The sequence below is a fragment of the Gymnodraco acuticeps genome, unplaced genomic scaffold, assembly GCF_902827175.1.
Source record: "Gymnodraco acuticeps unplaced genomic scaffold, fGymAcu1.1, whole genome shotgun sequence".
Lineage (NCBI taxonomy): Eukaryota > Metazoa > Chordata > Actinopteri > Perciformes > Bathydraconidae > Gymnodraco > Gymnodraco acuticeps.
In genome coordinates, this window is record NW_022992193.1 from 2,265,803 (window position 1) to 2,337,891 (window position 72,089).

Genomic DNA, 72,089 nt, shown 5'->3' on the forward strand with positions numbered 1-72,089 from the left:
TCTAATTGAAATAATGTATCTCTATCTTAAGAAAACAAGCAGCAGCAGCAGCACTTTAAGTGAACTGTCCTGCCGGCTGAATAATCAGAGATGTCTAGACTGGGTACGTCACCAAAATACAGAAACAGCCCCTGGCTTATCTTATCACTCTTTTGTTTGAATATGTCAGTAGCAAATATCATGGATGATTAGAATCTATGCATACAATAGGAGGATACGCAGGGAGGGGATTGAGTAATGACCAAAGCCATGCTCGGGGGAGGACATTCACTAAAAAGGAACATTTTACTTTTATTTTCTGCTGGTATTTTATAAGCAGCAAAGACTGCACTGCACAGGAAAAATAGAGCATCTTACCTGGTGGGAAAGGGTAGCTTTTTCTGCAGAGTGCTCAAGAACGGGGGCAAGGTAGCAGATTCTGCAGAGAGGAGAACAAATAGATGAGAGACAGAAGAAGGAGCGAAGATAAGAGGCAGCAGAGATGGCTGATGCTTTTTCGCCGGCAACTGCAGCTCACACACTCTCAAAAACACACACACACACATGCAGCGAGCCAACCGGCATGCTGTCTCACGCAGGTCTCCCCCTCCCTGCTTTCACCAGTGCACACTATGCAACCAAACCAGGGCTGTGTATAAGGGGGGATGGGCATGAGACAAGTGTGTGTATATTTGTGTCAGTCACATTCATTCATGTTTGAAAGAGATACGAAGCTCATCCACTCCTGAGGGAATTATAAAGATACATCTCTATCCTAGAAATTCCCCGAAGCATATTTCATTTTCCTCCCGGTGTGTATTCCACGTGTAACATTACTTAAAAAACGTCCACATTATGAATGTATGGAACCTCGAAGCATGACAGCGAGCGCAGTGTATCTGCAAGTGTATAGAAGGAGGGGTGCAGGGCTTGCCCCCATAATGAATAATTGCTCTGTCCTGGTGCTCATTTGCAGGCATGGCCCACTGCAGCAGCAGCAGCAGCACTGAAACAAAGGCGGAGAGGGGGGACGAGGGGGAAAAGAGGATCCTGAGAGAGACTGCAGAGGCTAGACAAGCAGAGCTAAAGCATACAAGTCAGTAGCACTGAGCGCTGACTGCTCAAAGCCTAATTCCTCGCCCATTCCTCCAACCACATGAAATGAAATATATTTGTAGTCCAGGGGGCTCACAAAGGCCCATTTCTTTAGCTTTCCATCAGCTGGAGCACTAGAGATGTCTAAGTTGTGATTAAAAACAGAAATTGTGAGTTTCAGAGTAGATTATTAAGATTTGAAACAACTTTATTGGCCAAAGATGACTTCATTGGTGCATCGACATATACTTGTTCCAATCATTTATGAAGGAAGCACATTAATCCACTGAAACAAACCAGCCTGACCAGACCAATGTCAAGAGACACTCCCTAACATGATCACCAAACCTCACATAGACCACAGAGGCTGAATCATAAAGGATACATCTTCATTTGACTCCAAGACTTTCAAAATGACTGCTTCCAGCCCACATCACATCCTCTCTGAGTCCCATTATTAGCATGTCTTGTTCCATAGAAGGTAAAGAGAGCCATCAGTGTAAGACTGTAATCAACCTGTCAGCGTCGGGGACTGATACATTTAAAAAAAAAAAAAAATGAGATATTTAAAATGGCAGTGTAGAAATAATCTTGCTGTGAAATGTAATAACGCAAAGTAGTACATTTGTGGAGCAGCTTCAGGGTATACCGATGATGTTATTGGGAATTTGAGTAAAAGGAAAAAGAGACGTAGGATGAGAGATAAGAAAGATGGAGAATAAATGGAAGGTCGGATGGCACAGTTGGGAAATCAAAGCGTGGAGAGGCGCAGACAGTCCAGTCATCGGCAGCCGCCAACACTGATTACAGAGGAAGGGCTCTGCTAGCATGGCGGCTAACATCTAATCCGCTCAGCCTCTGCTAACGCCAATCTTCCAATACCGACTGTCAACAACCGCGATGTCAACAGATTACACATGTTGTTGACCCTTTGTCCTTAGCAGTCCTCTGGTTGATAATAACTTGCAAGTGACAATTTAGCACTCTTCGATCAAATGCATATGGCAGGATATATTCTCATGGGTGACAATGAAACCTTATGTCTAGTTCCAATTTTAAAAGGTAGGTCAATCGCATTTATGGAAGTGCTGGTTGATCATATATTGGGGCAAAGCCAACTCAAAATGATCAGGATTATCTGAATGGATCATCGTAGGCTTGTGGGTAATCTGCCTGGACCCCTTCATCCAGATTTTGATCTGAGATTCCATAGCTGGTCAGAAAAGTCTGGAGCATTCCTGCTTGATGTTTTGTTTGAGAGATAAAACCAAGTTTGTATTGACAAGATCACCAAATCGACCACAACTACTGTACAATAACGAGGCCAATAAAAAGCCAGTTTTATGAGTTTTTAATGCAGTCTGAAGGACAAAACATCATCTGCTACTTCTGACCTTTGAATTCCAGACTTGCCTTTGTATCATCATACCCAAAAAGCTGTTTCGGACGCCTCTGAAAGCATGACTCAAGCTTCTTTAAGCCCAGACTGGGTTTCACTGAGCGGGCACTTTTATTGCAGGTGCTTGAGAAAACAACGGCTGTGGCTTTGGTGTTTCTGCGTCATCAAACACGAGTGTCATTAAATATGTAATTTCAGCTCTGTTTTAGTGTGCCACCATAAAACTTGAAGTGTTGCAGTTTGATGGGAGGGCAGAGAGCAGTTAATGTGAATGAAGATATTGATTAATGCAAACACTCCTTTGAGTGGGTCCCTAGGGAATTAAGTCGGCCCTCAATAAAATGTGTTTGTTTTTTGGACAACTTGTAGTGTTACATCTCTGTTTGATGGTTGTAATAAGGGTATGGTTCTGTATCTTGAACTTAAACTAAATCATCTTTTTTTTCAAATTGATTGAGAAGTTATGCTTAATTTTCATGATAATCAAGAAACTTGACTAGGACAGTTGGTCGTTAGTAAATTGTATCTTACAGTGACATTATTGTTAAGTACTTTGGGACAAATAGGCATGATCATGGCATCACAGCCAATATGTTATAGATTTTTACAATTTAGAACATCGCTAGTATGGTCATTTGGATTATGATATTGATTACTTCCCCAGTTTTATATAATGTTAACTTAATTAATCTGCGTTTTGGACTGTTTGAAGAAACCACATTTTCCAGAGAGAAATTGCAGCTTTCAAATTTGTTTTAACACGTTATAATCAAAGACTTAATCAGCACTCCATAAAGTGTGTGTAAGTGATTCAAATAATAACCTTCTTAATTGATGCAATGGAGGCCAAGATATCCTGTCTTTCAATTCGTAGTGCGAGTAAAAACTCAACAAATCCTTCACTTCCCACAATGCAACTGAAAGTATCAACCATTAGACAACCTGGTGAAGTCTCAAGCCCAAATTTAAAACTAAAGCAATAGATGAAATACTTTTTACGCCAAGCAAACTGAACTTCATTGAGTTAAAAACAATAGAAATAGTACCTCATATACACTCATAACATGCTTTTCCTCCTGACTCCTACACACCACCGTAAGCATTACAGTCCGTCCCATGTTAGTACTTTCACCCAGACACGCCTAGTAATCGCTCGCACTGGCAGACGCATGTTAATGAGGATCAGACCACTGCAGCATCAGCAGGATCACAAGAGCAATCTCTTTCCAGCATAAGGCTGATGTCTGCTCCTCTTTGCTCGAAACGATGACATCTGCTTGTTTTTCTTTTAGTTCAAACAAAGAGTGAATTAGATTTAAGATGGTGGAAAATCGAATGACCTAATCCGTGCTGATCTGTGTGTCTGTTTGAAGGCTCTCCGGTTGAGTCAGCCAGCATTAATATATACTATTAATATGATTTTATCTGAAAAGGTTAGTTATGATTATTAGATTTCCTTTTATACGAGATCAATTTGATTCACTTTTACCTTCATAGTTTCCCCTGAGCTTACAATTGACTCAATAACAAAAAGGTTTTCGAGCTGTCAAACTCTTTTACTCTTTGTTGTTGGATCAAAAGCAGTTGGAGGACTGTGATGTCATAGGTCAAAGGTGAGTTTGTTCAGAGCAGCTCGACTAGATGAACATCTTTATCCCCTGAGAGCCCTCTGCATATAGACACAACAGCGTGACTCACACAAAAGTCCTACACCTCGGTCAAGCCAATGAATGTGCAGAGCATGTCTATCTGATGATGGCTGTAACTGTCCAGTTCAGTTTAGAAAAAAAGATGAACCGTTTGGAATAAAGGAGAACCCTATATTTACCCCTCTCATGCCTTGCCTTTACAATCCATCATTAGAGACAGGGTGACAGAACTATATTAGGTGTTCATAGTCACACTAGGAAATCCCACTAGATAAACTCGCTTTATGTGTTGGGAAGAAGCGACAGTTTACTCTACGATACTGACAGAATCCCCCGACAACCCATTCACCCGTCATAATTCAGAGTGTGAGGATTGTGAAGCACTTGAGCGCATTAAAACCTGAGTGGTTTGTGAAAGTGCAGCCTTCCTTGTTTGCAAGAGCAAATACTAGGCTGTTCATTTGCCAAGAGTGAGCGTTACACCATCTCAATGACAAGCTTTCAATTCATAAAGTAACTGACGGCAATAACACATGGGAATCTCTAAAACCCTTCTCCGGACCACCACTGGATTGAATAGTGAGCGTGATGGATGGAGAGTCATCCTTCCTTCTCTACCACCCAGCAAGATGACTCTCTCTAGGCTGCAGATTGTGTCATTACTCACATTCAAATGCATGTATACAATGTGCACACACACAGGCCATCTTTAGACTATCAGCGAGGGAGTGTGTGTTGCTACTCTGTCTCTGATATAAGCAGAACACAGGAAATTCCTAAGTTTGAAATATGCCTCAAAGAGGCCTGTTCAAAACAGAGATTTGAGGATAACAAATAGACAGGAAGTAGAGGAGACTGATGCCACGAGTGAGGGGGAAGAAGTGGCGAGAACACTCTACTGTTTTTATAGACTTAAGTACATTTGCGCCTGTCTCAGGGCGTGTGTATCATGACCTGTAGACCAACTGCCTGCCGGGTTGTGTGTTTGTGTGTCAACGCTTCAGCTCGCGTGTGCCCCGTTTTATACTAACCACAGGGTGTAGCCGCGGGCTTTGAAGCCGTCTACACACCCTGGGCTGAACTCAGACTACTGTACGAGAACTCCATGGAAAAATCAACCATGCTCACAGGGAACACAGAACTCTCTATTCCACTAGGAAAACTTCTCTGGGTAGAAAAAGCAGAAAACAGCAGAGGAGGGTTCTGCGTAGGGCTGCAGCCAGCAAACATTTGTATTTCCTTATTAATAGATTAGTCATTTAGTGGATAAAATGTGAGAACATGTAGGATTAATTAAGAAAACGTGCTGATTCTCAGCAAGTAAAATAGCGTTCCTATTGACAATTTCTAACCAAATGTTTGACCTTAAATTCCACTACTAAGTCTACTTTAATTGCTAAACTGAACTCAAATTGGCATGCTCCAGCCCCTTTCAGCTCCTGCAGTATCTCTCCCCCCCCCCCCCCTACAGTTTTGTAAAGCTCTGCAGAAGAACTCTAGCCCCGGGTGCTTATTTTCTCATTTGGAAGCTGTCTTGCTCTCGGGTTTGGATTGTATTATCCTTGTCTTTACCTTGCGGGCTATCTAAATGCAGCAAAGCAAACAAATAATTCATCAAGTGGAATAGTGCCTCCAAAGTTCAGAGACGATGCGCTCACGCCTACAGAGTGCACAGAAACAGCGAGCCAAATTAAAATGAGAATAAGATAATGGATTCAAAGTGATACAATTGTAATAATTTAATCCCATTGTACAGTAGCTTTCTCTTGGTGTTTGAGTTGAGTGTTTCCCACATAATTGTTCAGTAGGGGAGGTTAACAAGGAAAGGTAAACGGCTGTAATCTGTAAGAGGGATGTCCATGTTTCTAAGCCATTTCCTGTTGATGGGAGTTCAGAGCCTTGGCGTCCATCTGCTCTAAATTAGCACCTACGCAGGGAGCACTGAGATCTGGGCAGCAGTGGTGAGACACTGGGGTTCAGAGCCATGAAGCTCCAGCAGGAAGAAAGCTAGCTTCATGAAAAAAGTCCTACAGTAGAGGATGAAAAGTAGATACTGGATGAGGAAGTGAGATCTGTGACAAGATGGAAGTTTTAAAAAGCAAAAAAAAGCATAGGCACTTTTCTAGGTTTATGTGAGGAAGAATAAGCAAAAAATGCCTTTCTGCCAGAACAAAAACTGTTTTAATCCCCCTCAATTATCATCCTGACTCCTATTGTGTCAAGATGGTGACAAAATAGATAATTTATTCATATCAAATCATGAAAAACTTTAGTGGATCCTAATGTATCGGGTGTGGAATTAATCTGTGGATTCCCTAGTTCAAGAAAAAACAAACTTTTAGACAGTTTTTAAGCAGCGACTAAGGCCAAAATGTGGCCGGAAACGCACTAGGTATACTCTCGTTTTTAGCCAAGCATATTTCTGGAAATGCTACTAATACTTTAGCAGTTCAATGCAATTCAGACTTGTGAAATCTCAACAACAATAAGAGGTCTTTGAGCAAACAGTCATACATTAGCACAACAATTATTTGGCTCAAAACATTTTTGATCTCCCAACAGGTCTTTAATTAGAAATAATCCCATCCACAATCAATAGAATGTCAATGATTCCCAATTCCATCTCTTTGAAACACCAGTACACATGACGCAGGACTAATCCCGAGGCTATTGGTTAATCCAATGATGTTTCACTCCAGATGTTGGATTGTTTCTCCAGATAAAAAGTGGGAGAATCAGCAGATAGTGGTGCTTAGGCTTGGAGGAAAGACGACACACTGAGGAGCGGAAGTTTCTGGAAGTCATCAGAGACGGACAGGGAAGAGGGGGGGGGGGGGGGGAGGGCAGCTGCACATGACTAACTGCAGGAGGAGGATGCCACAAATCGCATGCACACAAGGCCACATATTCAAATAGACTGTATGCATTAAAGTAAAGTAAATGCATCAAGAATACAATTGGGGGCCGTGAAAACATGTGAAAAGACGTCTACAAAAACCCACATCTTTGGCTTGCAGGTCAGGCAAACATGCCGCTTGATCATGCCCAAGTGTAAACACCAATAAACAAGAAACAAAGGCGTCGTGACTTGGAGTCAACAGCTGTCGAGTCTTATGGGGCAACTCTGTGATTCCGGCAAGGCATGGGAAACCGCGCTGTCAGTAAAGCATCCAAAACAAGCAAGCCGAGAACTTTTCCCCTCCTCCTCCCAAACCACCCAAAAAAGAATGAGTCATGGTAGGAGGCTCAGAAACAGAGATGATTTTTGGCTGCTGTGAACGAGGGAAAACTCAGAACACCCCATGGGAAATGAAGAACGATGTGTTATGTTTTGACATATTTTTTCAAATTGAAAACAACTTTCAACTGCTTCAAAAAGGAGCATAGAAATAGCTACAAATCATACTTTTCAGCGGAGCTACAGTAAAACACACATCTTTGTTCCACCATTCTATTGACTACCATTCATTTCTGCACCGTACTGCCTAACAACCTTGACTTTAAACGGCTGATTAAAACTATTATTTTCCAAATTATTTTTGTTTATGACATGTGCTGTTGCCAATGAGGAAATAATGTAATTATATAGGACTCTGCAACATTCATTTTGTCCTATTTGTATTAAAGTAGATACAACTCTGGTATGGCCCTTTAAAAAAGGAACTACCACAAAGCAGGCGAGGAATAAAAAGCATCAAGCGCCAAAGAGCCCGTTCTGTTTGACAGTTGATTGATCATGTAGTAGACACACAACATAAGTATTCAATCAACTCCAACAAACTACCTTTTAAACTGCGTTTTAATAGCAAACACAATCCCTCCTGTCTTCCCTCCGTCCACAGGAAGCATCACGGCAGCGCTTTCACCTTGAGGTACTCTAAGTGCAGGCTATTAGTGTAAGTGATACAGCCATATTGTGGTGAGAGAGAGAGAGAGAGATACGAGCTTGGAGAGGGAGGCAATAAGATGAGAAGGGCCCGTATGTGCTAGGCCAGGTGGGAGAATCTCTCGCCAGCGTCCATTAACAAAAGAGGAAGGAGTGAAGAATGAAGCTGGAGTTATTAAAGAGCAGAGCATCCCAGCTATAATGCGCTGACATGGGGGTTGGTGATAATGACTGCATGCACTTGAGGGACTCAAGGGTGAGGTCATTCTTCATTAACTTACTCGACATTTACATTCTTGGAGCCAACTGCACTTCAGTATGTCTCTAAGATTATTTCTAGGGCATCTGTTATAAGCCCTTATGTGCCATAGAAAAAAAATCATGAACAACAAGAGTGAATTTGTCACGTTGGTTGACTAAAAGTAATCAGAAGTAATGCTTTAAGCATGATTGGAACCTTCCGTTGCTTCTTATTTCTATGTTGCATTGAAATCCAAATGGTGTCGTTAATGGTTCAATCCATTTTGACTGCACAGTTGGCGACGCTGTGTGGGCTACAGGTTTCTGTTGTGTTCTGTTATTGCTGCGGTGATAATACTTTGTTTCCATGACATTGGGATGAGTCACTATGGCTACGGCTCCGTGCGGAGACAAAGTTAAATTAAAGAGGAAGACCCCATGACTGCGATGGCGGAGCTTTACTGGCAGAGAGGGGATGTAGTGGGAAATAAAAAGCTGATGAGGTCACGCTTGAACATATTTAAAAGCAGTCATATTATTCATTATCTAGAATGTCTGAATGGCATATTCGAAAAACAATCTAAGTACATTTCTCATAAAAGGTTCAAAAATGAGGAATACAGTCAATTAATAGGAGGACAGAGTAGAAAATACAAAATAATATTGGGGGCTTCTTTTACCTCCACTACAGTATATAACATTTACAAAACTTTGGGAGCAATTCTTAATATGTTAGCTTTTGCCTTTGACTTCCTGTCCTGAGCCATTTGTTATCCATACTGGGTGGAAGTGATGACACAGCGAGAGCGAGTGCAGGTAAATTCATCTGAACGCGACACCTAGCATCATCAGCAGTCAGGAAGCCGCCATCACCAGCCCCGCAGCAGAGTGACATGGTCTGCAATGCAACCGACACACTGTCACTTTTGCTTTCCACACACACCAAAACAGAGCCACGTGCAGACAGAGTGATGCAGTGCAGGCTGAAGCAGACAGAGCTTTGTGTTTTCATTACTCAGATTGTGGATGCAGATTACGGAGTCTGAAGCTCCGTCCCTTTGTGGTTTAGATCACAACTGGTTCACATGTCTGTTGACGGGAATGCCGCCCCTCGCAGGAAATACTTGGGCTCGAGAACATACGAGCTACTGATGATAAAACGCATTCCGGGTCTCCCCGTTTGGAGCTATGCTGAATTAGTGCTGAGAATATGGGAGATAAAGGCTGCTGGGAGTGGGGCTTTCTTTTCCCGTTGAGTTTTCATCTGATCTGCTATGGGAAAAAGACACACAAGTGGTGCGTGAACTCCGGAGACATTTGTCACAGTTATTATCACGGCAGTATGGTGTTCCTCAGAGCTATTTGCACTTTTTCATTATTTATTCTGGCTCAAGTTGGGGTTTTATCACATTACATCTTCTCAGAGAGATTAGGGTACTAAATATTTCTCAAATTTGTATCGTAGTTAATTGAAAACTTCACATCCCTAATCTCTTTTTATGCTTTAAGAAAAATAGCATTGATTTTATCTTCCTGACAATCCGTTTTAGTTTATAATCCAATTAACTTCAAAAAGGCATTTATTTGCTTAAGAGGTTTTGAACTACAACATCAACAACTACTTGAGCGGATGAGACAAGCATGAAGAGGAACTTCCACAAGTGTATACCAAAATACACAGGAGCTGCAAATCCAAGCACAATCCCACACACAAGCGGTTTACGTGCAACCACTCCGCCTGAGCAGTGTTCCCACTCAAAACAGTGGGAGCAAAACTCCAACAACTCTAGAGCTTCGTGTAAATGATGTCTGCTCCATTTGATTAGCTGTACAAAAAAGTTTTTAACAACCTACTGGGGGTGATAAACTCATCTGTACGGAAGCTTTCGTGTGAGGGGTCATGCAGAAAAAAGGGGTCTATTAAGCTAAGGACCATTGGGGGGGGGGGTGCAGTGTGTCTGGATTAGGGTGTAGAGGTGACAATGAGCCTGGCAAGCCCTCAGGGCACAAGGAGCTCAGGGATTTTTCTCCCTACCATGTAGCGAGCATGGACAGGGGGGCTCACGTCGACCCTCCCCTTGAGGTACAAAGCAGATGGCGGGGGATTAGCATCTGAATGTCGGCATGTATATTCACAGAGGGGGTCCCTCTCCTCCTGCTTCCCCACAGGAGCTAGGTGAGCTGAGGAAAAGACAGCTCGGGAGGGACTAAATCAATAATTGGCGTCCAATGGCGCGCAGACAAAAGAAGTGGGAAAAGCTGGTGGCTTTAGACATAAGGGATTTCTCAGCAGAAATGGCAAATTACTCAGATATGAGTTTTCTCAAAAGCTACACTTAATGTGAAGGAGGAAATATGCCAGCCCAGGAGATAGCAATCATGCTTCTGTAGACAGCGGAGATTACATCAGGACATGTACGGAGGGGCGCAGCTTTGATATTTTGGACTTTGAAACAAATATGCTGGTAGTATCAACAATGAGCTGACTTCTCTATGAAACATGTGAGGCGTTTTAGTTACTGAGGTAAAACACAGAGGACAGTTTTCCTATTCCTAAGAGGCAAAGAAACCAAACCATTTTTACTGTACAGTCTATAAAACCCATAAAAACACTACAAATAAGAGTTTATAAGGACACTGGGGATGTGCCAGGATACACTAAAGACCATGCATTGGGGAATATACACATTTCATTGCTATTTCCATTAGAAAGGGTTCTAGAGTACTTTGCCTGAATGACCGTAAACAAACGCTTTAGTATTGTGTCAGGATGCCAAGTCGCTGATTTGACAGAAAGCCATTCAGTTTCATTTTCTTCCAACAGCATGATTAGTTTAGCTTTATTAGGCTTAATAAAAGTATAATAGGTCATTTGTAGATGGTGAACGGATCTATAGATAAATGCATTTCTGTGTCTGAGGCTCTGAGCTAAAGTTTTTCAGTTTGTCACCAGCTATTGTCAGCAATAAAAGAGAAATGTTCCTTCCCAAGAGGCCATTCACAAACATCTGTTGATGCTTCAAATAAAGGCTCCTTTTTATGTCGTGATTTATGCTCTCTGATTTAACGAGGTGACCCAAGTCTTCCCACTAGACAGCCTAAACAACAGGTACAACAAAGAATAGCAATGGAAGAAAATAACAGAAAGATGCAGTTTTCTAGTCTCCTGCCTGTATCCTCTTACTACAGAGTGAGATAGAGGGTCTCTACACACTGGTGCTCAAAAGGGTCATTCCTTTGAGGGGCTGGTTTCCATGGCAGGGGTTGCCGTGGTGAGGGGGGCCCTTGATGGTTCCAATGGGGGTAGTAGGCACAGTCAACACTTGAAAACAACACAGACAGTTCAGATAGGAGGAAACTTGTGAATGGAAAGCCCACTGCAGAGAAGTATGAGGGTTGAAGACGCATTATTGTATGTTTATCCAGTATTACCTCTGCCAAGGATAGCATGTTTTTGGCTGGGTTTGTCTGTCTGTTAGCAGGATTACTAACAAAAATACTCTCCTGAATTTCAGGAACATTTGTGGAAGGGTGAAACATGGGCCAAAAAACACTGCATTACTGTTTGGACCAGATCCTGTGTTAAATTGTGGTTAAAATTGCTATGTCATGTCGGAATAATTAGACAAATCTGAGTTTCTGTGTGGGAAAGTGCATGAGAATCCCCTTCTATTTGGAAGGACAGCTTGTAAAAAGCTATCATCTTGTTTTCCAAAGCACTGAGAAATGAAATAGAACACATCTTCTAGCGCCTATACAACATTATAATTTAAGGAATGAGTCATCAATCATTGCAGGATAAAAAAGTGGGACAACACAACTCTGCAAAGCCGAATAGGGTGCCCTGAGTTGATTGGTACATATGCCCTAAATTACATCCTTGATGTCTTTTCATTTTCTTCTAAATGTTACATATCTAAGACAGGATGTTGGATTTGCTGGTAAGTCCCTCTTCAGACGGATTCAGTAAAAACCCTTCCTGGAAGCAGGCCAGGATGTCCACAACACACACTCAGCTGCCGTGTTCCTGCAGTCCAGTTAAAAACAGACCGACATGAACGTGATGGGCCATCAATGTGCATCTGTTTCTACGTTTCACACTGGCTTTACAGAGTGTGTGAAGTTCCTATGAATCAGGGGGGGGTTTCCATTCATCCAAAATACGGCCCTGACAAGCAGATGCACACAGGAATAAGGATGGATCTTAAGTAAAAGACATGCTCTGGTTTTGTTTAGGAATCCCCAAGCCATGAATCCCTGGAGACTTATTTCCATAGCAGTGGATTCCTTTATGCATCAGCTGAAAAACACACTCGCATTAAAGAAACCCGAGTCTGTATGTTCTAACAATACTTGGACTTCAACAATGAGGCTCATTGATTCCTCCACTAGACTTCACTCTATGTCTACAGCCGTGCGCCGTTTGCAAAAGGATGGGGAGAACACAATCTAGCCGTTTAGCTTGGACATCTGGAAGTCATAAAGGCTCGGCGCTACATAGCTTAGCCGCTACGCTAGGCTAACAGGAGGTCGCTGGCCCATTTAGGACGACGCTGAGTCTCATTAGTGGTTTCCTCCCATCGTTGGTCTGAAAAACCAGACCAATGGAACTGGTGTACACTGCTGCTTTAAGAACATCACTTTGGATACTATAACGTCTATAAAAATAGATTTTTCCAACATATTTGACACTCAATAATATTGTAGCCACCTGCAGTTTTAAGAGCTTTTCTGACAACCAAAAACACATTGTTTGTTGTCTCAATAAAAATTGATTTAATTGAAATGCACTGCAAAGCCAATAAAACACTGTAAGGCTTTTGTGTGCTGTTTACATTAAAACAGACGCAGCTGGCTGCATATAGAAACACACGCAGCCATTATATTATCCAGAATATGTCATCAGCCCAGTTGCCTGCATTCTCGGGGGCCAATTAGGGGTGTGAAACCACAAACAGCAATTTAGAGCTGGACTATACAGTATGTCATAATCCCGCTAAAACAGAGAGGCATGAACTTCCTGTAATAGCTCTGTGTGAACATTCAGCACTTTTATTCTTGGAATGTGCTTTTGGGCACCACACAAACTGATCTAAATAAAGAAAGCTTTCTACAGGACTCAAATAAGTTTGAGGCACATGGATCAACATGCTGCAGATTTGCTGAACTCAAGCCAAGTAAACCTGCAAACTGTGGTAGGCGGTTTTGCTTTCTTTGTATCTCAGAAATACACTTCTTTCCTACTCACTCCCTTCTACAGACCTCATGGATTAGCTAACATGGTTACAACACAACTTTGAAAACCCAGAGTGGCAGAGAATATTATAGATGCCAATATCTGAGGGGTTTGCCACTGAGTGCAAGAATGCCCTGAATGAGTGTCCTCTCTGTCGAGGGGCATGGTCCGTGAGGGATGAAATGCGACACTGGCTGTCAGAGTTTGTTTGGGAGACTGGGTGCTATTCAGACAAAGAGATTGTCCTGTACCGAGGAGGTCACAGGATCGATCTTAGCGCCTGACAAACGGCGTTTATCAAACTCAATAAACCCAGCAACCTGTTACCTAGAAAATGAACTTAAATGAGGACACACAGGTCTGCATTTTCACAGCTGTTTCAACAACATCTGGACCACAGATTGTGCAAACAACACAAATAGTTATGCCAACGTTGCCACTGCCTAACAGCTTTCCATGCTGGTGAGTAAATGTCCATCTGTCCTGTGTTTTTCCAGCATATTGGTTTGCACTGATGTCTGTTTAGGAGACACATTTTTTGCAAATATTTTCTGAGCAAGACATTGACACCTGGCTTGTTCAGTCCTTGTAAAATACCTTGGAGATTGAAAACTGGATAAGAAACAGGAAAGCACAACACCTCCATTATTTAGTTCCAATTCCTTTCTTTACTACCCCAGTTGTATTCCTCTATGCCCAACAAAAGGCTCTAAAGTGGGCCAGGAAGCAGTGTATGTGTGTGGGGATACTCCACATGCAGGTCAGTGGGACGTTTGGTTCCTCTGAATAACGTGAATAAGATTAGGTCCCTCTCACAGTCGAGACTTAATCGTGTTTTAAATCACAGTTCTGTCAGCTCCAATTAGTTACCTTGCTTCAAGCGGAGCAGAAGAGGACACATCCTGAGACCCCAAACACCTGTGACTATAGCACTGCACCTCACACATTAAAGAGATTCAAAATCACCACTTGTATAGCTCATCATGGAACGCATTAAACCAATTGCTCTCATTCACAAACAAGAAGAACTACGACCATCAACCAACTCCAAACATTGTTCCTACACAATTCCTTAAAGGAAGCACAAGCCAACATGGCATGTCTTAATTTCAGTAGAGCGCAACGTGGGTCTGTGGTTTCAGGATTTTGACGGCACACGTAACCAGAATTGACGTTGGGAAATATACTTAACGTTCCTATGTGGTGCAAGAAAGAGTATTGGGTTTCCCAGTGGTTGAAAAGAGAAAAGAGAAGTGGCTAATTGTATGGCTCACATAATTCACAGAAGTACACCAGAACTGAATTTGAGATTTAAATAGGGGGTACTCTTGTAGCATACTGTACGTGCGTAAACACACAGATATAAACCCAACCTGTTGTTTCATGATTAAGGTATTTTCAATGAATCCACCAGTGATTAGACACAGCCCAATCTGGCCTGGTAGAGGAAACAGGAGAAGTAGGTGAAACTGAAAGACAGCTCGACTGTAATGCACTTTGTCAACCTCCATTTGGCCCGAGCCAAGAAACACATAATCTAGGTTTAAATGGGCAAGGATTAATTACATGTGTTGTCGTATGTCGTTCTTTCTGCACATTATTTGCAATGAGATGTGGTTAATTGAGACCAACATCCTACCAAGATTTACCCTACATCAATAATCAATAGAAGCCTCTCACACACTAAAAGGAATGTGATTTAGAACTCCTACAAGGAAAATGCATTGGGAAAACGGTCGGAATATGCATTTTAAAGATTGTCTTTGGTTATTGCTGCAAGGCCGGCCCACTAATTGGTCATTTTGGTCTTAGATTTCATTGGTCGATAAATATTTTGTTGGTTTTTTTCATGCTGTATGACTTGTTTTAAAGAAACCTATGGTCACATCTCTGGTTATCACAATATAAAAAGTGAAGCTGTAGATTTAATGAAATAATTGATTAGTCAACTTATGCCTTTTTTAAACCAGAGCCTCAAGTTTCTAAACCTCAAACCAAGACGAAAGCTCTCTGAATGCAGGCATGAGCTGCAAACACACCTGTTTTCAAGAAAAATACGCCAACACTTACATTGTTTAATCTAATTTGATGTAAATCCAAACTGACCCCATCATGAACCAAGTGGTAGAACTCAAAATCCAACATCTACAGCTTTCATTATATTCCATGCCTGGGATCTTTTGAGACAGCAATAGGAATGTGCTTATACAAAATCTGGAGCGCAGTTTCATGCGAACGTTAATTCCTTTTCATATAAAGGAATGTTTTTTACATGAACATTTACAGCTTCCTCTGCATGTGGAGGCTGAGGTGACACTGAAAGGAGGCAGTTTTGAGCAAATCCATGCTTAATGGAAGTCTGGACATCTATAGATCATTATCTATGGCTGAATATTGGTAATAAAAGGAACCATGGAAAGGACCTCCATTATAGCCAGCAGATGGAGAGGTAGGGTTTGTGATAAGGTGGCTCGGAATAATTGCAATCAATTTAATCGAATTCAACACAGGAAGGTTTTTAAATGCATGTTTGATGTACATCCAATGCAAGTCATGCCACCTTTTTGCTGATGCAAGCTGGTAAGGACTGCAAGGGCAACCCTAGCAGGAGAGATGCCAACTGCAAGCTGGGCTACTCCCATTTACAGTGTATCCACAAAACATAAGACAAATATATATAAGGATGCTGGGGAAATGATCTCCCCCACATGTTAAACCCACTGTCTGCTCACAGGTTGGTACTGCAGTGGAAAACCGGGGGGCTGCACGGGTTTCAGCACCATACAGGCGTGGACCAGAACAAAAGGCGCAGCCGGGTGCTGCAGCGGAGAGACGAGCCGGTACGCAGCGACATACACCGCAAATAAACTGATTTCAACACATTTCTTATACGTGAATACAACCGGCGCATTCCTCCAAAAATATTGACCAGAAAGCACATAGGTAACAAACACCTTGTCTAGCATTGATTCACACCTCGAAATGCACACATTGCTGTGCATCACACCATGACGCGCAGCTAAAGATGGGTGCCACATTGATTAGACACTTTTAAAGTAACCTCATAAAAAAAACTCCGAATTCATTTACCAATTATAAAGCCGTTTTTTCAATACATGATAAACAAAGAGCTGCATCTCTTACCTGCAGGTTCAGGCTGCTCAGCGGCACTAATACACTTGTGTGTGCGCAGAGCTGTGGTGACAATGAGCCGGGCCCTCTGACCCCTCCCCTCGCACGTTAAGCTATACCGTAAATGCAGCAGTATGGGCGCACGGGGTTTTGTGGCTGCAACATGCATGACATGCACTCTCTCAATGTGATTTAAGTACATTTATGCAACATGTTTGAAACAACAAATGCATGCACAGAGTTGGTCATTAAACAGCCATACATGTGAAATGCTGCTTCATCATTAAGAGACGTCTCTGTGATGAGCAGAAATGGATGTCCGCAGTGGAAGATGAGTGCAGAGCTGAAGGCACTGGGGTGTGGCTGTTGCTGAGGAAACATGGAAAAGAAGGGAGGGAGAGGGAAACGTGGATGTGATGCCAAGGGAGAGTGGGTAAGGAGGGGCAGGGGAAGGCAGAAAGAAGGGGGGAACTAGAAGAGGAGATGGGGGTGTGAGGGGGAGATGCATCAGTGAGCAGTAGCCGCACTTCTCTCCCCCCCAGGTGAGGCGGGTGGGGATGCTGCCTCCTCAACTGGCAGAATCACAGTCAGACTGGCATGCTGTGCATCTAACACCATATACACAAACACATGAGAATACAAATTGTATATCATTTAAAAGCTACTAGAATGAGATGCTGTACTATTCAACAGATACAACTAAAACAAATATGCGAGTCATATTCAACAGTATGTGCTGCAAATGGAATCAAATGGTTATTTCTCTGGAAGTTTTGTGGATGCTTTTACTGCCACCTACTGGTGGAAATGAGACAATGCACAAAGGGTGCTGATGCTGATCACATTCCTCACACATTCATCTCAACTTTAATCTTTAATTAGTTGCAAAAATAATAATATAATATCGGTCCAATGTTATTTTCATTGTTGACACAAAGGAAGAGAGTTCTAATTATGACATCGTTAGATATTAGTACGACATATTGGACACACAAGCAACTCTTAACACACAAGTGGCAACGTTTATTTAAATAATTTCAAGTTAAGATGAACATATTTTAATATGTATATATGTGCAGTATTACAAACTAGGTGTTTTACAGATTTTCTTATTATAAAAACACACAACAAATGGAACAATGCAAACAATTCTGAGAAGCTTTTCCTTACTTTGCCTTAAATAAAGTAACGGAGGTACTGCCAAATGTTGGATTACGTTAATTATAACCTTTTCGTATCCATACAAAGCTAATTATTTCAATATCTGAATTTTCTCAGTAATTTAGGTTATTAAAGTTTATTTGAATAAGTGTTTTATTTGTGAGAGGTAGAAAGGCTTATTTATTTGTTGTTATGATCCGTTTGACCAGGGAAGTACGCTACAGTAACATTGTTAATTGTATGTATTATTTATGTGAAGAAAAAGGGGATGCTGCTATCTTCTGATAAATGCAAGTGCTTATTAAGTCAATTTATTTGACTTTAATGTATTACATTTTTACGTCACAGTCTAGCTTTTTGATTACCTGTGGTGTTTGAATTCCTTACATACCTTTTCATATTTAAAGGTGGGGTAGGTAAGTTTGAGAAACCGGCTCAAGATACACTTTTTGTTATATTCCATGGAATGCTCTTAACATCCCGATAGCAATAAATATCTTAAGTGCTTTGACAAAAAATCCATAAAAAAACGTCATCTGTGTAAGCCGTAGTACTGTAAAAAGCACGACGAATCATCTGAGCCGGCCCGGCTAAAATAACTGGACGGCCTACCTGCCTGTCAGCCTTCCATCTGTGCACAAACTTATCTCGTGCCCTCATTGGTCATGTGCGCATTCGTGTGTGTTGGAGGAGCGGCTCTGTAAGGAAGTGGCAGATTTTTTACGGTTGTGTATTTTCAAATTCTAGCGCACTCGAGCTGGTTTCTCCAAAATGACCTACCCCACCTTTAAGTCAGCATCTACTAACGCAATCAACTACTTCTGGTTAACAATGGAGCGGGCAATGAGCTCTTTCATGATCTCATTGGTGCCTCCGTAGATGGGCTGAATACGAGCGTCGACAAACGCCCTGGAAAGACAGAGAGACTAGTTCAGCACCTTGTGGCATACCTACAATACAAACAATGTGACATTATCCCCAGAAGGTCATGTGACACTTACTTGGCGATGGGGTATTCCCACATGTAGCCCCAGCCTCCGTGGAGCTGCAGGCACTGAGTGGCCACCTTGTTCTGCAGGTCAGACGCCCTGGAGAAGACAAAAGTGATAGTAGCAACTAGGGCTGCACGATTTGGGGAAATAATGTAATTGCGATTTTTCTGACAGATATTGCGATTTGCGAAGTTTATTGTAAAATGCGGCCGTATCTCCGGCTAGGAAGGTCGTATCAACGTGCTCCCGTCTCTAGCACCCCCGCAGCCCGAGCTACGAGTGAAAGAACTAAACTTACATGAAACTATCTGAGTCAGGTTAGTAATGCTCCATCACATGTTTTACATCCATTACAGGGTGAATCTTAAACTGAAGCTTGACTTTACCATCTAGGAAAGCTCCATTGGAAGCCATTTGGAAAAGTATTTCAAAAATACTTGGCAGGTGATTGGATCAATCTGTCTATCACCTACTATCATGGGCCACTTCTGATTGGTTAACAGGCCTAGTAGCAACATGATCCAGTGTGTGCCTGAAAAGTGAGGTAATGCAGACATTCTCACCAGTATTTGGCCATGGAGGCTGTGGCGGCGTCGAGGCGTTTCTCAGAGTGCAGCAAAAGGCAGTTATCTACGAAGGCTCGGCCCACACAGATCTCAGTTTTCAGCTCTGCAAGCTTGTGTTGCACAGTCTGTGGAGTCCAATCACATCCAATGATATCATAATCAGAAGATCTCATTTATTCAGATACATTTGACAGTTGCTCCAAGTTTAGAATGAAATACAAATAGTATATTTTGATATGCAAAAATGAAAAGTTAAAGTAAAAAATGCAATAAAAGAAAAAATTCAATACAATACAAATGGTCAAAATGTCCACTCAGAGATAAAATACAATAGAGAAAAACTATATTTTATAATTCAAAATGTACTACAAAATATAGCATTAATATAAGAATATATACAGGTGGATTAGTATTCATAACATTAACTCTACTGAAGAAATAAATCTGCTTCTAAGGAAAAATGGCAGGTAAAAAGCAAATATTTTAGTTTGAAGTATTATGAAGGGAGCTTAAACAGAAGCGTAATAAGACTATGACAAAAATATCAACTTCTGAAATCTTTGGACATCAAGCCACAACTAAAACAATTAATCCCACACAGATTATAATATAACAAAACGTTGTTATACAGACCTGTAGGTGAGCGATAGTCTTTCCGAAAGCCTTCCTCTGCATGACATAGTTCCTGGTTTCCTCAAACATGAACTCACAGCTCGCGATGGCCATGCCAGCGATGGTCAAACGCTCCTTTCCCGGAAAAATTATTAAATTATTCACCATGAAACTAACCGGAAACATTTAATGGTTTACTCGAGCGACTGTCAAAGATTAGTAAAGCACAAGGCAAAGAGAAAGATTTGAAATGCCATTATATTGAACAAATTAATTATTATTATTGGATTTGTCATTCCAAATGTTATTTTATTGTATTATTGTTTGTATTTTGGGGATGATCATGCTTTAGTTTGTGCACCCATGACTACTATATTTGGATTTCTTTGATTTTGAGAAAATTATAAAAACTTGAAGATCCTCAGGCAATGTTTTGAGTTATAGGATTATTGTTAGAATGTAAGCGGATTCATGGAGTAGTTCACCTGGGGCAGTTCATTCATCAGGTAGTAGAAACCCTTGTTGACCTCCCCTATGAGGGCGTCCGCGGGGAGCCGTACATCCTCAAAAAACAGTTCGGCTGTGTCCTGTAAAAAAGTAAGGACAAAATAGTTAGAAGGCAGAATCAGTGTCGCTTTGCCCCTGATGCTAGATCTTCCCCAACCCTTGAGCTCCAGCACCTGGGCCTTCAGACCAATCTTCTCCAGCTTGCGTCCCTTCTGGAAGCCCTTGGTGCCGTTCTCCACCAAGAACAGACTGATGCCGTGCGCCGCCACCTTCGCCTCGCGGTTCGTCACGGCAACCACCACCACCAGGTCGCACATCCAACCGTTACTGATGAACACCTGGAAAATACCTCAAGGTGAAGTTGAGATGCACGGACAGTTTATGCTTTAATGACTCTTTCCTAGTCCTGTGGCGGTATCAGACTAAGTGAAGTTAATCCTGATACATCGGAGGGCTCTCTCGACAAAAAGCCAGTGGGATTTCTCCGTTGGATTTTGGAATATTGAAGAAAATAAGTCAAAAACACACATTTATGATACTTACACGTGTGGTCCAGCAGGATAATCTCCACATATTAACACCACTATAATAATTTAGAAGCGTAAATGCAATCTCCAGAAGTAAATAGCTAGCATTGGGGATATAAACGGAATACATCCCGGTTGCATGGCACTACGTCAACACGCTAATGAAGCTAATGATGGCTAATGTTTGGTGTAGCTAATGTTTCCTTGTCTCATTTAAACTGCTGTTTTTTGGACACGTAAAAGCTTTGGACGTTTACCAGTGGGATGTTTACTGACATATTTTATGTTATCAAACTGTGTTAAACACTGACCCTTTTTCAGGTATCTAACCCAAAACCAATTCCAAAAACCGTTGATTTACTCATAGCTTATGTTGTATCTTTTAATATGTTGTTACCAGAGATGGGGTCGTTACTAAAAAAAAGTAATATATTACATATTACATATTACTTTAAAAAAAAGTAATATATTATATACTTCGTTACTCTCTACATAAAGTAACTCGTTACTTACTCGTTACTTTACTCGTTACTTTACTCGTTACTTTACTCGCAGGGCCGCCCGCCCCTCCCTACAGGCAGATCACGCAGACTGCGGCGCACCTACAGTGTGCGCGCCACAGTTTTGCCTCTGCGAGACTCCACTTGCCCCCCCAATTACTATTGCATTAAGGAAGACATAACACAAGTCTTTCTTTTATATGCTCTAAAATAGGCTACCAGCCACACAACAAGCTAACAGTCTGTGAAACGTCAAGACACTAATTAATGAAACCAGTTCAAGACGCATTATTCTTATCATTCTTTATGAGCGCAGTAACGGTAAGGTATCTAATTACTTATGTATTTAGAATTCCATAACTTAGTAACAGAGATGGTCAAACTAAAGTGGTAGAGACAGAATTCCTACAATGAAGCGGGACATTGAACTGTTCACCCGTGAGTGGGCGATCAACAAAAGAGAGCGAGCGGCCCCGTTGAGGGAGTTTACAGATGAAAAGACTCAGCCATGTTTATGCAGCACTGCACGTGGAGATGTGGTCTCGCAAGTCGCGCAGATTACATAGGCCTACATGTATATAAACCTGCGGCGGAAACCTCTCTAGTCTGTCAGTGAGTGTGATTATTTTATAAAAGTAACGAAGTAACGCGTATCGGGGCAATGTTAGTAACTGTAGTGTAATTACTGAATTATAAAAGTAACGCGTTACACTACTCCGTTACCGACAAAAAGTAATTTTATTACAGTAACGTGTTACTTTGTAGCCAACTCTGGTTGTTACCCCTAACGACATGTGCAAGATTATGCCTTGCCAAATGAAATCAACTAACCAGTCTTGAGGAACCTCCAATGACATATGAATCAATATTTGTTGCTGCATTGCCTATAACTTCTTCTGAAATGTTTTCAGGAACATATTTTGGTGCACTGTGTTATATTCTCATCATATGTGGCATAACATGGTTTTAAAAATCACAATCATTTCACAATTCGGTTACCTTGTTGCCATTGAGGATCCAGTCACTGCCATCCCTCTTAGCGTATGTCTTCACACCTTGAAGATCACTGAAAATAAAAAGATGGCGGGTCATCAAAGCTCCTCACAAACCTCATGTGGTTGTTAGAAAAAAAAGAAATGCCGAAGACCTTACCTGCCCGCTCCTGGCTCCGTCATGGCGATAGCGCTGATGCATCTCCCAGCAGTCATCTCGGGGGATGAAAGCGTTCAATTTGTTCTTGCTCCCATAGTTCGATACGTTAGGGCATGATAATGTCAGAGTGCAGTACGAAACCCGGGCCTGAGCAGTTGGAGTACATCCTGGAGGACAAACGAATAAAGACATTTAAAAAAAAGTTTGATTTCATTATTCAATCATTTCATTTTTAAATCAACGTACTGCTCCTCCCACACGACAGCGCAGAAAACAAGGTCTGCTCCGATGCCCTCCGTGCTCCTCTGGGAATCATAACTCCCAGCAGGCCTTGCTCACCAGCTTTCTCCCACACCTCCCTGCTCACCTGACCGGCCTTCTCCCACCTGGCACAAGGGGACAACATTTAGTTAAGTGGAAATACTTTACATACAGTACCTGGGTCTGTGCCACGCTTCCCCCTACTCTGAGTGGTATGGAATCACTTCCTCTTGATAGAAGCGCCGGACACTTTGTCTGAAGATGTCATGGTCCTCGTTGAAGATCCGCCGGGTTCCGATGTCCATCAGGGACTTGGCGCTGGACGTCTCTGGACGGGTGTGCTGCTGCCTAGGTGGAATTTCAGTAAATGCAACCAATCATCAATCATTTTAAAACACATGAGAAATAAAAGGTACTTTATTTGTTGTATAAGGGTGGGGGGGAACAGCATTTCACAAACTTTAAGATTAACAGGCTATTTCTTTTTTTCTTGAATTAAGACTGAAACGCTTAATCATTATCAAAACTATTTCAGACCCCCATTTTTGTTGATCCACTTATTGATTAATCGACTAATCATTTTCAGATCCTGCTATTTTGTTGAATTAAAAACTAGAATAATTACTTTTAAAATACTATTACACTACTCAATACAATTATAACAGAAGTTATATATATTAAGTTATATAAAAGCAATCATGATATTTTAGCAAGTTTACATTCAATGTTCCTGAACAAAAAATATCTAAATGACCTTCACCTTACCTTAAGTTGTCACGAGTACAACGTATTAAAAAGAGACTTGGTCAAAGGTCATGACCCACTTTGAGTCGATTACGTTTAGATTACAATCAATTCATTATAAAGTAAATATTAGTGTATTCAGGGTTCCTGCAGGTTTCGCCAACTCAAATTTCTCGTCTTCGACTACTTTCGAGGCGAGCCGCAACGCGTCTCAAAACAAGGCCTAATATGTTTCTCAACGTAAGCAACTATCTAAACATATTTTCACTTCAGAAGTTATAAATGATCGTTTATAAAGATATATTGTACCTTGCAACAGCCACGGGGATCGCCTGTTTCGGTGCGGAGACATTCCTCAACCCCAAAGAAACGTTGTTGTTAACTTTTTTAGGCAAACATCTTCTACACAGGTTCACAGTGATGACAACAACCCAAAGATCTTTCTGCGTAAGGGAGAGGGCTCCACTCTATAGACGCTACTGGCTCCTCCTCTGGCATGGTTAATCATTGATTGTACACATTAGGTGTAGTATTTAACATTTACGTATGAAAAAAAAGTATTTACTGTTTAAGGTAAATGTTCTATTTTATTTGTGTGTGATTTAGGGGAAATTATATGCGTCTTTGGAGAAAGTTTTCCATACATAGGTTGCGGTCGAATAGTCCAAAAATCAACTCCTATCGTATATCCCTTGACCTCTGTGTGAACGTCACGGGGTTAAGGGATAGTGGATAGGAGAATTCAAAAGGATTTAGGAGAAGAGACTGCGGTACTTTAGAGAATCAACTGCACTTTCACTATCTGGCGTGTTTATGATGCGCCAGCAGACGTCATAAATGTGCGTCTGCTGCTGTGGGGAAAACTATGGAAACTACAGTTTTCTATACAGCGGACTATCAACATGGATGTATAATAAGAACGAGAGACTACTGTAAACTCATCTAGAGACTCTGCCACCGTGCTCTGACGCTGTTGCTTGCTTTATGAAACGTGGACAACAGAGAAACATATTCTTCATGACCAAAGTTGGAATTGAAATAAAAAAGGAAAGGTGAAACGTATGCTCGTCACCCTCTCCCTCCGGTCCACTTTAATACAAATGATCCCAAGGCAATACGTATTATTGTATGAAAAGATCTTACAATAAATACAAATGTATTTATTATAAACGTTAGTCTTTAACATCTATCACTGTGTACATCACCATTATTAAACATCTTTTTAAAAGTTGAACAAACCCCCACACAGCTCAGTAAAGACTGTTGAGATGTTGACTTTATTGATCATTCAGTAAAAACTAACGTTCATATTTGGTCCGTGTACTTTTTTGTCAGTTTGATTTTTCGTTTTAAACAAAAGCCAAAAAACGGGAAATACCAGCCCTTTTTCCCGTTTTTCCCGTTTTTTATTTAAAACGGGAAACCACAGCCGTTTTTTCCGTTGTTGTTGTCTGAATAAAAAGACCCGATAACGAGAAAACCTAATTAAAAAAGGTAAGTGTACGTTTTGTTAGTTTGATTTTTCGTTTTGAACCAAAAATGAGAAAATGAAAATACCAGCCTTTTTTCGTTTTTAAATCAAAAACGAAAAAAACGTGAAACCAAAGCCGTTTTTCCTGTTTATGTTGTCTGAATCAAAAACGGATAACAAGATAAAACGGTCTGATTTTGGTTTTTGATAACAACTTCATTCAATGTTCCGTTTTTGTATTGAAGAATGAAGAAAGCAGTCCGCTTGACCGGAAGTTAAAGAACATATTTCAAATAAAAGACAGGAGGATATAATGGCAATGCTGTAAAAGACCCATAAGTCTGACGACCCTTGGCCCCCCTGCTTCCGGCACCCCATGCTTCCGAGGATACGTTATTTCTGCATTCACATGCAGATATGCGTTTATAGAGATTAATTCAAGTATGCAAGCTCTGTGCATAATTTATTCCTTGACTTCCGGTTTGTACTGTGTTGGCAAATCCAGTGTCCAGCTTGTCGCTGTGTGACAACCATTGAACAACGTCATGTTTGTTGCATACCTGCAAGATTTACCTGTGACAATGTCAGCGATGTGAACAGAACTGTCGCCCTACTTTCACCTGCCACCCAAGCAGCAAGCGGGAGAACGATATCTCATACAGTTCACACAGTAATGGAACAGTTGTTAAGCATTATTTTTTGTCCAACTAGTCTCTACATTATGAATTTGATGTTTGTCTAAACTGCTAAGAAGCTGACAGCTGAATTAGAACAGAAAGACATGCAGGCCATAATCACTAGACGCTCAAAAGAGGAATGTGTGTGTAAGGCTTACATGAACTGAATTGAAACACTGTCCATTAGTTGATTAATAAACAAGACATTCAAGTCAAAGTTTTAGGCATTTTCATTTGTAGCACGCTGAAAATATGGACTATGAATGAACACATGCAATGTGGAAACACACAAATAGGTTTATTCTCAATACTCATAACAGTATCAGACACAATGACTTTACTGAGAGTGAAGATGACATGAACATAGTTACTGTATGGTACTGAAGACAACATACAGTATATTGCATTTACCTCTTCCTCTAACTCTCTCTCCAATATTGGCCTCCATTGTTGTGCACAACAAAGTGTTCAAGCTCAGGTTTCTAAGTGATATCATTTTAACATGTGCATTCTGGGTGCAGGGTTAGTAGGGCTAACCCATATCTGTTCAATAGATGAAAGGCAACTTGAGTTTAATAATTGTGCCAAAAGTACCAGTTTGTGTCTTGGTAATTTTGCACAAAGCTGTAATAGGCCACAAATAATCACATTTTTCTAAAAACACAGCAGCAAAACCTATTTTATCCACCCAAAAATGAAGGCCCACCTGAAAAAAATCGCTATTTTTAGCATTAAATAATGTACACTTAAACTGATATAGCTTTTTTGGTGGAGAAAATAAATGTGCTTTTTGCCCACGTCCTCAGCAGTACATGACTCTGCTGTGCCGGGGCTCCTGTATGTTTCTCCACACGACTACTGTAGGTAGTACACTGATTGTGGATATATACCACACACTACCCCACTTCAAAAGACCAGAACTATCCCGTGTGTAGTTTTAGTATTTGAATTACAATGACATTATCCTCAGACTTGCCATAGTTCTTGGTTTGTACCACTGCTGCTCTGCTCTGTACAGCTGAGTACTGGGGACCCACTGGGAGTCATGTGACTGGAGCAGGAGAGTAACACACGTCACACCTGCAGCCATGATGCTCCAGCTCAATGGGGGTCGAGTCTTTCAGCCCCACCTGTAAGAAGAGAAACAAAATAAATACGTATTCAGTTTGCTTTGTATTATTTATTTTAGGGTAACATTTTGGTTTAATAACATTGTGCTATTTTAAGGAGTAAATAAGTCATATATTTTTTCCTAAATGTTTTCTATACTTACAACTTCTTATACATACTGATATGAATTGATTTACTTGTATACTATGAACGAAGAAGAAAAATGACTCTTTACACAACAGAACAGGAACAAAACACAACTGTGACCTCTGTGCAGCACACACAGACCAGTCAGTCCATTTCTGGGGAGTAGCTAGTACCCTTGTGCTAGTTATATTAAAGTTGATGTTTACTATTGGCTGTGTCTAACCTGTCTGAAATGAGCCAAATCCCCAGGATCATGTTGAGCCAGACGGTAACTAAGACAGTAACACTTCATCCTGACCTCACTGTGGGGCCTGTCCTCATGGACCTGTAGCATAACACCCTGACACTAAAATACAAAGTATGTTCATTAAGAATGCACATATTGTCCCTCCTCTGTCTTTCAATGTAGTCAAACTTGTTGAAGAAAAACAATAAGTTTAACGTTACAGAAATAAAAGCTTAATTACTCACCCTCCTAATTGTAGACGTAACTTCACAAGTACAACTTGAAACATGTCTCCCGCTTGCTGCTGGGTGCAGGTGAGAGTAGGGCGATATTTCTGTTTACATCGCTGACATTTGTCACAGGTAAATCTTGTAGGTATATCACAACAAACATGACGTTGTCACACAGCGACAAGCTGGACACTGGATTAACCAAATAACTACACACTCTTATTTACATTTGACACGTTATTCAAAACCAACAGCCTGTGTGTTGTTTGCAAAACACTGCCACTGAAATACCACACTCAATTATCAAGCCCCTGCACCCAGAATGCACATGTTCAAAGCCATGTAACCAATTAGATCACTTAGAAACCTGAGCTTGAACACTTTGTTGTGCACAACAATGGAGGCCACTTTTGGAGAGAGAGTTAGAGGAAGAGGTAAATGCAATATACTGTATGTTGTCTTCAGTACCATACAGTAACTATGTTCATGTCATCTTCACTCTCAGTAAAGTCATTGTGTCTGATACTGTTATGAGTATTGAGAATAAACCTATTTGTGTGTTTCCACATTGCATGTGTTCATTCATAGTCCATATTTACAGCGTGCTACAAATGAAAATGCCTAAAACTTTGACTTGAATGTCTTGTTTATTAATCAACTAATGGACAGTGTTTCAATTCAGTTCATGTAAGCCTTACACACTCTTTTGAGCGTCTAGTGATTATGGCCTGCATGTCTTTCTGTTCTAATTCAGCTGTCAGCTTCTTAGCAGTTTAAACAAACATCAAATTCATAATGTAGAGACTAGTTGGACAAAAATAATGCTTAACAACTGTTCCATTACTGTGTGAACTGTATGAGATATCGTTCTCCCGCTTGCTGCTGGGTGCAGGTGAAAGTAGGGCGACAGTTCTGTTCACATCGCTGACATTTGTCACAGGTCAATCTTGCAGGTATGCAACAAACATGACGTTGTTCAATGGTTGTCACAGCGACAAGCTGGACACTGGATTTGCCAACACAGTACAAACCGGAAGTCAAGGAATACAATTATGCACAGAGCTTGCATACTTGAATTAATCTCTATAAAGGCATATCTGCATGTGAATGCAGAAATAAACGTATCCCCGTCAGCATGGGTGCCGGAAGCAGGGGGGCCAAGGGTCGTCAGACTTCTGGGTCTTTTACAGCATTGCCATTATATCCTCCTGTCTTTTATTTTGAAATATGTTCTTTAACTTCCGGTCCACCGGACTGCTTTTCTTCATTCTTCAAAACGGAAAATTGAATGAAGTTGTTATCAAAAACCAAAGTCAGACTGTGTTTTTTTATTAGGTCTTCTTGTTATCCGTTTTTTGACATAAACAACATAAACAGGAAAACGGCTTTGGTTTCACGTTTTTTCGTTTTTGATTTAAAACGAAAAAAGGCTGGTATTTTCGTTTTTTTGGTTCAAACGAAAAATCAAACTAACAAAACGTAGACTTTTTTTATTAGGTTTTCTCGTTATCCGTCTTTTGATTCAGACAACACAAACGGGAAAACGGCTTTGATTTTCCGTTTTAAATAAAAAACGAAAAAAGGCTGGTATTTCCGTTTTTTTGTCTTTTGGTTTAAACGAAAAATCAAACTGACACGGACCACCCTCCATCACCGCATGTCTTCTTCTACTAAAGCTTTATGAGCTATTCTTACGTAACTCCGACACCTATCGGCAGTATTATGTACTTTTTTTAAATGTAAAAATCCACACCCGAAGTATTAAAGCCTTTGGTTGCATATTCATGCTTTTCCAGCAACATACACATGAAACAATGTTGTATTGATGTTTGTTATTTTAACCGATTATGGATTGATTTGTATCTTTATCTTAGTATAACGTTTTTTTGTGTTTCTGTGACAGTAAGTCTCAGTATTGTATGCGGTCAAATTGACTAACATTTAATTAAGGACGTTAATATGTGGGAGGGTTTGAGCACAAGTCATATGTCGTTTTAAAAATAAATAAAATGTTTTTTACAAAAATAAGCTAAGGTCATGGAGTTTCAGGTTAAAACTAAAATCTTTGTATTTGTTTACTTTAAGTATAAATCTTTGAACTCATCAACTTGACCTTACACCACACAAGGGTTAAACTATAACCATGGCTGTTTTACAGTAACACAACTTGTCTGCCCCAGTCTTGTGTATGACATATTGTTATCCCCACATTCATTAAAACATAAACAAACACGGGTGACCGAGTCGGGACACAAGTGCATTCATGAGCAATGGTATACCAAAACCAACATGTTCCTGTCTGATTCCTCGTCCTTGTTTCAATGGAATGCAAAACAAATCAAGCAATAAGTGGAAGTGTTGGTCTGCAAAGTTATTCATTGAGCAAATGTGCATAAATTATGTTCTGACACACTCAGAAAATGCTGTTTAAAATGTCCTTTTATCTTTTGTTACACACACCCTGCCTCTGATGGAGAGTTAAAAAGGTAATGCGGTTTCAATAACCCTGCGAGACTAAAGTTTTAAATGCTTCATCATGTGCATGTCATCTGTCAATGTCAAATGCAAATACTGCATGCTATACTGAGATATTCATGCATACTGTATATAACCACCCACCTCATATGTCTATTAACATTGTGTACTGTATGTATTTGACTGACTCTGCAAACTGTCTCCACAGAGAACATAGCTTTTTTAACAAATTAAATGCATATAAGCTTTCTGGATCGTGTTTACTATCAGTCTTCATTCTGAGGTATCCATTAAAGTAAGACTAAGTCTCAAAGTCCAGTATAAGTGTTTGCTAAGTCATTGAAATCACGAGTCTTATGCTTTGCTGACAGACTGAGTAACCGTCAGTGTTATTTAGAGACGACAAAAGAGTTCTGTTTAGGGCATTTTGGGAAGTAGGGGTGAGCTTTGATGCTTCGGGCTCGACTTGGAAAACATTTTCAAGTTTAAGTTAAAAACAAGCTAATTTCTTCTATTTTGTTATACATTTGTAAAAAGGTTATATGGTGAGACTTTGTTTACTATTTTTAAACACCTAATCAATACATTACACGACAATGAACTACAATTTGACTGAATCTTCTCATTTGCGGGTGAATGGACGGTCTGATACTAACACATATCTACGGCTTTATGTGGGCAATAAAAGATCAAGACTCAACCCAAATGGGATGTACGTTGGAAAAGTTTATTTTGAAATGAACAGACAATAAATAAAACTTTCCGGGGAAGTGGGTGACTTGTTGGCGGTCTATCCACGGCCGCTCCCCAGCACCTTTGGCATTGCTGGGCCAGTGATGACGTGACTGGATGTGGTGGCGGTGGGAAGGGAGGGATCTACCCTCACTTGATGAGCGGTCATCCCTTCTCCCCCGTTCCTCACCCCATGCGGCGGGTGGAGCGAAGGCCAAGTGATGTTGGGTTCTACAACGGAAGTGGTTGATGGCGGAGATGTCCGGAGAAAAGGAGGGTTGGAGACGAGATGGCAAGAAATACAAAATAAACAACAAGATGGGTTTGCTTCAACATCCCTTGTACATAGTCCTTGTCTTTCCTTGGTTGGTCTTTGGTATAGTGTAGATGTCCTGAACACCGTTGGGCTGTCTGTAGGCGAGCTACAGTTTCAGCACTCCTACTGCTGGCCGCTTATACAGACATGATGTGCTTGACGAAAGCTGGAGAAAAACAAAACCATAGGGTTAAATCTGTCCCATGATGACAGCTGTTCAAATGACTTGAAGGCATGCTGGGAAATCAAGGCTTACCCTCGTAGTGCACACTGCCGTTCTCGTCTTCCTGGCCGGTCATGAGGGAATCAATCTCGACCTCGGACATCTTCTCTCCTGTAGATGGACCAATGTCAGCTCTTCCATTTCACACACATGTTCTGAGCTAAGCAGATTGTATTTCTGCACTTCTATATTTAGGTTGCTCACCCAGGGTGGACAGCACAATACGCAGCTCAGCGCCCATGACTGTGCCGTTGCCCTCCTTGTCGAAGACGCGCAGACCCTCAACGTAGTCGTCATAAGTACCCTTGGGCATCGCGTCAACCTGCTTGAGCATGGGAAGGAAAGCCTCGAAGTTCACCCTCTTGTTGGCCATGTCTGTGGAGAAATGTCACGCACCATAAACTCCCATTGAAAGGCGTGACAAACACATAGTTTCTCTAACAATGAAGACTGGATAGAGTTATGGGGGCTCACCATCAGCGGATGGGTTGCCAAGGATAGCAACAACGGCCTTGTTGGTGGGGTTCATGCCCAGAGCGCGCATGATGTCAGCGACCTGGTTGTAGCCAACCTGGCTGTCACCGACTCTGTCGAAGAGGCCGAAAGACTCCTTGAACTCTGGTAAGGAAAGGGGAGAGAGGACTTTGAGTTACTATAAGTACTGAGAGAAGTTGGTGAAAAGAACTTAAAATGGTCCTCAGTGATAGCCCTTGCAAAAATCAACTGGCTGTCAGGTTTGTTTTAGGTAACTAACATATGAAACTAATAAAAACGATCCAACTAATACAAATGAACCTTAATTCATTTAACTTTAGATATTTATCCACTTCAGCAAAACATACTGTAAAATATACTTAATACTTCAAACAAACAACAATAAAAAGCAACATGACCTTGGTGTCTACCCTCTCCTTATGGTCTTATGGTTTAATGAGGAATACAAATAATACTCAGTCTGTCTGGTACCACATTAATGCTAGTAACATTGTCAACTTGATCCCTTTGCTTTTGGGTTTTATATTCATAATTTCACAGGGTTCTTCGTCAGGTATGGCAGCCATGTGTTGTCACATTTTGTTGGAGGATCAACGCCATTAGAAGTGGTATTCTCCTGCCATTGTTCCAAGATAATTGGAAGTGTCAGCTGTGCCCAAGCAGGAGGTGTGGAAGGTACCAAGTGAAGCTCGGACAAAGGTTAGCTGTTTGGCTGAATCCTACCAGGAAGCCAACTCAAAGTGACCTCATTGGCAGATTAACGGTCTGTATAGCAGCAGCCTGAGGAACAGCTGTACCTGCCAACCCCCCCCACCACACCCCTCTCCCTTCCCTTGCATTTAGGGAGCAAGCCGATACCCCCTGACAGAGTAGTGCAGTCCTTATAGGGGCATGGTCCAAAGGCCTCCTCAAATTAAACACAAGAATGCTGACTGTGCTGTAATTAACAACTCGTCTTCCATTGCAGGTATCCCAACAGTCTGAATGTACCAGAATGGGTGCAACTTTTGCCAAATTGAAAGTCTATATGAACCAATTAACTTGACGGGACTGCCCCATTGCAGCTGTGCCACGTATACAGGGGTAAGGGATTTCTGAATCTTTAAACTAATTCACTTCTAGATCATATATCACGTAAAAAAATGGTTTCCACCAGACGTAGGGTCATTTTAATGAAGGGCACATCTCTTAGTATTGGCATGGGAAATCTCTAGTTCCGGCTACATCAAAAGGCTTTGGGACGGTCATAGTTTGGATGCCTCATGTAACGGGATGCCGCAGGGCCGCGTCTTGGGCCTTGACCCAGGGATTAACGCCTCTGTTGTGCACAAGACACGGTTAGGTCGGCTGAGAATAAACATATCTCAAATTCTTCCCGACAACTGGACAAGTCTGGCATGCAACGGCGGTCTTTCTTTATCCACCTTTTAGGAGTTCATTTAGACTTGAGGGTTATCTAGCCTGCAGCTACTTCACCTTTGTTCAATGTAGAGAATACTTTTTTGGACTCCATTTGGGGGTTTCATGATGGTGAGAGGGTGGGATTCTAATGACCGTTTTTCACATGGGAAGTTATTTTTTAGTTGTTTCTTGACTTACCCTCAATCTCTGCCGGAGCGAATTCTGCGGCGGGGGCGGCTGCCTCTTCGGCCTGTCACATGGAAATACACAAAAAAGGAACGAACACATACACACGGAGAAATGAATGAAAACAAATGATGGATGAGTTACACAGACGCGTTTATGGAAGATTGAGTAACAAAAATACATGCCAAAAACTGAAGTAAATGCAAGTGATGGAGGGGGAAATTACAAGTTCCCCTCTTTTACATTCAAAGCATAATACAAATGTTCAATATATTCCAAAGTATTCTTGAACTTTTATTGTAATTTATTAAGACAAGCTTTTCAGAGAAGTATCAAAAATGCCAGTCTTGATTTCAGTGATGCAATTTAAGTCCAAATTCTGTGGCTTTTTTTTTTGGAGAGATGGTATCCGCATGCCACGAAGAATTATCCCTTGTTGACAAAAAAAAAATAGGTAACTCCATCGGAAACCGCCCCCACCCAAAACGTCCAAAACACAATTATGTACACACCATTTTGCAGAGTTGGTTCTGGATGAGCGGAAAGAAAAAGGAGAAGCAAAGCTGAAGTCCCAAGACAGAGTGGTCGTGGGCCCTGTTCAAAGCCCCCTCTTATTTATCCCGGGACCATGACATCACATATGCTAATGAGGGGGGGGCGGATCAGATGACCAGTTGGAACACCTTTAACTTTCTTAGGACAGACGGAAAGGAGAGCTGAGCACCAGGCGCAGCGGGGGTAAGCCTTTAGAAGGGGACGGGGATATTTTTAGATATAAATAACCGTGGCAAGACTTGGAGGTCGGAATTGGAAACTTTTTTGGATCCTGTTCCTATGAAGAAGAAAAAAATGCATTCATTGATTAAAGTGTTTTCTCTCCGGGGGTTCAGACAGCTGAAGCAAGTCGGTGAAAATGCAGAAATCTCCTATGCCTAGTGGCCCACGTTGGAGCGGCTGCGAGCTCAGAGGGATCGTTTACAAACTTTATTTTTAAACTGCGAGACTACTCCACTTATGGTGAAATAACAGCACGGCAAAACACGTTGGAAAAGTGGGAATGAGTCAAATAGGACAGTCAGTTCGCTTAGAAACTGGGTTTCAAATGCAGCTTCAACAATCGGTCGGTACATGAATCACCAAGCATTTTGATTTCAATACATTTTCACCATTTTACATAAGAATATATTTCGCTTTTTGAACCATATTAAATTGTAAATCTTCACGTCTGGACTGACAGAACAAGTTATTTAAATACAAAATGGGATTGATATTTAAAAAAAGTAATAATGACTGTCAAAATTATTCAATTATAAAAATGGTCAGTTGCATTACACTATAGCATGTGATTTAAGGAGATGATTAAATATATATGTACAAATGATAATGGCTTACCCAGTAGACTGTATTGCATAATCTTTGCAGGTCGAACGACCAAGTACAGTGTGCCTTTTTTCCTCCATCAGAGCTCTCCATGGTGCTGATGGCACTATCAAAAGGAAGCTATTATTAATGAAGTTCATGTATACAAATACTGTTAACATCTGCTACAAAACAACTTCACAGGAGTACAATTCTGTCTTGGAAACATGCACAATTAAGAAAATTGGAAACAAATGTTATACTTACTTTGATTGGACCGAATATAAATGATGTTCCTCGCATGATTTATGCTCAATACACTGAAGGAGTTCTCAGGTTTTTAATCTTGCAGAATTATTAATACGGTTTTACATAAAAAAACAAGGTCTCGCACCTCGGAATATAAAGTGTTTTGCTTCTGCATTTAAATCCATTTTGCACTTTTTTATCATAAAGATTATGCGTTTCATTTTCACACATGAAACACCAAGTTGTAGATTACTATACACAGATTTTCGACCATTCACTATAATAACAATTAGTGATTTTGTGCCTATAAAAAAGGGATTATTTAGTGTTTTTTGTTGGTCATAAAATATTTGGGTGCCAACTGAAAAACATCAAAAAGTGAACATGTGGTTATTTATTTATTTAGATCGTGAAATGCAGCGATAACAGAGCAAGTTAAGACAAGAACATGGACACACATTAACAGCCAAGAGGTTATACCACGTTCAAAACAAACGAAAAAGACTGGGGGTGTGATTAAAAAGTTAGTTTTAAAGACACAGCTGAGGGGGGGGTGCAGACACACAGAGGCAGCGTGCACGGGGGTTGGGTGATTCACTAATGCTGTGTATCCCGTTGTGTAAGAAGGAAAGAGGATTGGTGTGAGTGACCCAGAGTGAAAGACCACTCCCCTGGACAGATGAGATCTATTTTTACCCCCCGGAGGTGTCCGGTTCCTCCTACTCCGGCTCTGTGGAGTTGGGGGCAGAGAAAATGAACGCTCCTCGAGACCCTCCGGTATAGTAACCGCCCCGCGCAGCAGACCCCTCCTCTTTCCCCTGCGAGGCCCCAGCTGGCGTCAGGTCATAAAGAAGCACGGGCTTAAAAAAGAGCGGTGGCATTGTGTCGTCGCTTGGTTTTCAGGAGTGTTACGTGAGCCTTATTTGGAAAAGAGAGGCGACCCGTTGAGCCAAGTAACCCAGAGAGAGGGACAGAGGATTGGAGACCCCCGCCGCTGATATGGGGTTCTTATGAGAGCCTTAAAACCGAGCGATACAATGTGAGAGAGGTCAAATGTGAAGCTCTGTTTTATGTCAGGCTTTAAAAGACAACGTTTTTACATAATGAAGACAAGACCGACAACATAATGGGCAGTGTTTCTTTGAAATGTATTAAATGAACTAAAAAGCATTGTTTATTAACTTTGAAAGCATTATGAGGTAGTGTTTTCTGCTCGATTTCTTGTCAAATTTCATATAGCTTGGTGGGAAAAGGTGTAACATAGGCAAAGGAAGAAATCATAAAAATGTAGATCTGAAACACGGCTTGGATGCACACATTAATTTGCGTCAACATTGCAAGAAAGGGCATCCGTGCTGTATTTACAATGTGGAATAACCGGAAAGAAGGGGTCCCGGACTGTGAAAAGACCACCCCCCACTTGTCAGAACTCGGAAACATATCAACATACCGTTTGAACGCTCAGATAAATAAAAATGAAACACATATTTAGAGAGAACCTTGATGTTGTTTTTAACGTCACAACTTAAAGAAAAACGAGAATGAATGCATTGTTGGCCTTTATGGAGGTATCAGTTATTGATCATCAAAATCTCCATGTAACCGTTTTTAATTCCTCATTTAGTCGGATGTAGTTTGATTTTCTGGTTGTCTTCATACATATATATTCACTTTTAATCTCAGCTGCCTGAATATGGAAAATTAACCCGATAAACATAACATGTGAAAAGCTGGCTGAGGTGAATGTACTTTATATTCCAGATAGAGGTTAATCTCCACATAATCTCACATTGCAGGCTCGCTGCCGCCCCCTTCTGGCCGTTCCTTGCTGCTGCGTACACCACATTAAGATCAGGGAGCTTCAGGAAGTGACTACAGAGCGACAGCTGTAAAAAGACACATGGTTTATTGCTCAGACAGTGCAAAGGACAGGCAACAGTTTACACTTGGGGGTTGATCCCTTAACACATGGCACCGTATTATATTTAGTGCATTGTTACTAGCTTTGCTGTTGACACTGTAAAGAAAAGAAAACCAAAAAAGCATCCATTGTTTTTTTTTACCATATCAAGCTATGCAGAATAGAAACACATTTGTAAGTGTTAGCAAAAACACCTTTTTTTTTTAACCACAATTTTATTTTTTTAAATCCAGAAAATTAATTTCCCTTACTGTTTTTTTTTTACTTCACCCTCAAAATATGTCACAATCTGAGCAACATCCACAGTTTTGAAAGCAATTATACACAAATTAAGGAACGAAAAAAGCAAGCTCTTATGTTTGAAATGCGAGTATAGGACTTATCCTGTTTAATAACATGTAGAGTTCCCGGGAGAGAAGAGCAGGAAAAACATGGCACAATGTCGATCGTTGTGAATGTAGTGTTTCATGCATGAGTGTGACACAGAGCAAAAGTGTGTGGGTCTTCTCCTTCCCACAGTGTGGGTGGGGGGGCACTACCTGTGGGAACACGTCTACACCTCGAAGGAGGGGAACCTCGCTTTCATTGGCTGCAGGATGTCGGCCAAGAAGTAGATGGTGCCAGCCATGCCTGTGAACAGGAAGTGATGCGGTGAGTTTACAGAGACAAACATGATACAGGACAATAGACATGTAGAAAACACTAGTTAAGGTTCATATTCATTTTGTAAGCTGTAATTCTTATGATTTTGGTTTTCCAACCCAGACGTTGCGCTAGGCAGGACGGGCAGGATCGCAACATTTCCGTCAAAATCCATTATTACCCGTAGCGCACAGCGTTAGGCAAATACTTTTGTTGATCTGTTCGGCAAAGTTAGGTTTGGAAACGATATCATTTTCCTGTTGGGAAATACATAACACGGCATAATACCGGAGAAATGTTGGCGCTGTTCTGAGTTTGTTCTAATCTGTCAAAATGATGGACGGCTTTCAGATTTTTCCGTCACTTAAAAAAAATCCATCATAGACGGAAAATATTCGGTTAACGCGACCTCGGTTAACCGAATGTTCCAACTGCAATCTTTAAATTGTCTTTCCAAAATATACATAAATGTGTCATTTTATTCAGTCCTGTTGATCATTTATGTTGCACTAACATTTATAAAACCTGCTTTATCTTTAATGAATGTGATCAAATGAAACATAATGAGCAAATTGTCACTTATTACAGAGCAGTTTCTGTCGTTCAGTTAAGCTCGTTTGGTCGGAAATGACACTAAAAACACTCTGAAGCCAAGCTACGTTTAGGAGTTGCCATTTACACAGGTCCCTTGTCCTCTCATGCCGAGACACTGGAGTGAAAATAGGTGCTACGGTTAGCCAATGCTAACCCCGGGCTGATGGAGCGTTGACAATACACTTTGTTCTTGCTGTACAAATGTGATGTGTTTGACCATTTGAAAAACGGTGTATATGTATGTGCATGCTGAAGTCTTTAAGCACTCTTAAAATGGCACAACTCCAAGACAATCTTTATGAATTGTAGTGGTCGAAGATGGTTACATCTTGCATCAAATCTCAATATCAAATAGTTGATATTGAGACATAACAGAGGATAGGGATGGTCTTTATTTACTTATTCTAAGTCCTCAATACTGAAACACAAGCCGCTACACATCTGTAGTGTGTGAGTTCATTGTGGGAGTGGAGGAGGTAATATTTGATTCAAATGTAATAGTGGGACATGTCATTGAATATTACCTTCGAAAAGGGAGAAGGGAGTGTCAGGCGTCCGGCATCCATGTTTGCCATAGTTCATGCACCAGTCAGCAAACTGTGGCGAGACAAAGGCAGATAGTGTCACAATAACATTCCCATCCTATCACAACACTGGATTGCAGCTGACCCCTGGAGGATAACAAACAATGTCAACACCTGCTGAAAATGGTGCTCCTCTCAGTGAAAGCCTAGCATCTGTCGGAGGTTTCGGATTATGACCACAATGTCGCTGCGGAGCGAGTATCAGAGCTTAGGCGAGACGTGTGAAGAGTCTATTTCCATCCTCTGCGAATGGATCCATATTCACGATAGTACACGTGGGACTCGTGCCACCTGGAGCGCATCCAGGGAGGAACACTCGCACCGACAGCCACCAAGCTTTTGTCTAAAAACATAAAAGGCCCCGCTTCTCACACGCACCTGGATCCAGGAATAATAATGATCTGTTTTACGGCTGGCGGGGGGCCAATTGCGCTCTGATTGCTTGCCCTTTGTGAGAAGTTTAATATGACTTTGACATCTTGGATCAAAGTCAGAGAAAGACGGATTATAAAATGCCTTTTTTCCTATTTATCGTGGCATTATAATAGTAGAAACACAGTGGGTCAAAAGCACGGTACATATGTTATTTTAAATTATTTATAAGCAGGTAAAGACACATTGAAATCCCTAAACAGTTTGATAGATTTAATAAATTATTTACAAGCAAGTAATTAAGCATAAAAATCCGTTAACACTTTGATAGATTATTTAAATTATATTTATTTTTATTAAGATGCTTTGGTTAATCGATCTTTAATTTAATCCCTTCAAACTATTTATTTAATTTGTAGAAAAATACAGTTATTTCCTTGCATAGAGAAAACAAATGGGCATACTTCCATATTTTGTTTATTAGCGTTAAAATGAATCTTAAATGATACCCAAACAGATGAGAAAACAACTAAGTATTTGGACACTAAGACTGATCCTACAGGAGCCCCCTCTAATGCCTGATCGTCTGAATGCCTGCTGCCCTGTGTGAGCGATGTTTAGTGTGTGCGCCTCACCATGCAGGCTCTATAGAGGTGCTTGGGGTCCTGTGTTAGCCGGTAGAGGGCGAGGAAGGTGTAGGCGTTCCCCGCCGCTCCGTGACACAGGCCGTAGCCCTTCTTCAGCAGGCCGCAGTGCCACACCACCTCCCCGCACTGCAGCGCGTCCTCCAGGTACTGCGGCACCCCGAAGGCCTGGGGGAGGAAGAAAGAAAAGAGATGTTAAAACGTAGGGAGTTGTTTGTCTCTATGTGAATGGGGACTTTGGTTTAGACTGTGTAGACAGTGTTTGGATTAAATGATGGCTGTGTTGTGGTTTCTCCATAAAACTGGTTAAATAAATAATTATACAAAAAAGATTTCTACACTCGAACCAGTTCCTACCTCACAAGCAGCACTAACAGCATATCGTCATTACATATATGAAAACAGAAATGGCCTAAAGATCCCCACAAGATGACCGTATGTAAATCCTTTGCATCTGACATCAGGTAAACAAAAACATGTTGTTTACCCTGTATGCCTGCAGCAGCATGTACACCACCCCTGGGGCCCCGTGGCACCAGTGCACCAGCAGATCCCGGTCGTCCCCGATGCAGGGGGGGTAGTTCCCTGTGGGGAACTTGAGGCGACACACGTGGTCCACGCTGGGCTTCACCAGCCTGTGGACGTACTCCTCCACGCAGACGAATCCCGGCTGGGGGGGAGAGACCATGTTTAAACAGGATGAAGAAGGAACCAGTGCAAACTTCACGATAAGGTGGTAGACACAGAGGCAAAACCTTTCATTAATAAAAGTTTGGAGAATTTTTTTTGTTTACATTACTTTATGACTTTTTCTTTCAATTTGAATTCTTATTCGAAGCCTTAGCAGCAAGCTAATGCAGTAAGCCATATACTGATAGAATTAAAGGTCCCACGTCATGCTTTTCCGGTTATTACCCGTCCCCTTGTGTGTTATGTAGCTTTTTCTGCAAGTAAACGGTCTGCAGAGTCACAAACCTTCAAATGACACCCTGTAGTGAGTAAAACACAGGAAAGACCCGTCTGTGCTGCCCCAGAACGCCTCGTTGGACATTTCTCTTTTTCCATTGTTTACTTCCTGGGTATAGTAACGTAACGGCGAGACACAGCGGAACTCAGCCTGAGCACACACACAAACTCCCAGCCAGGCTGCGGGTGTGTTTCGGGCTGGGTTTCGCTGTGTCACAGACAGCCACTGGGCTCACAGGAAGGGGGGGGGGCAGGAGCTCCAACAAGCCGTTTAGGACAGAGAGTGAATACACATACTATACAGAGATGCTGTATGAGAAACCAATGTGAGTTTGGAACTAAATCTATTCTAGTAGACCTCAACAATGGAATTATGATCAGTAGAAATGGCCATGACATGGGACCTTTAACAAATTCTAATTTAAAATGCATATTTTAACAAACCGGGATAACATTATTGATGTAACAAATAGTAATTTATTTAAACAATTTATAGATAGTGCTTTACTAAACACAATGCCAAATATTCCCAGTTTCTGGCTTTTAAAAAAGGTGCAGTAATTTGTTTTATATTATTATAAATGTAATGTCTTAAGCTTGAATTCACTAATTTTCATATCGGGTTCTAGATACCTTTGATGAGCAGTTAAGACATTTAATAATTACAAAATCAAATACATTATTGGATATATAGTTGTTTGGAGTTGTAGTTATCAGAGAATTAAAAAAACGGAGCATATTTGTTGGTTGTAGCTAGGAGTGACAACCTAACCCCGTTTGAAATGAGTAGAAATAGGAATATTAATAAGGTCTGCCATTGCTCCTTTAGAAATGAGTGTAAACCAGCGGCTTGGCTCCGCCCCGGAGGCTGGCTGACCTGCATGAGGTAGTAGTAGATGCCCGATAGGCCGTGGGCGGCGCCGACGTACTGCTCCTGGTACCACTCGAACATCAGAGGGCTGTGGTTCTGCACCCGGAACTTCCTGCTGAGGTGCTCGCCAGACACCAGCACCGACTCACTGATCTGAGAGGGGAAACAACACATCCCGCCTCACAAACACACCTAATCTGTACAATTCAAAGAGACCAATGGAGATACATTTGCAACGTGGACACCAATATGAGCAAGAGCGAGCAAATGTGTCGTAAATTGAGATAGCTGGGGGCAGCAAAGTAAAAGTTAGAGGACTTTATAACCCAAAAATAGCATTATTTCCACAGTAAATTGTTAACAAATATCCGAGTGGAAGGATATCCTATTTTTTGTATTCATTGCTAACCCTTTTATTAAATACGTTTCAATTTCCTCTCTGAGTGTGGTTACTATAGAATATTGTTGCATTGCAATCTAAACCAAAAGTAGATTTCTATTTCATTAGCAGTCATTGTATCCCATGTTGTTCACTTTCCCTTCTCGTTCAATACGTTTTAATGTAACATTGAAAAGAGTACTTTCTTGAATGATCAGTCAGCCTGTCCTTGATAAGAAACCAAAAGTAAATATTCACCACCTCACACCCGGTGTTTCAAAGTGTGACGCTCTCCCTACCTGCTGGATGTACTGCAGCGGGATCCTGTCCTGCCCCATCTGCTGGTTGATGAAGACGAGGGAGTACAGGTACCCCATCCGCCCGTAGAGCAGCTCGTCGGGCAGACCGCCCACACCTTTCACCACGTTCTGGTGGAACTGCAGCAGTCTGGGAACGAGGCACAGGAGAATTCATGAGACCTCGTCGTGCACTAATGACAGATGACTGTTTACAATTCAAATGTAACAAGTGTGATCACAACCCTACCTTTGGGAGCTAATTTAACTGGATCAGCAGCACACGGTGCGATTGGTTCATCCACAATCAGCCAATCACACGCATTGAGGTGTGTTGTGATCACCCTCTCTAAGTGCTGTTGTAAGTTAACCCGTCTTGATTTGTGTGGATCATTTGTGTTACAAATTGTACGTTTACGAAGACACCATATCCCTTTTTAAAATATCTAGTGAGCATGCAAAAGCCAACACAATAATATGCATACTCTAAATAAGGCAGGACAATAGAGAAAATCAAAACGTAATATTTTTGATCAATGACCCCGATATTTCGTTGATATTGTAGCACTGACCGTTGCTGCTTCAGAAATACTTTACACTATGAGATTGTTGATAAGGTATCATCAGTAATGTGAATATAATGGCTACGTAGGTATAGGAGAGTAAGTAACAGTTGGTTTAGTTCAGACAATGACATCACTTCAAGGTAATGTAGCCTTCAAGACATACAAAATGTAGGATATGTATCAGGATCGCGATATCATATTAATATTTAACAAAACTCTTCTTCTAAGTACCTTAATAAATATACCACCAATACATTTGATAGAAACTCCACTATCTTGTGTCTGGGAAAAACTCAAACTTAACAGGATGCTACATATATCCTTATGGGATGTGACTAAATATTTGATTGAGTTCAATGACTACGGAACATAACAAGCTCAAATGTACCCATTACCTACCCGAGAGACCATAATAAAAACGACCCCCTGTACCTTTGCGTTTCAGACTGACCTGTTGATGCACTCGTCGGTCTCCTGCACCCGCTGCAGGCGATGGTAGACCACCGCAGCGATAGCCAGCGGCCCTGCATCCCCGCACAGGAAGGTGACATCATGACGCCGGGTCAAACACTTCAGACTGCGGCTCACATATTCCAGAGCTCTCTGCAGTAAGGACGTGTCCCTGAACACGTTGTGGAGGTGCAGATAAAGCAGAGCGATACCTGTGGAAGAACGGATGCATTTCAGTGATGTTAACTGTTCAAACTAATCTCGGGATATTCCTTTCTTCAATAACCTTATTTTTTTTTTACCGATCCATCTCAAATAGAACATTTCATTTTCCCCCCCGATTTTATAGTTGTATTGTGCACTTTGGACATTCATGTTGAGAAGGGTGCTATATAAATAAATGTTTACTTACTTACTAACAGATCTATTAATAATATTAAATAACTTTAGAAAAAGGTTAAAAGCCTTGTTTTTTGCTAGTCAAAAAGACGTTCACTTTTATATAATATAAAACAGAGAAAAGCTCCATAGTTGACGGGCTGAAAACTGGATTTATATTCACGATTCAAAACTATTAAAAAAAAAATCAATTATTTTAACAGCTGCCGTTACACACCGGTACTTATAGTTGCATTTCTTAGTAAATCATGTTTTCTAATATTGAGTATGACCTTGAGTTTGTTCAATAAATCATCATAACCTGTAAAGAAAAATCTAATTGCATGAAAAAAAAAATCAGGGACATTTATAATGCAAATCATGTCCACAATGAGTCTCACAGTCATACATGCATATATTAAATATTAATAAGACATTACAGACACAAAGACACAAAATCCAATCACACAATAAGATGTCACTAATGAAAGATGTGTAAGGGTGTCATCACCTGCCCAGCCGGTGTAAATGGTGCAATCTCTCGGGTCTGCAGACTTCAGCCCGTTCTCCATCACAGCCAGCAGCTCACTGATCTTGCTGCTCAGCCTCTGGGCAAACTCTGCTGTGAGCTGGAGGTGGAGAAAATGTTAAATAATGAGGGTTTCTGCACGGGAATCTGATGCACGAGCATGCATTCTTTATGCCTTACCTTTCCCTGGCAGTCAAACAACGCCTGTGTTGAGGCTGGGTTCCCATCATAGTCGTGATATGGATTCCTCCAGGCTCTCGTGTCCATTTTGACAGTTTTGTCTCTGCTGCACTGCTGAAATCGGCCAGTAAGATGTATCTGCTAAAGATGAGGCGGTAAAAGACGCGTGAGACCGGAAAAGCGAGTGTTAGAGATTTAAAAATTGGGATAAATACAGTAAGCTCCCGTTATTATTACGGAATAAAGCCACATAACGCAATAAGCCTCTTATGCTAGGCTACATACACCCACACACGCATGAAATAATGACAGCTTAGCTAGCCGCAGCTTCGTGTACGCTAAGCTACAAAGCTAAAGCTAACGGCTTGCATTTGCACGTGTAACTGAAGCTACTTAATAGCGTAATTCAACATATTATCACATCGATATATGTCGTCTCAAATTAAAGTCGAGCATTAGGATAAAATTGTAAAGCGCAAACATTGATGGATAAGCAACGTTACCTCTGCTAGTCCTGCACTGTTGTTGATGTAAAGTCTTCTTCGTCTTTATATTTTCCTGATGGGGTTGTGGCGTTTAGCTAGCAGGCTGCTGCCACCTGCTGCTGATAAGGAGGTACTGCATCACTATAATGGATACACTGCTGTGGTGGTCATTGTGCTCATTGCAACATTAAAACATTTTTTTTTAATGAATAATACAAATTGTAAAAATGATCAATCATCTTCACTACAAAATGTAGATAGAAAAGGATAATACATCTGAAAAAAAATCTCCAATTCAGATTGATATCTTTACATTACTTTAATTATTCTTTTGTTTTTCGAAAATATATTTGAAAAAAATTGACAATATGTAACATACAAAATATTATAAAAAGACCATCACAATGTAATATGCTGATATATGTTCTTGCATTTACTGTGAGTAAGTTTAATAACACATCATGTTTCATTTCCCATGGTCCTGCATTTCCTAGTAATTGTATAGAGTTGTATACTAGCTCAGAGAGACACAGTGACACAGCTATCTCAAGGCTTTTATTGTCATTTGTACAAAGCTACAGTACAGTGTAGATATGTCAATGAAAATCTGAGGTCACAGGCTCCTCCAACAGAGCAACACAATACACAGATACAATAGTGCAAGTAAATATAAATACAATAGATTAGAAATAGTGCAAGGAGAGTCTATATACAAGTCATTGTAATACGATATATTAGATACATAATTTGTAAGTTGCAAACAGATGAATGTTATGGATACATGATTGAAATAATAACAGTCAGAGACTATTATAGGACAGATTGCTTTAATCAAACACTGAGCTGTAGCAACCCTATTAAATTGATCAAAGACATAATCACAGAAAACAAATGCCTTCATGTAGATCTATTTAGGGACTGGTTGACATGAAGGTTTGATATGCTAACAGATTATCGCTCGACCAACAACAATAGCTGCTTTCAGTACACAATGTTCCCCTTGGAGCTGTGAAGGACTTTATCACTGAGGTGACTGATGTCAGACATTAACTCTGCGACATGAATGTTTCCAAAGGTTGCATAATCAATCAGGCTTGATCTGCTGAGGCCACTGTGCAATAACCTTACACTTAATATATTACAATTGCACATACAATGCAGCAGCACACAAGTCCAATTCATGCTTCTTTTTAAATTATGTTGGACATATTTTTAAAAAGCTCTTAAGATTCTCATATAGTAAATGCAAAAGATGAAATTTTTTTTAGTTCAGGAGATGATTTTGGAGTTCTAACAGAAAGCATTGTAAAGGAAAATTGTTAATATGATTCGAGAAGAAAAAAGCATTTTGTAAATGTACACTCATTTTTGTTTTTTGTGAATTGAGAAAGAATGAAATAGTTTCACTGTCTATAGGGCCCAGTAGTTCAACACTTTTAATCTCAATCAGATCCGATCAGATTTTGAAATCCCATTTTTTGTGATCCAGGATCAGACAACTCGGCCAGATTTTGTCCCAGTATTTCAAAGCAATTCAGGATAGGACAGGCCCGGACTGGCCATCGGGAGGACCGGGAGGTTTCCCGATGGCCTGGCCTGTTAAGTGGCCTGCTGGCCTGAGGATTTATTTTTAAAGTATGTATTGTGAACGCAACGCTGCGCAAATGTGGGTCTGACTCTGCCTCACAGAGGGTGATTGGCTGTACATGATGTGGCCTGCCGACATGGCCACTTTCATACAGATCATACTAATGCCCTCGATTGGTCTCTATGTGTCATTCAATCTCGGGAGGGTGTGTGTTAGTGTATGTGTGGCGCGAGCGAGCGATAAAGCGCGCGCACCGGTTACGTGTATTGTTGTTGTTAGCATCTGGTGCTAGCTGCGCTAACGGATATAAGGAGCTTTTTCAACAACAAGGTGGGGGGAGAGTCCTCTCCTGTCAGACTGAGAGACTGATAACTACAGCTCAGGTGAGGTAAAGGACTCTGAGTGTTTAGATAGTTAACTCAGTCTAAGTTATCTCTGTGGGTCTCAAACGGTTTGGTCACCATTTATGTAAACACATATTTCCATTTGAGGGGGGAGTGATTAGTAAAATATGCATGAATAATAAAAATAAAAACGTTAACTAGGTGAAAAAAGGCAAGATAAACTATTAAAACTTGTTGAGAGCTAAAACTAGTCTTTGCTTCTGCCTCAAAGAGGAGCAGGGGGAGAGGAGGGAGACAGGTGAGGCTGGTTCAGGAGCACAGACACACTCACAACTATAAATGAACCAAAAACAAATAAATAAACAAGTTTCAATGTTTTTTCATATTGGATATGGCATGTTATTGGTTATGGCCATGTTCTTATGATTTTATGATTATTTAAATGTATACAGTTATGTTTCATGTGGGTGTAGTCTCTTTATTTCCCCCTCAAAATGCACCAGATTGATGCATTTAAGTCCAACATTTAAAAAACCCGGGGGGGGGGCATGCCCCCGGACCCCCCTATAGGATTTGAGGTCCACCCCCACTTAAAATATGTTCACATAGTTTCCTAAATAGATTCGCACATTTTTTTAAATTGTAACCCATGTCCATATGTTTATTTTTGGGTAGTAGATTTAGAGGGCTATCACTACGGGCAGCAACGCTGTAAAAATTGACAAATAAATCCAGCAAAATGGCACAAAAAACTGGTAGTGGCCTGGCTGGGTGTATAATTCCCGGCCTGACTTATTGTCCCAGTCCGGCCCTAGGATAGGATCACCCTGATCCAGATTCAGACTTTTCAAGATGACTAGATCCTGAATGTCGGTGCTCTAATCCTACCGATCTCCATCAAGTGGATATGAAAAATAATGCAAGGAAGACAAGAGACCACATTGCAGAGACTTCTATTGTCCGCAATTACTTTTGAAAGGTGATGACAGATGATGGACTTTGTTGAAGATATTTTTTCTTTAATCTAAATTACATTTGTGTTTGATAATCTTTGTTGTGATACTTTTATGAGCATAAACATTTATGTCATCAACATTTGGTTGGTTGGTAGGCCACCACAAACGTGACCAAAAAATAAAATTGATTTGCCATGAAGGGTAAACATTGTGTATTATTTCAGTTAACAAACTTTGCCATCTTATTTATATTGAAACATATTTTAAATACATTGTACAGTACATGTTGCTCTGGTAATCCAATGGAAATCCACCCCTCTGGTGGGATCAAGATAATCCAGTTTTTTGGGATCAAACTGATCCCAATCCTGTGTTGTCGGTTTGAACTAAACCCGTGTTGAAGATTTGATCCAGATTTGATGTCCTGATCTGATATCAAAGTGATCCTAATCCTGTTTTTTGGTTTTGAACTACCCAAAATCCAAATCTGATCCGATTAGATTGGGATTACAAATTGTGAACTCCTGTGCCCAAGAGTTCAAAGCTTTTAATCTCAATCAGATCCGATCAGATTTTGAAATCCCATTTTTTGTGATCCAGGATCAGACAAGTCGGCCAGATTTTGTCCCTGGAGTTCAAAACAATTCAGGATAGGATCAGCCTGATCCAGATTACGATTTTTCAAGATGACTAGATCCTGAATATCAGTGCTTTAATCCTACCGAGCGCCATCTAGTGGACATGAAAAATAATACAAGGAAGACAAGAGACCACGTTGCAGACATCTATTGTCCGCAATTACTTTTGAAAGGTGATGACAGATGATGGACTTTTTTTGTTGTTGAAAATATTTTTTCTTTAATCTAAATTACATTTGTGATTGACAATCTTTGTTGTGATACTTTCATGAGCATAAACATTTATGTCAACATTTGGTTGAAAACAAAATAGGCCACCACAAACGTGACCAAAAAATGAAAAATAAAATTGATTTGCCATGAAGGCTAAAAATGGTGTATTATTTCAGTTAACAAACTTTGCCATCTTATTTATATTGAAACATATTTTTAAATAAATGGTACAGTACATTTTGCTCTGGTAATCCACTGGAAATCCACCCTTCTGGTCGGATCAGGATAATCCAGTTTTTTGGGATCAAACTGATCCCAATCCTGTGTTGTCGGTTTGAACTACCCGTTTTGAAGATTTGATCCAGATTAAAGCTTGGATTGGATTTCCTGATCTGATCGGATATCAAAGTGATCCTAATCCTGTTTTTTGGTTTTGAACTCCCCAAAATCCAAATCTGATTTGATCAGATAGGGATTAAAAGTGTTGAACTCCTGGGCCCTGGGCCCTGATGACTAGTGTCTGAATTAAGATTTTTGGGTGTGATCATTTATGACAAATGTCTAGTCGGCATGAAGAATATGTCCGTTTTCAATAAAAAATATGTTTTACGTAGATAAGAAAATGATAATTATGTACTGTGTGGTGCAACAAGTACACAAGCCATATAAATCCATTGTTAATATTACAGAAAAGTGCCTTATGAAATATTCATTAAGTGGATTCAAGAGAACACATCAGAAGATGTATTGACATTAGAACTGTACAGAGTGTGTGAATCATTCTTTATTATTAATACAGTTGTCTGAAAGTTGTTTGCACTTCCGTCAGTGGAACAAATAAAAAACGAAATGCATGAAATAAAGATTCTATCTGAATGCCAAACATGCCTGTGCTATTACTCTACATTATACACAGGCTCAAATATTTCACCCTCTCCTTGAGTTGATGGCATTAATAACTCACTGCTCTCCAGAGACACATCATGGATTAAATGATGGCTACAGTGCTCAAGCTTGTTTCTAGTTTAGACCAACATTAAGTAACTATTTTAAATACAAATAACACCTTAAAGGTTAGAGTGAAACGAGGTTTACACACGCCATGGAAACGTCATGTGTCAACAACCTCGTCGAAGCCCTAATAAACATAATTCCTTCAGACAGTGATAATTACTGTATTCAGAGAGCATGGGGCTGGTATTGATTGGCACGCTGCTGAGTCTCAACGCCGGTGCTCCACATTCTCAATGATTTCAGAGACGGCAGGACTGTAATCTCCCCCTCTGAAGGTTTGGCCCTATGGACGACACAATGGAGAGGAAGACGGCATTGTTCTGGCAGCAAGACGTTCTTAAAAGGAAGACTGCATATATGATATGTCCTCTGAAGGGCTGTGATCACTGTCCTCTTTTTGTTATGCCTATTCTTTCTAACGTTCTGCGATTAATACAAGCTTTAGAGATTTCATTGTTTTTTCTAAGACATACAATCTGTCCGTAAATACCCCACTGTTGAACAAGCTTGTTTGTGTCCTAAAAATGGCTAACAAGTATGAAGGTTATATCAGCCAATTTTAGCGATTTACTTCTTCCGATTGCATTTCCACTTTAATCACGTGAAACATGGTGGCTGTTTGTGAGGATTAGTATCATACAACATTATAAAAAACATGTCATCCCTGCGCTACTCTAAAATGCTTTCTGAAGTTTCCCATACCTTGAACACTCCACATCATGCAACTAAATATTGAGCTGCTTATATGCAGGGTCTAGGAGTTCAACACTTTTAATCCCTATCTGATCAGATCAGATTTTGAAATCCCATTTTTTGTGATGCAGGATCAGACAAATCGGCCAGATGTTGTCCCTGGAGTTCAAAGCAATTCAGGATAGGATCAACCTGATCCAGATTAAGATTTTTCAAGATGACTAGATCCTGAATATCAGTGCTTTAATCCTACCGATCGCCATCTAGTGGACATGAAAAATAATACAAGGAAGACAAGAGACCACATTGCAGAGACATCTATAATGTTTAATTATATATTTAAATACATAAAGGACATCAAATCATAATGAAATTGTAATTTAAAAAAATACTCCCACTAGGGTAACAACAATAAAACATTCATTCAAAGGCAGCTGGATCATCCAGGCGTGCTTTGAGGAGCTGAATTCTCAGTGAGGTTTCAGTTTGCTGAAGCCGGCACAACTGTATTTGTTCTTCGGCCAGACGGATCTGCATCTCTGCCCTCTCCGTTTCACGGCTCAGCAGAGTCTCGTAGGCATCATCCCTCTGCTCTGGTTTTCTGGTGCGTTTGCATTTTCTCTTTAGAGGTGGCTCTTGCAGTGTGTCATCAGGCCTGGCTGAAGGTCCAGCTTCTGGATCCACATGGGTCAGGAGGACCTCATCTTCAATGGTGTGTGTCACATCAGGTGCATTGACGACCGAATGAAAGTTTATCAATATACTTTATACCCCTTAATAAGATGATCACAAGCATGCAAGCTCCTGGAAAATTGTAGTACTAGGATGCTATATAAGATATATAGCCATAGTACTATGAAAATAACAATTATACAAGATAATAATTGTAGTTCTATAGGGACAAGGATAAAATCACACATACCTGCGACTCACCATCCAGTACAACGTTTGGTATTCCATGTAAAGATTGTGACTGCTGACCAGTGGCGGCGCCAGACATTTTCTCTAGGGGGTGCTGTGGGGTAGCTTGACGTTTCATAGAGGGTGCTCAAACATTAAGGGTTTCCCATTAATGCACCAGCGCTACAGTTGAATTTTCTACTGCAACACTCCCCACACACACACAGTGTGACTGTTACAATGAAGGCTCGATAATCAGCTCACGGCATATAGGTGTAAGCAGGGGTAAAGTGCTATTTTTACAAGTGGGGGGTGGACCTCACCAACTCTAGGGGGGTCCTCACCTCCTCTAGTGGGGTCCGGGGGCATGTTTCCCCCGGGAAGATTTTTTTAAATATTAAAGTTAAAAGCATCAATATGGTGCACTTTGAGAGCAACATTAAGAGATCTATGGATACATCTCTCAACATCCATATGACACAGAACTGTAAACAGATTTTCTATTTCTTTATAGATATTTTTTAAATCACACACCCTTTTAAAACAAACCGTTTGAGACCCACTGAGATAACTAGACTAAAGTTAACTATCTAAACACAGAGCCCTTTACTTCACCTGAGCTGAGGTTATCTGAGACTCTCCGTCTGACAGGAGAGAGTTCTCCCTCCACCTTGTTGTTGAAAAAGCTCCTTATATCCGTTAGCTTGGCTAGCTAGCACCAGATGCTAACCACAACGATCTCCGGTAGATACCCACCGGTGCGCGAGGCGAGCTCTCTCTCTCGCACACAAAATGGCGCGTGACACACACACACACACACACACACACACACACACACACACACACACACACACACACACACACACACACACACACACACACACACACACACACACACACACACACACACACACACACACACACACACACACACACACACACACACACACACACACACACACACACACACACACACACACACACACACACACACACACACACACACACACACACACACACACACACACACACACACACACACACACACACACACACACACACACACACACACACACACACACACACACACACACACACACACACACACACACGAGCTTGAATGAAACACAGAGACCAGAGAAGCTACTTGTAGGCTACTCACGACACTGGACGTTTAAGGACTAAAACACGATCCATCTTTCACTTTGCTGTTAGCAAATAATTTGGTGCTCTAGCTAACAGGAAGTCACTCAAGTGTCAAAGTAATTTAGCCTATGGGTAGGTCAAAAATCGAATGGGTGCTGGCCATTGGCCTAATCATATCACCTGTGTTGGCTTTATGTTTTTGGTCAAAAATGTGTTTGTTTCACATTTGCATTGATGTAATCAATAATGTTTCTAATTTAATAAAAATAATAATAATATTCGAAAACAAAACAAAAAACAAAACATATTTCTTGGGGGTGCTTTGGCAATCCTGGGGGGTGCTTCAGCACCCCCTAGCTCCCCCCTGGCGCCGCCCCTGCTGCTGACCACCAATGATATCAAGTACCACATCTGTGTATTGTCCCCTTTTATATGGTTTGTTACCCGTCTGTGGGTTTTTAGCCTGGCTGTGGTCTTTGGTAGCTTGCTGCTTCAAATTCTTCCACCTCAACCTCACTTGGTCCACCATCCTCTTGTGTCCAGATCCTGTGGCATTCACATTGTCTGTAACTTCCATCCATATTCCGCTCTTTACTTTAGTCGCTCCACCCTCTCTGTTAAAGCTACCAACTATGGAGTCATAATTGTTCCTTACACCCAGCAGCAGTGCATGGGTCTCAGCAGATGTAAAATTAGGCCCATTTTTGTCCATCTTTCCAACTCAATGGTTTGGTCAGGTCAGCAATTAGTTTTATAGGTCTGGCCTTGCTATTAATTACATAATTAACCACAGGCCCTAACCAATCTGGACATGCATTCCAGGTGTGTATTTGCAATTAGTTGTTATTCAGAGACTGATGTAGGCCTACTGACTGAAACAACAGTCAGAACACAGTCATGGCAGGGATTGTTCACATCTTCCATGCTGGAAGGAGAGGTTACCGCCAAAGGGTCCACACCGAGCGGCCCAAACCTCTCCAACAGTACACAACAGAAGAACTGTACAATCATTTTCGATTTGGATTTGATGACATCAACTACATTGCTGATCTGGTCAGGCCACAACTGCAGTGCAGAACCTTGCGGAGTCATGCTCTGACTGTAGAGGAACAGGTCTTCATTGCCCTGCGCTTTTACGCATGTGGAACATTCTATGAGGTCATAGCTGACAGCATGGGAGTCCACAGGACAACAGTGGGTGAAGTGGTGACAGCTGTGTCTGATGCACTGGCTCGCCTGCTGGATCACTTTGTGACTTTTCCCACTGATGGCCAGATTGCCAAAGTGAAGCAGAAGTTTTCTTCTTCTGGGAGACATGCCCAACACCATTGGGGTGATCGACTGCACCCATGTACATATTCAAGCACCTCGTCAGAGGGAGTGGGAATATGTCAACAGGAAAGGGAGGCACAGCATCAATGTGCAACTTGTGGGAGATGCTGACCTTGCCATCACCAACTGTGTTGTGAGATGGCCTGGGTCAGTCCACGATGCACGTATCTTCAGAGAGCTGGTTGTTCACTGAATTCCAAACCAACAGGCCGGATGGAGTTATATTAGCCGACAGTGCCTACCCACTCCCAACGCCCATGGAAGAACAAGGTGTGCCATTGAGCGCTTGAATGGAGTACTGAAGAGGTGTTTTGCATGCCTCAACTATCTGAGAGTGGAACCCCAAGGAGCATGCCAAATAACACTGGCTTGTATTGTGCTACACAATATCGCTGTCCATCGCAGAGTCCCCCTCTCTGACATCGATGATCCCCCAGAGCCCCTCGCACCTGCTGATGATCTAGGCCCACCTATGGATTTCCCTCTAAATGAGAGACTGAGTGGTGGTGCAAGGCGAGATGCTATTGTCTGCAATTACTTTTGAAAGGTGATGACAGATGATGGACCTTTTTTTGTTGAAGATATTTTTTCTTTAATCTAAATTACATTTGTGATTGACAATATTTGCTGTGACACTTTTATGAGCATAAACATTTATGCCATCAACATTTGGTTGAAAACAAAATAAGCCACCACAAAAGTGAGCAAAAAAAATTGTGTATTATTTCAGTTAACAAACTTTGCCATCTTATTTAAATTGAAACATATTTTAAAATAAATTGTACAGTACATGTTGCTCTGGTAATCCACTGGAAATCCACCCCTCTGGTGGCATCAGGATAATCCAGTGTTTTGGGATCAAACTGATCCCAATCCTGTGTTGTCGGTTTGAACTACCCACTACTACTACTACCCTTAGAGTTTGTTAGCATGGCTGAATCCATCCTTGTGAGGGACCGCTGGCAAGCTGCTGCCGCGCCTCCGCCGTAACTTGTTATTTTTAGCTGTCCTTCTAGCTTGAATCAGTCTGTTTGTGCTCTATTGTTCCAACCTTACACTACTTAGCCAGTCTGAAGTCGAAGTAATTCCACAGTGTTTTGCCTGCAGCCTGCCTGGTGCTGCACTGTTTACACCCGGCAGCCCGAAGCTATCCTAGCTGCTAAACAAGCTAACCTGGGACTTTTGGGACTTCTTTATGCTATCGGTGACTGGATACCCGGATCTGGCGTGCCTAACACCTGCCTGACCAGAGATGTCTGTTCCTGCCTACCAAGTCGTCCATCTGACTGTGGTCCATCTGTCTTACGAAGGCTGCCTCATCACAGTAGCTGGTCTCTGCTCACACGCTACCCGGCTAACCTGTGACTCAGCCACGGGCGTGGGTTTGGTCTCCCTGCCTGGGGACTTGACACACTGTCTACCGCTGCTATATCCTGGTTCTACTGTCCCCTAACCATCACCCGGACTACAATAACGCTGAACTGCACCCTGACTGACTTCTCTCACCATGATGTTCAACAGGCTCGTAATTTGGGCTGCACTGTGTTTCACAGTCACTACTAACGCTGCCCCGCAGCTGAAATACTCCGCTACGGAGCTGCTGTGTCTCCGGTCCCACTTCCTGATCCCTCCAACTCTGCTTGCCCATCGGGACATCCTCAAACGTCCCAGATATGTACACCGTGGATCACGTCGTAACTTTCAGTACACAACTACAAACCAAAACACAAACTTTTTGGTCTACCGAGCCCCGCCCCCTCCGCTTCGCCTGCTCCGCCACTCGACCTGTCAATCACACTGTGCTACTCCCCCTGCACAAAGCACACAGCTATGCACCTCTTGGTTGTTTAAAACTGGCTCTTCACAATATCAGATCCCTTACTAGCAAGGCACTGCTTGTTCATGAGTTTATTCTTGACCACAAACTTGACTTGCTATGCCTCACTGAGACCTAGCAACAGCTAAATGATTTCTCACAGCTAAACGAAGCGCTCCCTCCTGGCTTTGCTTATGTCTGTGAACCCCGTGTGACTGGAAGGGGTGGTGGCCTTGCTGTCTTTTACCGCAAAGACATGAAACTCACCACTGTCACCGTCCCTCATCACTCCTCGTTTGAGTGCCTGGCAATAAAACTCACAGGATCTAAACCTACCATTATTGTGACTATCTACAGACCACCGAAGCCCTCAGCTGCTTTCCTCACAGAATTCGCAGCCTTTTTAACAACAATATGTGCCATGTCCCCCACTGTCATCCTCCTGGGTGATTTTAATATTCATATTGATAACCCCACTAATGGTTTAGCAAAGGACTTCATCTCACTCCTTGAGTGCCTTGGTATTACACAATATGTACATTTTCCAACCCACAACAAAGGTCACATATTAGACCTAGTCTGTTGCACCGGTATCACTCCTTTTAACCTCACTGATGCTGAGTTCCCCATCTCTGACCATAAATCTGTGCTTTTTGAGGTAAATGTCCCCCTATCTAAAACAAGAGCACTGCGGACCATCACCTTCAGAAACATCAAACGCATTGACCCCAGAGACCTTAACTCCCTTATTGCCTCCGTGCCCAGTCCACCCCCATCCTCCTCCTTGACCGCTGCTGAACTGGTGAGTCACTACAACAACTGTCTCACATCTTCCCTGGATGCGCTTGCTCCCCTGAAGTCTCGCATAGTCTCATTTGTGCACACTGCTCTCCCTGGTACACTGCTGCTGGTGGAGACCAGCTAAAAACCACTGGCCGGCGTCTTGAACGTCTGTGCAAAAAGACTGGACTCTTAATCCACATTCAGCTCTACAAAGAACATCTCTGCCTTTACAAGAACGCCCTCACCACCGCTAAGTCCTCCTACTACTCCAACCTCATCAGTTCTGGAAAAGGTAACACAAGAAACCTCTTCTCAACCGTCAGACACCTACTTCAACCTCCCACAACCCTCCCCACAGACATCTCATCTGATGACTGCAATGACTTTCTGAATTTCTTCAATAGCAAAATCAACACCATCCACCTGCAACTGGCTGCATCTACAACCTCCAAAGACGACCCCACAGTGGCTGAGCTCCACCAGTCACCAGCTAATCCCCACCCTGTCCAATTTCTCGGCACCTACTGAGTTCTCCATCACTGAGTTTATCCGTAAATCCAAACCTACTACCTGTCAGCTCGACCCACTCCCCTCGTTAAAACCTGTGTGCCCTCTACTTGCCCCTTGATCACAAGAATCATTAACTCGTCCCTCGCAACTGGAACTGTACCGCCAAACCTCAAACTGCTGCAATAACACCAACACTCAAAAAACCTGGAGCTGACCGAGATGACCTGAATAACTACTAGGGGTGTTTGAAAATAATCGTTTCTACGATGCATTGCGATGCGGACGATTCGGGTCTCGATGCAGTGACGGAAGATAATCGGTTATAGCGTAGTAACGTTGCTTCCTGATTTTCCCGGCCGCGGCTTTACTATAACGTTTTTTTTTTTCTGTCACTTTAATATCAAATCGGTCGGTGACGCAGAGATCAAGGAACAGACGTGACAGCGGCACAGCAACACCAAACACGGAGCAGTCTGCTTTATCCACCAACACAAGAACACCAGTCCAGAACCAACAGCAGAAGGACCCGCTCTGAATCACTCCGTGTCGCTGCGGCACAGGGATTTATGTTTTTCAAAAATAATCGCGTTACAATCATGTCAGGTTTTTGGTGGATTTAATTAAGTCTTGGATTGCAAAGTATGAATGTCCTCTAGCTATTTTCAGACGATATATACGTATGTAAAGTTTGAGAAGGCAGGAGGAAAAAAGCTTCCGCGATCACCGTCTCCTCTCCGTTCCTCCAAACCCCGCCCCCTCCCTGAAAATAATGAGTGTCAGGCTGATAGTGACCCGATAGAAACTTTATTATTCACTTAATCACTGAGATATAATGAAGCTAACTTAATCTCATACATTCATGGGATTTATGTAACAGTAAGACAGAGAATGTAAGTGTGCATGGGTGTCATGAAAGGCGCCTAAAAATAAAATGTATTATTATTTTGAAGATTTGATCCATATTAAAGCTTGGATTGGATTTCCTGATCTGATCGGATATCAAAGTGATCCTAATCCTGTTTTTTGGTTTTGAACTCCCCAAAATCCAAATCTGATCTGATCAGATAGGGATTCAAAGTTTTGAACTCCTGGGCCCAGGATATTCGAGTTGTCCTTCGTGCTCCCCATCTTGATGACTTGTGTAACCTTGCCTTTGAAAAGTGCAAATGAAGCTGACATTAGATTGCCCAAAGCACCAGATTTGCCGCAGTCATCACTGTCAATCTTTTGTTTACCGCTCTGCTCTTTTTTTTTCGATATCCATGCTCCATTATTTCCCTTCAGTTTAAAGAACTTGGCCGCCGTCATTTTCCATATCAATTGACCGAGCTGCAGGTGAAGGCTGGCCACAACACACAGAGCCTTTGCCCGCTTACCTTGGGACTGTTTTACCTGCCTTGAGGGACGGGGGATTGGAAATGAGGCTCAGAAATGCAACACAAATCAGGAGGAGACCTTCAGGCTTGATTAGAGCTCCTTGATGAAAGACCACATTATTGACCTTGAAATCCCCTCCCACTGCGCCCACTGGGAAAACCTTTATGGAGGAATAAATATTAATTAGAGGAGGTATTGATCATCATTTTGTTCCCAGCACAGGACAAAAAATCCGAGCTCAGACTGCACCCTGCAGTCAAAATCATACCATTTGATTTATTTGATGTCTCTTTTAGGCAACAGATGACTGAAATAGGCCCCAAAAGGGTAATAGTTACTCCTGTTTCATTAACATTTGCTTGAAAATATACCACCCAGCTGTTTTGGGAAATTAATTTACCATTTTTAACAGCTGTGTTTTGTGAGTGAGGCATTTTTGAATGACTTAAGTCTTGGGAACCAATTTGCTGGCGGCTATTGAGAGAATGCATTCTTGGTTTTTTCACCAATGTGATTAATGTGACCATACTTTAAATCCTCAATGTGAAAAGGCAAGTACAGTCCTTTAAAAATAGCTTTTTTTGTCTCATAGTAATCAAGAAGAAGGAAGGAAGATCACTAAAAACGTCCCACACCTGCTGGATAAGATCATCTGAGCTCAATCTGACAGCCTGACAAAATGAACCCGGGATCATTTCTGACTCCTTTGTCCCACAGACTGTCTCTCCCCCCCCTCCCTCTGTCAACATCCCCCCCTTGTCTCCCTCCCACCCTCCTTGATATTCACGTGGACAGCCGGTTTGCTGCCTGGGATGTGAGCGCTGGGGTGAGTCTCAGCAGACTCCAAAATGTGAAGTCGACCACTTGACCCCCAGCCTCCAGAATATTCTTTAACTCCCTATGCACTAAAGGGACAGTCCCCAGTGCATGAGCAGAGTTTGATCTGGAATCTAAAGGTGTATGCTGCCATCGCTAAAGCCTGGGTTCGGAATGTATGTGTCAAAACTGTTATTTCACCACATATCATCAGTGGAAATAAGGAAAACTGGATATTGATATGATAGAACATCTCTTACTTTGGGTAAAATGTACTGACAGCCGAGCTCGGCTCTTTCAGGGAGCTTTGCTTTTGAGATTTCTTTCCTTTTTCAGACATACCTGCAATTTCACCTCAGCTTGATCACAGGTTTGGCTACATCTCCCACAGAGGAGCTGACACTGTGAGGCGTTTCCTTTCCACCACCTGGACAGTTATTTCGCCTCGGCAAAGACACGATTAAATCCTCAATTTGAAGAAACCCCCCTTTCCCTAGCTACTGTAGATCCATTTTGGTGGCGGGGAACGGGCCTGACAGCTGAGATAAAGAACATTCTGGTCTCTGACACGCTGCCACGGCCCCATCTGTGGCTGCGCTAAAAATACACGCAGTCTGGTGTCGCCATACCAGCCGGACTGTCTGGGAGAGGAAGGGTGATAGACAGATTACAACCTGAAGCATTTGAGACTCAACAGAAGGAGATGGGAAACAAGGAAGAGAGGGATAGACAGGCTGAGTGAAAGTAATAGAGAAGAGATAGATTAGGGAGCCTATACAAGGGGAGAGGGTGAGGTGCTAGCTCACTGTAATATTGCTATCGTGGGACGGAGACATGAGCAGTGTACATAAGTTACACCGATAATACAGTGTCTCTGCTCATCCACTACATGACAAGAAATACATCTCTGTGCGTCTAATCCCATTTAGAGGCGATATAGATCCAAAGGAGAGCCGTATGGACTTTGAATGAGTGCACATAAAACAATACATTAAAGGGTCAGTGATAGAAGTGATTACTGTTTGAATAGACTGCGTTGCATAATGAGTTTGCAGTCGTGGTCGATTTATGTTAAAAAATAAGTGATAAGTGGAATCCAGCCAGTTTAGATCCTATAAAAACAAACCATACAGCACTTCAGATTGTTCTGTTGTTCAGATGTATATGATGTAGAGGTGGCAGTCTCACGCAATGATTTTATCGTGATTATACGACATTATAGCGAACATACAATGTGATGTATTACCTTATTTCAGCTGCAAATCATGCACCCATTAAGAAAACATTTTCCATGCATTTCTAAATTCCTTCTCTATGTCTTTGTTACGACTAACTTCCTGCCAAATGCTGCTGCTCTGAGGTCACTGCCACCTAGAGGCAAAGGGAAGAAGGACATTCATATATATTTGCAATATTAATATTTTTATATAATAAAAGATCCATAGGCCTACCTACTTTCAATATGAAAATGTTTCAATATTGCGGTGGATAGACTTTTAATTTTTTAATATAGTGCATATATGGATAATATATATTTGTAAAAAAGGCGATTATCTGGACAAGATCTACAAAAAGCTCCTCTTACTGGAAAATCTCTATCTATTATCTTATATAAGCATCTCATGGCTTCATCAGCTTACTCAGTTGTCATAGAGATGGATGTTATCATAAGACATGGTGATGAAGGCCATTTAGTATTTAGTGGAACTTGTACTAAGACATTTTTATTTCTCCAAATACTATTTCTCAATAATTAACCTCAAAGTGCCATAAGTGGGTATTATCTGCTATGTACCAAAACAGTGGTTCATATATGACAGTGACTTGCAAATAAAGGCATATTGCTTAAAACTTCCACATACAAAAGACATGTGTGGTTTATGAGGAAAATGAATCTTTGTTTACTTTGATAATGAGCAGCAACTGTTTGCAACTTTAATTAAAAAACCGAAACCAGATTATCAGGTTGTTTTAAATCGGTAGGACTATTAGAAAGCGTACATGAATGCTATCACAGTGACAAAGGGAAGATAAAGGAAGCTGATTACGGGCGTCACACACGTCCTCCTATACAGCAACCCCTCTCTCTCCGTCTGAAATCGAGTTAGGGAAATTTGATCAGGGTCTTAATCTGAAAAGCGGCCGTCTCTTCTTCTTGCACTTCAACGGCGGTCTGCGCGGCGGGGAGCTGGGTAATCAGGGAGGCATTTAATGTGTGGATAAAAGGAGCTGTGGCAGAATGCTGTTGTTTTCCCAACATCCTCCTCTCTGCACTCAGGCTCGGGGAAGCGTGTTTTCCCGCCCACACACACTTCGGAAAGGTATATCGCCTCACTTAAAAGTCGTTGATGGTGGTGACTAACTTTTTAGAGTAAAATGGGCGGGCACCTGCAATTTCTGCTGCTATTTAGAGAAACACAGTGATGCGGTTCTGCTTCCGACCACTAGGTGGACTCCTTGTAGTGACAATGCTTGTTGAGTTCACTCTCAAACATGCTGTCTTTGCTTTCTTTACTGTTGAGATGGATTCTATCTTTGCATGACAAGAACTTGTTATCATCCTCCTTCTTCTTCTCTCCCTTTTTTCCTCCTTGGCCGAGCCTTCTGCATCTCATGCACCGTCCCGCTGAGCACCTCCCCCCCCCCATGGTTGATCCTCACCAATAGGGACTGTTTAGCTTTCCTAATTAGAGAGCAAATGCTAAGCACTCGCACTGCCTCCCTGAGTGGACTTAACAACAGGCTCCTCATTAAAAAACCGGCTACACTTGGATTGTGCAGAGCCGTGAGACCCCCCCCCTAACTAACATCACCACCACACACAACCCGTCCTCCATCCGTTTCCAGGCTTACTCAGCAACACAGGAAGGCCTCCAGCGTGGAGAGAGGCACGGATAAGCTCGTACAAAAAAAAGGGGTTGAATTAAGATTCAGAGCCACACACAAAGCCAGGTCATAAAGCTATTTGGGGAAAACCAGAGAGTGATGAAATTAAGAAATGCAGGCAGAGGTGTGGAGGAATAACTTTATGCACTGGAAAAGTTGGTAAGCGAGGGGAAGAGGAAGGAGTAACAGAGAAGTAAAGGATAAGGCTGAGGTGGATCGTAGTCCCAGTCTGATTAAGAGCTAGAAAGATACAATATGGTACAAAAAGACTATGAAACAGAATAAGGCAGAGAGAAGAAACAGTATTTTAACGGAAAGCTGTGATTAGCCACCACATTTGCTCTGATTGTGTTTTTGGAGATGCTTTTGTGTATGCATGTGGACGAGGATTCAGGCGTTAGACCCTGGAAAGTGAGTCTTAGGTACTTAGATACACAAAATAATACTCCATTCGTGACTAAGTAAGCAACAGTTAAAGTAAATAATACTATTAACACTCAATTCTCATAAAGCTAACTGACTGGAGACACTGGTTACTTTAATGGATGTAGACAAGAAAAAAAAAGCACAATTATCAAACAGTGTGAAAAACCCACACTAGTTTTTCCTTCATTTTTGTATCTCATGATGGTCAACATTTGAAGTAAGCTAAAGAAACAAATCCAGGCTCGGAACAAAATTAATAAAAATCTACTTGCAGTCAATAAATATCTTAAGTGTTGAAAAACTACCTTCGATGGTTACATGCACTTGTGGAAATGTCAGCCATGTTGAGCTGATTTGTGCAGAATCACACACTAGCAAACTTCCCTCATCTCCAAAGACTGATGACATGATTGAGAGGCGGCACACGATTCAAACCATGAGCTGAAGTTTCTCGCCTCGCCGCGGGGAAAGCCCAGCTCAGACACTTAGGCTAACCGTCGGTTAACAGGTGGAACTACCTGAAACCCCCGTGTGAGTTAGAAGACACGCTGAGCGCTTCATCATTCAAAATCACATTAGCCCAGTGCGCATGGCACAACAGAGTAATAAGAAGACAGGGGAAAATCAATGCTGTTTACTTGTGTTTTACTCTGTGTTAAATGAGACGCATAACTTCTGGCAACGTGTTTTCTTATGTTTAAAAGGCACGCTGGACTATCATGCAGCTTTCATTTTTATTTAGCATCTAACCAAATTCGTGATTCACATCTTTGGAGATTTTGTGGCCACTGCTCCTCACTTGTCAACACTGTGTTTGCTTGTTTATTAAAGTTAATTGTATGTCATTTTGTGGAAATGTCACTGGTTGTCTCTTCAGTCACAGTGATTGCACACAGAGCCATCTCCTCTTCTGTTAGAGAAGGTTAAAGTATGAAGGGAGGTATTTATAATGTATTCTGTTTGTATACTTGCGTTTGTGTAAATCTGTATAATAAACAAACCATCCGTGAAAATAAAAAAAACAATCCATTTGTGAAACAATTAATCCATCTAAGCTCCAACCGTCTAATGTTTACATATCCATCCACCCATTTGTACATGTTTCTTCACATCTATCTATCCATCTCTTCATTATCATTTCTTTATCTTTCTTATCAATCCATTTGTGTAACTATTTATTTGTCTAACATCCACATATTAAACTACCTATCCATCCCTCTTTGCTTTCCATCCATCAATTCATCAATGAATCTATGTATCCATACATTTCTCCATCCATCAGTTCATTTCATCATCCATTCAGTCGTCTATCCAATTGTTAAAAAAATCAAACACTTGTCTTAGATCCACCCATGGTTTGACATAAATGTACATCTGTGTCAATTTTCCATCCATCCATGATTATTTTGTCCTCTGAACCATCCATCTATCCATGTATGAACCATTCAGATAATAGTCTACTCATCCATCCACCCATCAATCTGCCCTTGGCTAAATCCCTTTTCATCCATCCATTCCTTTATCCCACATCCATCCGTTCAGTCATATATCCATTGGTTCAAAAATCTAAAAATGATATTGCCTCCACCCACGATTAACACAAATCTACAGTATGTCTCAGCTTTCCATCCATCCCATCCCTCGACCTATCGTTGCATTCATCCATCCTTTTAGGATTCGTCATCTATCCGTCCAACTTCCATCCATCTATGCACCTCCTGATCTTCTCTCCAAGCTTCTTCCACATGTACCGGGCACTAATGTTAAGAACAGGAAAGGCCAAAGCTTTTATGAACTGGACGTACTGTTTGGATCCCTACTTTGTTGTTAGTCAGCACACCAGAGACTAATCCAAAGTAACATAAGTGTGTTTTTGAAGAAGCCTGTGTCCGGTTTGCAGGGGTATGAATCATGCTGCCCTGCCAGGCGGATTGCCCTTTGCCCCCCCCCCTCCTCTTCTCCGTGCCTCCTTTTCTCTCTGCTCCATCTCTCCCTGCATCCACTGCCCCTCTCCGTCCACGCTTAAATCTTTTTGAAGCGCAGATGTGGGCTGACAGTGGTTATTTCTCATCACGCCGCGACAGTTTTATGTGTCACAAGCGCTCAATACACATCGCAGAGAAGCGTACAGGACTGTTATGAATCCCACACCTTGGAGGGGCAGCGAGGCTCGGCAATCCCGGGACCTGCCAATACTGTCATGTTTTATTACCGCTCCCCGAATCAGAGCTGTGTGAACATTCATCTATGAGAGGGGTTTCACTGCCACCAGCTATCCAGACTTAGCACTTAGCTCTCTGCTTAGCCATGGAGTTAATGTGACAGACCCTTGGCATCAACAGCAAAAAAGGGCCACGGAAAATAGCAAAGAAAGTCAAGTAAAGCAACAGCATCCTTATAACAACAAAAACAACACAAGTCCAAATTTAAAGACTTGCAATTGTATGATGCTAATTTGACTGGCCTATTGAGACAAAATCCAAAGAACCACAGCAGCCTGCACCTCACAAATGAGCATTCGGTGTCTCATACTCAGAAATACTTCCCTTGGCTGAGCAAAGTATTTAGCATAACTAACAGTTTGCTTTTGCCTCTGTGCTTAAACCAGGACACAGACACCATTAAAAGATTCAACTGAGAACGAGGATTCTTCAAGGATGTTTGGATTGGAGAGTCAAATTGAGCGAGTAATTCCATCAGCCTCAGCTCAGTAGAAGAAAACAACCTTTACTTGGCAAAAAGCAAGGGTCCAAGCAGTAGATGGGACGATGCATATTCCAACATACATAATAGAGTTTGTATGCTTAAATACTCAAACTGAATTTTAAGTTATTTACATTATGGGAAAAACACATTTCAAGTGACATGTAACCTACTCTGAGCACCAGAGCATATGCATGCACACTGAAAGGGTAGATACGATAGAGGAAAGCACACATCTCATTCCCCATTAAGCACACAATTCCTCCCCAGTAAATATAAATGTTCCTTACACTAAGCCATATACCCAACGGCGGCACACAAGTGCACTCAGCGCTCCAATTCCAATTTGAAGCCGCTTCTGCTACACCAAGAGACTCAGCGTATGATACATGTCGCTGACTGTGGAGATCTAATATCACTGTGAGTCATCATCGGTGGAGGGAGAAAACAGCAGCCGTTTTCTTTTTATCTGGCTGCAGGTACAATGAAGTGCATTAAATTCCCATTAGGGGACCTTAGGTTGGTGTTTTCACTCGTGTTGGTAAACTAATGGGAGAACCAGGCCAGGATAAATCTGTCATGGTTTAGCTGCGCGCCACAGCTTGGCTGGGGCGAATGCTGCCACAATAGGGACGCCGCCTCGCTCAAAGGCCGCTATTGATCTGCGAGTGGCTGGGAATTGGATGAACGTGGAGGGAATCATAAGGCTGGCAGTGCACTCTCTGCCTTACTTCCCCCACATCTTCTCTCCTGAAGAGAACTGACCCCTGTTTGTAGTCTAGGCTCCAGCCAGAAGACCTTTTGCCCTCAAGAAAGGAGGCCAAGAAAAGTATTGAATGCTACCCAGAGTCGTTTTTTGATCAGAATCCGTGCATGGCCACATTGAAACAGTATTTCAAATGTTTAGTAATGAGGAAAATGGTTTGCTACCCTTGGACCAGGAGTTTTCCGTTCAATTTCATTTTGTCTTTTTGTCTGTCTGTCAACATGATTACGGAAAAACGACTACCCTTTCTTCATGTAACTTGGTCGAAATGTGTAGCAAGGCCCAAGAATGAACTCTACATTTTGGAAGCGGTTCCAAATCACAGGGCAGATACATGCATTCATTTTCATTGACATTGAAAGATAAGGCGTTTGTGCTACAATCATGCGAACGCCCCCTCAAGTCAGGGTGGACAGCTACTGATGTGTTGATTAAAAGCTATGAGGGAATAATATGGAACATATCATCTTTGTTTTATCCATGTTAATCCCAAATAATGACACTGACAACTCAAGTTGGGAGGAATGAGAATAACAGACCCTGGTGCCTTTTTTAGACACAGAAGAATATACATTTTCCATTGCAAAGGCTTGCAAAAAATAGGGTTACATAATCTAAAAAACGTGGTTTTCACCTACAAAATCATATCAATAGATTGACTGTGGAGTTAGCAGTGCTGTGAGAGCGGGCTCTGTGGGATGTTTTTTCTTCACAAGCACCATCTTACCCAATTATGTGTGTTTCAAGTAGGCTTACCAACATAAACCGCAGCATGCTGAAGAAATGCTGATGTTACAGCAACAAAGAACTACTATTAGATCAAACGTCTCACCACAGCCTACTTCCCCTGTTTTACTTCATATATTTAATCACGTTTCTTGTTTTATGTATTGTTTCTCGCTCGTATCGAACCTGACCCCTTCATTAATAATGAGCGAGGGTGAGGTGTGGTCATGTCTTTCTCTCGCGGCTGTTTGCGTTGCTATCTGGTTTCTAGAATTGCAGAAATAGGTACTAAGGATGTTCACTGAACAGAAAGTGCATTATTGTTACAAGAGCATGTCACGGATGAAGCATAACACAAATGTTATGGAACAAATTGTAATTGTATTTAAAACATGCCTTTTGGCCTACGTTTTATGTGCCAAGTGGAAAGTGTTGACAGTTAGATTTGTGTAAGAATCAAGCCAATGTTAATAAGTGAGCTATAAAGGTCTTTCTCTTCTTATTTTCTTTCTGCAAAACTAAGATAAGCTATGCTACCGTATGCTATGTTACGCTATGCTACGCTATGCTATGTTACAGCTATGCTACGCTAATTGGCTGTTGAAGAAACAAAGAACTTGGTATTGATGTTCCATCCAACTCAAATAAGCAAAGTGTTTTTTCTGTATATGCCAAGCTTTAAAAATCAAACAGAGGTTATTTTGAAGGAGTCCCTGATCCAAGAGTGTGAAGGTTTTAAAATCTCCAACAGTGATATGTTAATCATTTTATTTAAGTATCCTGTGGGTACAGTAAAAACATATTTCGGTTTGCAGAGAATAAACTGCCTAGGAGATTGGAGCCCACACTCAGCCCCGTCTCTACTCATGTCTCCATCCAGACGCTGTGGTTGGACATCCCGTTCTCCCATGAGAGAACACAGCCAGTGAAGTGGCGGTGTAAGTGATGCATACTGATACAAAAGCAACCCGAGGAGCCTTATCTCTGCTGTCAGACGCAGCCATTGTCCATGGAGGTACTTCACTGCATTGGGTGACACTATACAGTGTATCATAACAAAACTAGAAACAGAGGCAGAGGTCCATGTTTCAAGATGATATTGCAGTGGAAAAAACTATGGAAAAAGGCACAAAAGGACATTTTATCGTGGGATACATGGAAATGTGAATTTAAAATCAGCGGTTGTCATGAAATGTATTATTTAGTTTGACTTATAGTCAAATTACACATTCTTAGAATTTCTGAGTTGGACCAATCTACCAAAGTTCATGAAAGGAGGTGAACAGTTTTTTTCTTCAGCTCTCTTCAAATGAATTACTTTCATTTTTTGTCCAAAGTTCGATGGTGTACCAACAATGTAATCAGTCATTCCATCTTCAACGCAACCCTGGATGTTGTTAAAATATGTATGTTCTTAAAAAAGGTCTGTTTTCTGCTGAAGATGTAAGAGATTACAGTTAGAGTTGAGTAGAATCTCTGAATCCTCAGTTGTGTAAATATATCTTTGTAGAACACTCTGTGTACTCTGATCATTGTTCTTTACTCAGACATAGTGATAGACAGGATACTAATCCATGTATGTGTTAACTTTAATCCTACCTATTACCAGAATGTAAAACAAAACCTGAGGCTGTAGCTGAAGAGGAAGCATGCATTTTCTAAGGTTTTGTTGGTTGGATTTGGAGTCTGGATAGACACACTTATGCAGATGAAGAGGCTATGGATTGAGAGAGACAGTTTGCAATAAACAATCTTTCTCAGGTCTGTTTTATGACTTGGTAGGTTTTAAGAAAAAGATTCTTCTTTGGTTCAAAAAGTATGCTGTGATGTAACAAAAACAGGTTCTAAATAGCTCAGTACATCCCAAACATGCATGTGTTGGCTGTAGTTTTGCTTGTGTTGCAATAAAGTAGTTGTAGTTTGCTTTTGTTGTTAGGGTCAATAAATACAAATATGAAACCTGAAAATAGGCAGTTTATGTCCTCTAAGACATTTCTTCTTTGTTAACCTTTGTTCACCTCGGAGGCATGCATTAAAAACAAGAGTTCAAGGTAACACAATGTGAGTAATACAAAACAATGGGTAATTTTAAATAATAAATTGACGCATTTATTTTGCGCTTTTCTGTCTTAATGTCAATGCAGAGGCAACCATACAAATGCTCAATTCCTTCTGGGAACTGGGGTTCAGTAAGGTCAATGACACTTGGAGATGCCGTATGCAGGAGCTGGGATCGAAATATGACTATGATTGGAGGAAGACCCCTCCTGAGGCACAGCTGTATTTAATTGAGGACATTTTAGGCCCTTTGTCCACATATTTCAAAGATTTGATTTCTTCTTTCAAGAATGTCTTTTATGTGAGGCTCAAAGCTAAGGATGCTTCACCGAGCGCAACAATAAAGTCTATAACAACAGAACCATTCTCCTCAATACCTGCTCTCAGACCCATGGCTCAATTAAATTCCAGCTCACAAGCACTGCAATATTTCCCAAATCCACACCCTGAGTCCTATATATACCCTTTAAGTTATTCAGAAATAGTCGCAGTCACAGTTTGAAACGGATACAAATGCATGGAGTCAACTGGAACACAATGAGACATGCAACCGGCAACGAGATCAGAAGCTTTCAGAAAGTATTCCATATTTCATGCACCTGAGACACACTTTGTCACGATTCTTGCAGGTACAATGGAGGCATGATTTAATGGAGAAAAATGGAACAATGAAAAGACAATGAATACTGACTGGAATTTCAGGAGACATGTTAATGTTATAAAGTCCTGCCCTCTTAAAGTATCACCATATACTGAACGCATAGACAAACAAATATGACACCCATATATATTTATTGAACACTCTTTTCAGGAGTTGGAGTCAGCAGGGATTATGGGAGAATGACTAGTCCAATTTCCAGGGTGTGAAATAAGCCAAGAGAACAAATACAGTTTGAATGCCATGCATCATGGAAATATGTTTCACTTTGGTAAACGTTGCGAGATAGGGCATGTGTGCAGATTTGATATCATACAAATAGTTCCCAAAATTCTCATGACACCCCCTGAAGTCAACTTGGAAAAACAGGTGTCAACATATTATTAAAATGCTCTGATTGATAAAATAAATAAAATCTACTTTAGCGTCCATCTTGTTTCAAATGATGATTTAAAGCCGACACCAAAGCCTAAAGAACAACAGAAACTCGAGGAGCACCTGAATGCACCATTAGCATTTGCGAAGGTCTGCGCTTTCCAAAGTTATCATTCAAAGACAACAAAACAAACATTTAAAGTACACAGCAGCCACTTATGAATACCTATAGCTACACACACAACACTAGAGAAAGATATTTACAGAATGGCCGCCCACCTCACATTCAGTGAATACAAAAAATCAGCTACTCGCCTACCAGAGCACGCCAAAGCAGTAAATTACTTTGTCTTTCAGGGGTTATAAACTCGACATTAAAGCGTTTACACAATGGCTGTCATCATCTTTTGAATTAACGTGTGATTTGAAATGACCCCCACCCCTTCCTGCCTGCCCCCTCCGAGATACAAAACAGCGTTCCTGCAACTCTTCTGTAAAACTGCTGAAGACTTCATTGTGTTTCCGTGACAGGGGTATCGGCTGTCTGTAATCTTGTCTCATGTATTCAGTCCGTCTCTTTTGTGCATCTTTCAAAAGGATGTTAATGGGACTTGTAATTGCATGTTTGGCCAGTTATCATAATAAAATGGCTCTTATTGTGCGCATTCATCTGTGAAGAGCAATGCAATTAGGTAAATTAAAGGGAAAAAAACAGGAGCTTTTGTGTTAATGATCCCAATGGTTATCTGTACAGAAAAACCAACACGGGCATCATTTTAAATAACCAAATTATTCTGATATTCAGTAGCTTTTAAATTGTATAATAATTAAAGTAAGTGTCGGGATGGAAGACTAAAGTGGTCAATATTAAATAAATCACATTTTTTAAACTCAACACCTTATAATGAAATAGTTTATTAGTTTGTTTATTCCTATCCAAGTTTCTTTTTATTTCATTACAGAAATAGTTTTCTGGTAATCACAGATGCCTCAAGTTCAACAGCGGCCAACATATTTAACAGTTTGGCGTTTCGTTTATTTGAATATTTAACAGATCTTCCCTGACAAGCTGAATTCAAGTACCAGCTCACTCAATTTTATTTCACCCCCAAAAGTGTTGCTGTCAGACTGCTGTGCTTTTTGTTCCTCTTCTGATGGCCCTCCCTCTTCGTGATTGCACTCGATGATGGCTGGTTAGCGGCCCCAGGTTTTGGGGCCCTTGCTGGCTCGGTGAATATCCAATCCCACGCTGGGTTTGCTGATGGCGAGGAGAACCCCTCCTTCCCACAAAATCCCTGTCACCTTGTCCGCGCTACCTGCCCCGACGTAATCCCGGCCCTCGGCTCGGCGCTGATTATCCCCACGCTGAGTCACCGCTTGTGAGGCCACCGTCCCACTGAGGGCGGCAGCGCAGACACGCGAGGAATAGCTCTACCTGGTTACGTTTGTAGGCTCACGTTGAGCGTTTTGAAGCGTGTGGTGCTTCTGAGGTTCTGTCCCTGATTACACTCAGATTCGTCTTTCATGTTGGGAAAGTTGTTTGGCCTGGCTTGCAGACACGGCCTCACATGGATGCTGAAATAAAGATATGGTGTTCGGCAGCTGCACCATTTCAGAGGAAGGTCAAAAAGGAGACGGACACGATGTTGTGGAGTGAATACAAGGGAGGACGGTTCGCAAAATGGAAAATGGTGAGCGTAAAGTGGGCTCCACGTGAAGCATGGCAGATTGCAGGCTCAAAATTATTCCCCAGTTTATACAAATCCAAGCGTGTATTGTGTCAGGGCAAGACCCCGTTTATGGCAATTCAAAGTATGAAACTACTCTTTACACAGTCCACACATGACATCTAAAAATACAAATTCTGCTGCCTCTCAACACAGTTTATACCCCAAAGAAAGTGGTATTAGCGATTCACTTACTCTAATCAGTAGCAAAATCGTAATAGATAGTAATGATTCATTTTCTACAGTTGTTGATTTTCAAGGAGTGTATTCTAGGTATAATGAGGCTTAAATCACAATTTTTATTTCTCACATTCTTGTATTTGCCGCTTGAACTGAAAGACGCTGAAATGAAAGACTCACCGAGGCATCTTGTCTTCATAAATCCTATATTTTCCCTCTCATAACATTTGAAAGTAGGAAACAACAGAAACAAGCCTCCAGGTTATGCTGTGGTCCTCAACTTTAATTTATGAAGGTAACTCAATCGGCGACAGAAAACAGAAATTCACACTTTGTGAGCTTCTGCAGACTGAGGAGGTGTGAGTATGAGAGTATAAATCTACAACTTATGGCTGGACAAAATGCTGTTTTTAAATAAATCCTTGTAAAGTGAAAAAGACCTTAAAAAAACTAAACAATAAAATGAGTAATCCAGCGATTCGAGGTGCTGGGCAGTGGGCTCTCCCCGCGGGCGGTGACACCAGTATTAGGCAGACAGAGTGGAGGCGTGCCACCCCACTGGGCCCGTATGACAGGGCTCTACTCTCCACCCATTCCAGCGGGGCCCTACTATTAGGCAGCCTATTGAATCCCAGCACAGAGAGCACAAGGACCCTATACATTAGA

At 41.4% G+C, this 72,089-nt stretch overlaps 4 protein-coding genes across 6 annotated transcripts in view; all 4 read right to left on the reverse strand.

Annotated features, from left to right (window-relative positions):
• The window catches only part of LOC117539299 (receptor tyrosine-protein kinase erbB-4), a 24,918-nt gene extending 10,533 nt beyond the window's left edge, over positions 1-14,385 (reverse strand). Inside the window, exons 1-3 of the mRNA XM_034205410.1 lie at positions 14,355-14,385; positions 11,459-11,570; positions 358-418 (exon numbers count right to left, since the gene is read on the reverse strand). Coding sequence (XP_034061301.1) covers positions 358-418; positions 11,459-11,570; positions 14,355-14,385 — 204 coding nt within the window. The remainder of the gene's footprint in view (positions 1-357; positions 419-11,458; positions 11,571-14,354) is intronic.
• A 3,233-nt stretch (positions 14,386-17,618) lies between these two features.
• Positions 17,619-27,377, reverse strand: LOC117539300 (long-chain specific acyl-CoA dehydrogenase, mitochondrial-like). Its single transcript, XM_034205411.1, is given in 15 exon segments — positions 17,619-18,686; positions 18,779-18,865; positions 19,333-19,460; positions 19,969-20,082; positions 20,433-20,534; positions 20,628-20,792; positions 22,481-22,547; positions 22,634-22,698; positions 22,701-22,800; positions 22,880-22,938; positions 22,941-23,019; positions 23,099-23,242; positions 23,948-24,040; positions 26,867-26,916; positions 27,342-27,377. Coding segments are annotated over 15 exon segments (1,383 nt in total). The 3' UTR covers positions 17,619-18,592.
• Positions 27,378-30,680: 3,303 nt separating this feature from the next.
• LOC117539326 (myosin light chain 3, skeletal muscle isoform) lies at positions 30,681-34,143 on the reverse strand. Its single transcript, XM_034205463.1, has 6 exons — positions 33,840-34,143; positions 33,340-33,391; positions 31,720-31,863; positions 31,450-31,620; positions 31,279-31,356; positions 30,681-31,188 (listed from the first exon to the last, which is right to left on the reverse strand). Exons 1-6 carry the CDS (start codon positions 33,840-33,842, stop codon positions 31,160-31,162), a joined length of 477 nt encoding a protein of 158 aa, XP_034061354.1. The 5' UTR covers positions 33,843-34,143; the 3' UTR covers positions 30,681-31,159.
• Positions 34,144-35,320: 1,177 nt separating this feature from the next.
• LOC117539324 (glutathione S-transferase LANCL1-like) lies at positions 35,321-44,936 on the reverse strand. 3 transcript variants are annotated; one of them, XM_034205462.1, is made up of 11 exons: positions 44,811-44,934; positions 44,308-44,448; positions 44,110-44,227; positions 43,222-43,432; positions 42,208-42,355; positions 41,536-41,682; positions 40,180-40,362; positions 39,684-39,860; positions 38,617-38,689; positions 37,396-37,486; positions 35,321-36,821 (listed from the first exon to the last, which is right to left on the reverse strand). In XM_034205462.1, the coding sequence occupies exons 2-10, from the start codon at positions 44,392-44,394 to the stop codon at positions 37,410-37,412; spliced, it is 1,221 nt and encodes a 406-aa protein (XP_034061353.1). In that variant the 5' UTR covers positions 44,395-44,448; positions 44,811-44,934; the 3' UTR covers positions 35,321-36,821; positions 37,396-37,409. The 3 variants fall into 3 exon arrangements, with proteins under 3 accessions (XP_034061353.1, XP_034061352.1, XP_034061351.1); XM_034205461.1 differs by lacking the exon at positions 35,321-36,821 and having other exon boundaries at positions 36,823-37,486; positions 44,308-44,445; positions 44,811-44,936; XM_034205460.1 differs by lacking the exon at positions 35,321-36,821 and having other exon boundaries at positions 36,823-37,486.
• Positions 44,937-72,089: the final 27,153 nt, after the last annotated feature.

What these genes read in the sequence shown, in the direction of transcription:
- LOC117539326 (XM_034205463.1), bottom strand. An exon ending in CGCTCCGGCAGAGATTGAGG is followed by an intron (nt 31,864 to 33,339) that starts GTAAGTCAAGAA and finishes TTTCCTTACCAG; the next exon opens with AGTTCAAGGAGTCTTTCGGC. An exon ending in CGGCAGTGTGCACTACGAGG is followed by an intron (nt 31,189 to 31,278) that starts GTAAGCCTTGAT and finishes GTTTTTCTCCAG; the next exon opens with CTTTCGTCAAGCACATCATG.
- LOC117539324 (XM_034205462.1), bottom strand. Translation starts at nt 44,394, where the DNA reads ATGGACACGAGAGCCTGGAGGAATCCATATCACGACTATGATGGGAAC. An exon ending in TCTACTACTACCTCATGCAG is followed by an intron (nt 40,363 to 41,535) that starts GTCAGCCAGCCT and finishes TCTCCCCCCCAG; the next exon opens with CCGGGATTCGTCTGCGTGGA. An exon ending in ACCTCTATAGAGCCTGCATG is followed by an intron (nt 38,690 to 39,683) that starts GTGAGGCGCACA and finishes GTCTCGCCACAG; the next exon opens with TTTGCTGACTGGTGCATGAA.